At 38.5% G+C, this 72,089-nt stretch overlaps 3 protein-coding genes across 7 annotated transcripts in view; 1 reads left to right on the top strand and 2 right to left on the bottom strand.

Moving 5' to 3' along the window:
- LOC139668538 (granulocyte-macrophage colony-stimulating factor receptor subunit alpha-like) overlaps positions 1-6,443 on the bottom strand; it is a 22,869-nt gene extending 16,426 nt beyond the window's left edge. For both annotated transcript variants that reach the window (XM_071548145.1, XM_071548150.1), the window contains exon 1: positions 6,297-6,443. The gene's annotated coding sequence lies outside the window, so the exon portion shown is untranslated. The remainder of the gene's footprint in view (positions 1-6,296) is intronic.
- A 5,500-nt stretch (positions 6,444-11,943) lies between these two features.
- On the bottom strand, positions 11,944-37,083 carry LOC139668528 (granulocyte-macrophage colony-stimulating factor receptor subunit alpha-like). Its single transcript, XM_071548138.1, has 14 exons — positions 36,964-37,083; positions 33,512-33,641; positions 33,244-33,419; positions 32,874-33,013; positions 31,713-31,751; positions 30,818-30,959; positions 22,062-22,191; positions 21,795-21,970; positions 20,393-20,532; positions 18,077-18,115; positions 16,956-17,085; positions 15,648-15,744; positions 14,721-14,802; positions 11,944-13,311 (listed from the first exon to the last, which is right to left on the bottom strand). Exons 2-14 carry the CDS (start codon positions 33,637-33,639, stop codon positions 13,240-13,242), a joined length of 1,491 nt encoding a protein of 496 aa, XP_071404239.1. The 5' UTR covers positions 33,640-33,641; positions 36,964-37,083; the 3' UTR covers positions 11,944-13,239.
- Positions 37,084-49,644: 12,561 nt separating this feature from the next.
- On the top strand, positions 49,645-71,773 carry LOC139678920 (interleukin-5 receptor subunit alpha-like). Of its 4 annotated transcripts, none has more exons than XM_071570213.1 (11): positions 49,645-49,730; positions 53,482-53,681; positions 54,024-54,178; positions 54,310-54,457; positions 55,085-55,121; positions 55,208-55,395; positions 58,532-58,668; positions 61,991-62,135; positions 67,900-67,987; positions 69,128-69,215; positions 69,831-71,773. In XM_071570213.1, exons 2-11 carry the CDS (start codon positions 53,579-53,581, stop codon positions 69,933-69,935), a joined length of 1,194 nt encoding a protein of 397 aa, XP_071426314.1. In that variant the 5' UTR covers positions 49,645-49,730; positions 53,482-53,578; the 3' UTR covers positions 69,936-71,773. The 4 variants fall into 4 exon arrangements, with proteins under 4 accessions (XP_071426314.1, XP_071426306.1, XP_071426297.1 ...); XM_071570205.1 differs by having other exon boundaries at positions 55,082-55,121; XM_071570196.1 differs by having other exon boundaries at positions 55,013-55,121.
- Positions 71,774-72,089: the final 316 nt, after the last annotated feature.

The following is a 72,089-nucleotide window of genomic DNA, read 5'->3' as shown; positions in this document are numbered from 1 at the left end:
CTTTTTCTGCCTATGGGGCTGTTTTCAAAATTTCCTATAGTAAGGCCTTAATAACCCTTAAAGTTTTGACCAGTGCCCCGAATCACTGCTCATTCTTTTTCTGGAGGCAAAGATCAAAGCTCTCTCTGAACATCACATCGGTTTTGAATATGTTATTTATCAACTTCAGTATCTTCTTCTATCACTTTTATTTCTTTTCTTTTCTGATCACAGATGAGCTAGGAACAGCTTTTCATTCAAACAAGTACCTTAGGAGCTGGATTCTGATGGGTCTTTATAAAGGCAATTTGGCACTGGATTGCCCTGGTTTCAGCTGCTTTTCCAGTATCCTGAATATCCCAAATAGCAGCATTTATAATAAACTTGATGCTTCAGTCAGTTCCTGACAAATCTGAATGAATTATTCATTTCTATAGGTTGTCTCTCATTTTCTACCTCTTTTCCTGGAAAGCTTACACTTTCTTTGTTATTAATTTTTTTCCAGGAATTGTTGAATCTCACTGTGGACATTATTAAACTTTGAGAATGTCTGCGTTGTAATCAAAAAATGATGTTAGCTCATAGAATTATGTCCATAATAACTTTATTTTAATATAACTACAGTGATCTACAATTGAACTTGGGCTATACAATCTGCTTGGGAGGCTTAATAAAAATGCTGAACCTACCTAAAACTATTTTAGAAAATGTGACTATCAAGTTGTCATGTTCATTTGGTCAAAGATTTACATAACTGCAAACTGGGCATATCTTCACTCTTGGTATCTCTGTTCTTCTAGACCTACAACTTTCTTAATGTAAGTTGTCTGCATTTTCTAGAGCCTACTTCTGTTTTTGTGTTTTTCAGTCCAGTTTCCTGAAAAGAGATAGTATATGCCAATGATCCTTTTCAATGAGGAATGCTGCAAAGACAGCATATTTTTCAGTGTTTCTTTTCTATCTTAACTTGCCTCCTTTATGTCTTGTTAATGAAACAGATATATTGGCATACCTACAAATAGCCTGTCTGAGATGAACTCTGATGTTAAGACATGTAAAAGTATCTACAAGTAAGTATTTACAAAAGCGTAAGTTGTTTAAGCTCCAGTTGTAGTCAGTGAACATCTGGTTGAATTCCATTAACTGTTTCTTGTACACATAAATAATTTCTCCCTGCTTGTTTTAAAGCAGTGACTTTGACTATTGCTATATAGAAGTTTTATTAACCTTTTCAGTATCTTCCTATTATGTTATGTATTTCTGTTTCTGTTTTCCTCTGATGAATTTCTTTGATGTGGAAGAGTTTGTGATAAAGGCATCACTTTAAGCAGCAACAAAACCTTATATCTGGTCAGGTTTCTTTTGGCTACTTTTTTATTTCCTTATCTGTGTGATTATTTTCTCTGGTGACGCAGAGTATAGACCATGAGAAAGGAAGCTACACCTCCCCTTCCAGGCTGTGTGAGCATAGGAGAGGATTGACACGTCTGCCTGGTTCAACAAGGTAGCTCATGGCTGTGCTTTCATCCGTTGCCCTTATCCAGCTTAAGAAACACTTGGTTCTTGCTGGGCTGGAGTTAACTTTCCCCAGAGCAGCCCATACAGTGCTGTGCTTTGTGTTAGTAACTGGAATGGTGTTGATAACACACCAGTGTTTCAGCTGTTGCTGAGCAGTGCTGGCAAAGCATCAGGGTTGTCTCTCCAACCCCATCCCATGCACTCTGCAAAGGCCAGTAGGATGGGGGTGGGCAAGAGATTGGGAGGGAACATGGCCAGGACAGCTGATCCCAACTGCCCAAGAGGATATTCCATATTATGTGGCATTGTGCTCAGTAATAAAAACTGGGAGATAGAAGGATCAAGGTGGGAGAAGGCATTTATTATTCAGGCATTTGTCTTCCAAAGCAACTGCTCTTTTTACTGAGGCCCTTCATCCAAGGAAGTAGCTGGATATTGTCTCCTGATGGGAAGTAGAGAATAAAGAGGAGGGGGAGTGAGACACTAGTTTAGTGGGCAGCTGGTAGCCAGCCTAGGTGAAAGCATCACAGTATTTTTTCCTGTTTGCTATCACAAATGGCTCTCCACTTTTCAAACTATGTTACTCCCACTGTTCTTAAAGATTTGCATCCACCCAGAAAAGTCTACTTCAAATTTTCGCTTGTATCGGAAACCCAGAAATCAGATTCACTGTAGATAGTTTAATTTACTGAGGAAGTGTGAATACCTCCACATTCATTCGTGTGGTATGTAGGTCTGAGCAAAGCTAGTCAAATACTGGCATCAGCTCTTATCAATCATTTCTCATCTTATGTACTATTTTCTTTTTTAGAGAAGGTTAAAACTTTATTGGAGATTTCTCCATTGTCAGCAATTTTTTTCTGTTGTTTTCTTTTTCCTTCATGAAGAAGCAACTCTGCTTAATTTTTGTTTGTTTGTTCTAGCATTGCCTAGTAGTGAAACTTCCTAGTAGCAATTTTCAAGATTACAGTTATTACTAAGGATAATTCTAAGACTGTGAGGTAAATTCTTATAAATTAAGGAAAAAAAGAAACATTATTTCTCTACTAGTTTGCTCTCACATATTGATTTTTATGGTAATTTCAGAGTCATGATTTCAGACAACTTCCACTTGGGGTGAAAGCAACACCCCATCCAGACACTCCAACGAACTTGTCCTGGAGTCTTGAATATTTTCTGGAAATTGGCTTGATAGGACATGTCCGTTATGGTCTCCAGGATTCAAACCAGGCCAGGACATCATGTTGGGGTTGCAACAGAGATAGCAATGACTGTAGCCTGATTCTTCTCTACTTATCTTTTGCGTAAATTAACATACAGTAAGGATGTGGCCATGGCTGCTGGGAAGTGATACTGAAGAATCTTAAGTACAAACAGTATAGAGGACCTCCCCACTAATGCCCATGGGAAACTCAAAACCTGTTGCCCTTCTGGTCTGTCCCTTAAACATATTTTTCTCCATTTTGCCCCACCTGTTCAGTCACTCAGCCTTTTCTCCTTCCTTTCATCATCTTAACGTTCTTTTTAAAGTTTTCTTATTTTCTGTCAGCTGTCTGCTCACCTTTCCTTTATTTTCTTCATTTCATTCTTTTTGTTGTCTTCCTCTCTCTACTCTCATGACTCTGCTTTCGAAGTCTCCCTCTCTCCTAGACAGGATAACAGCCCCATACTGTGAGTACTTTTCAAGCTTTCTCATGGAAACCCTCATCTAAGGCACTGCCACTGGAATCATCTGCAGCCCTGTCTGCTTAGAGTAGTGTTTGCTGGCACAATTGTCTCCATGCTCTGCACATTTCACTGGACTTGCAGTGGGAATAGCAGGGCCTGTAAGTGTTCACTTTTCTCATAAGAAATGATCATTTTCATTGACCACAGCATTAAAAGATTTGCTTCCCAAAAGATTTGTATTTCACATTTGACATCCTTTTCAAACAAATCACACCAGAAAGGATTAGTGTTGGGTTGTGCCTCTGTTCTTTCTATTGCTCCAGCTGAACGCACCAACACATAGCCAGGTCCTCTGCCTTTTCTCTGCCTGCAGACAGGATAAGAGATATAGGAGTTTTTGTGAGCCCTAAGTCTTTTACCTAATCAATCCATACCTTCTGCACAATGGACAAGCTGGTGTCTCTAGCACTATATGTGTAGCAACTTTTTACTTCCAGGTCATCCACTCTCTTTTCCAGACTGGTCTTCTGCAAACTGGTGTGGTAAAACTCTCTCTTCTCTGAACAGAACTCAGTATTTAAGGTGATGGATGGAACACATACTATTTTCAAACTGTGCGTGTTACTTGGAGGATCAGATCAGAAGAAACATACACACTTGTGTAAGCAGAATTTCCTCATATTTCATTAAAATAGTAGGTAAAATAGATTCCATTTGGATGAAACCCCCTGTCCTAGTTCAGCAGGAGGGACCAGTTAACCCTGTGTGGGGGTGATCAAAGCTGTGTATTCTACCCCCTCTATTCATTCCCCAAGGTCAATGGGCCATTAGCAGCAGCTGCCCAGGGAGTCATTATCACCTTCACACCCAGCCTGAGGGGGGCAGAGCTGCTAATGGGCCATCAACAGTTCAACACCCCCTGGCTCCCAGAGTTAATCACCCATTGTGTGAGTCCCCGCCCAGGGGGAGGGACTGAGTGCTCCCTGAGGGTACATAAGTGGTGGGTAAGAAGACCTCGGGAACTTCTCGTCGGATCCAGAGCAGCAGCAGGACCTTGACAGGAGGAGATCCCCGCTCTCGCCCAGACCACAGCCCTCGCCTGCACCAACAGGTTTTTTCTTTTCCTTTTGCTCTGGACTTGGGGGAACCACAGGGGTCTCAGCACAAGGGCAAACAAACCCCATTGGGTTTGTGCCCCAGGACACTGGGTTATACTGCTGGGGTATTGTGAGTTGAAAGCAATTTCCCTTGTGTGTCAGTGTTGTTATTGTAATATTATTATTAAATTTTAGCTCTGACTTATAATCTCTCTCGTGGTGAGTTCATTTCCCCTGCTGGTTCACCTTCAAACCAGCACACCCCCCAAACTGTACACTTTTTTTCTGCTTTGCTTCTTTCCTTTTTCTCCCCTGGCCAGCCTTACAAGCATGTAAGAAGAGCCTTAGAGAAGACTCAAGCATCTAGTTTCCACACTCCTTAACTCTCAGCTCACTCCCTAGCTCTCTTCAAGAGAGAAGTTTGCCCTAAACCTAATCTGTCCACCTAATCAATGTGTCAGAAGGAAAACACAGTCACATAGTTATAGTAGTTTTTACAGAAAGCATCCACTAAATACTGATTTAAGCATTATCAATTTTTACTCTCTTAGGTTGTACAGTTTATTGTCTTTGCTCTTAGGCTGTAAGTAGAGAATGTTACTGGAAAATGTCACCTGAGACCAGGGACAAATTTGATTGATTTGCTCTGGGAAAATTACTACTGCCCATTACACACTTCCAGAATTAAAACTTTGAATTTTACTCATAAGGTGATGTGAAGATAAACTGATACTTACACATTGCAAACATACAGAGAATACCATAAACTTGCTAAGCCTACCAGGAGGCATGGAAATAGGAATAAAAACCTTATGATGGACACCAAGCCATGAGATATTACTATCAAATTACTACCTAAATATGACTAGTTCAGTTTGCAGATGATACAAAACTGGGAGAAGTGGGTAATATACCATTATTTTGCTTCAGAGGAACCTGAACAAGCTGATGAAATGGGATGACAAGAATCTCATAAAATTCAGCAGAAAAAAGTGCTGAGTCCTGCACTTGGGGCGGAACAACCCCCAGCACCAGTAGAGCCTGAGGACAACCTGCTGTAAAGACAGCACAAGCTGACCATGAGCCAAAAATGTGCCATTGCAGAACAGAAGACCAAAAGCACCCTAGGCTGCACAAGGCAGTGTGTTGCCAGCAGGTCAATGGAGACGTTCCTGGAGTACCTGGTCTTGTTCTGGGATTCCCAGTAGAAGAATACAGATGCAGAGCTACTGAAGAGAGTCCAGCAAAGAGTCACAAAGATGATTAAGGGCTCTGACATAGGGTAAGATGCTGAAAAATCTGGGACTGTTCAGCCTGGAGAGATGAAAGGTCAAGGATATGTTATCCATATGTACAAATACCCAGCTATGGAGAATGAGGAAGGTGGAGCCAGACTCTGCTCAGTGGTGTCAAGTGACTGGACAAGAAGCAATGGGTAAAAACTTAAATAATGGAAATTTGATTTAAACACAAGAAAGTACTTTATACTGTGAGGGTGGTCAACCACTTGAAAAAGTTTTCTGGTTCAGATACTGGCTGAGCAACCTGCTGTAGCTGAACCTGCTCTGAGCAAGGACTGGGATAGGACAATCTCTAGATATATCTTCCATCCTCAGCCGTCCCAAGGTTCTGCAATTTACTTTTAGGTTTTTTTCCCAGGAAATAGAAATCCACATATTTCTACTTAGATTAATATACAGAAAGGGTACAGAAAATAGCATTTCTTTCAATTATTGAAAAATAGATTTTGGATAAAAAATGTCAAATAGTGCAACAGACACCACAGACATTTCATAGTCTTCTTTGAATCTTGAGGAAATCCTTAGAAATTTCATATATACACATTTCTAATTCTAATCAAATAGGCTAAAACATCCCCAAAATTTTCCCAAGACTTTTTTAAGCAGGAAGGAAGCTAATCCAGATTTTGTATTTGTGCTAATATGATTGTACTTAACTTAATCTTTGGCAAATATTTGCATGAAATCTTCTGTGACACAGAAGAAAATCAATACACAACATAGAGAGACATACCTCCTCTTGGAAAAACTCTTCTCATTTAGCCTGTTTGATTTTGGTTCACAGAAACAAGGACACTTAAACGTGGAGTTGTAGTCACATGCAGGAATCAGTAAGTGTTTTGCTCTGCCAGTTAAATCTTTTCTAATATATGGCAGTAGTGAGTAGAAATTGCTGCAAGTTAGAAAGCAACTCAGTTTGTCATTTCCCTTACTGCTTTTGAGCTTCCTTAAATTTCCTGATTTGCAGATGTTAACAATTTCACATAGACTGATCATGCAACAAACTTCCTTCCTGCTGTGTCAGATAAACTAAGCATTGATAGTCACAATATGTTAAGTCATTATACAAAAATACATAAGTGCTCATTAGAATCATAATATATTAATAAGTTCAGAGAAATTCTAGTCCTACAAATAAATGTGTTTTCATAAATAATATCTTCTGGAAATAACATCAGTGTTGTGTGACTAATCTGTGTTTAAAGTGCTTATAACCTGGTCACTTATTTGTGTCAGGACTTTACTGTGTATGTATGCTGATTATGGCCCCTGCAGCAGCCTGGGTTCTCCTTTGAGGAAGATCAATCCTTAGTATGTATATACAAACAGCCAAGTTCTCTCTTGCATATTTGTAGGCAAAGAAATGGCAAGGAAAATGCCACATCCAAATTGCTGAACTTTCTCACTGCCCAATTATGGGTTTGTTTTGTTTGGTTCATCTTAGGCTACAATATCATGAGTTAAGTGCAAAAGTGTGTGACTGCAGAAATTAAAAGAATATATCCAAAGCATTTACTGAATAATGTAGTGGCAAGGTTGCAGAAGACTTTATAGTCACATAAACATGAGAGTCTAAGCCACATTGTTTGCTTAAACTTCCAGCAGCTTTAGATGTGGCTCTGGGTTATTTTGAGAGTTAGCCACTTCCCCATTTGTTTTACATGGTATCTGATATCCAGTTATGTAACCTTCATGTAGTAGATTATTTTTACTTCTTGCTGTTCTCAGAAGCTCTCAGATGCAAAAGTGACTTGAGTTAACCCCTACCTTTCACTCCCAACTCAGACACAATAACAAGAAGGTGAAGAATTCCCTAGGCTTTTTAGGAGTGAGACAGGGTCCTTAGTCTGCTAGAGGAAGAACTATTCTTAACCTTGCTATCATTGAACCAAAACTGTAAAGTATTTTTTTTTTTTTGCTAGTGTATGTGTTCAGATGACTAATAGCAAACTACTTCACAGACTTCAAATTTTAAATGTCTTTGCTTTTCAGTCCGCACTGCTCAGTTTTGCCCAACTTTACCCAGGGATTCCCACCAAAAGAGTAGATTGTTTTCTATTTTAAAACCTTGAGGTTATGGATGAAAAAAAAACCTAGAGAAGTGAAATGAGTAACACTTTAGACAGAGCACATGTGAGGCAGGGCTCAGCTGCAGAATTTTGTCTCTAGAACCACATACTATCATTGACTCAGTCCTTGCCACCTTTTTCAGTATGATGGGAACAGGACAGGCATGTTTCAAATCTTCTACTCACTAAAGGCCTTAATTTACTTATTTTGTGTAGCCTAAAAAGAACAGAGTAGTCACACTTCAGTGTGATCTGAAATTGCCTATTCATCAAATATGCTCTACTTGGGTGCCACCAGTCACCTCAGTGACCACTGCCACCTTGAGTAACTTTTCTAAAGCACCCTTCTTCCATACCACAAATATTTGTGATGCAAAGTGTGTGTCAGTATGCCTGATTAATTTTGATGAAAGGATTTGCATGGTGTGGTGGTGGCATGTTTGGAGAGGTTCTAGGTAATGTGAGGGTGGTATTATAGCATCATCTATCCAGTACCTTCAGGCTGCCAAAGTAGTGGCTGAGTTAGTTTTAACTGATCCATTTGTAAGCCATATGAGGAGCAGTGGAGGGAGTTGGGGTTGTTTAACCTGAAGAAGATGAGGCTTAGAGGAAGACCTTATCATTCTCTACACCTACCTGAAAGGAGGTTAAAGCAAGGCTAGGGCCAGTCTCTTCTCCCAGGCAACTACAGGTCAGAGGACATAGCCTCAAGTTGTGCCAGGGAAGGTTCAAGTTCAACATCAGGTAAATTTCTTTAACTGACAGGGTTTTCAAGCATTGGAATGAGCCACCCTGAAAAGTGGTGGAGTCATTATCCTTGGAATTGTTCGAGAAATGACTGGATGTGGCACTTGGTGCCATGGTTTAGTTGACAAGATTGTATCTGGTCAAGAGTTAGACTTGGTGATCTTGGAGGTCTTTTTCAACCTTAATCATTCTGTGATTCTGTGATTTTGGTCTCTGGCCTAGACTAATTCATTAGGGCTCTGTGTGTACCAACTGAGACCCACTCTTTCCTCTTTCTCAGGGTTTGCCTGCCTGTGCTTTCCCTCACAGGGTGGTGTAGATGGGCCATGGTCAGGAAGGGCACAGCCTTGCTGGGCCCATGACTGCCCTGAGGTCATGTCTCTGACCCTCTTGGGTACCAGCTTCCTTTGGGACATATGAAGTCTTTTGTGTTCCCTTTTAATAGGTCCCATCTTTTTCTGGTAGGAGTCATCTCAAGGGGATTTGAACGGCCACAGTGTGCAGTCTGATGTTTATGATAAACCAGCAATTATTTTTGTTTTGTTTAATATGCTGTTCTGTGTGTTATTTTAGTTCAGTATTGTCAATATGAGTGGTTGAGATTCCCCATTGAATAGTTTCTGGGGGAGAGTCACCTCTCTGGTTCTCCAAGACAGCCCCTTTGAACACCTGAGATCTTGGCCCACCAGTGTAGAGTGGTCTGCTGGGATCTCTTGCAGGTGGTGCTCCATGCTGCTGATGTAGATGTTGCTAGCCAATTCACAAATAGCCTGTCATAACTGAAACATACATCATTTGTTCTACATGGTCTGAAAAATCTGTTAATAATAATGTCTCAGCTTAGCATTAACATATGCAATAAAGGGAGGAAGTCTGAGAAAAACACCAGGGTAACAAAATCTTCAGAAATGTTACCAAACTTTCATAGGAAAGCAGTAGATGGAACAGTTGCGTTCATATCCTTCAAGAAGTTGCCAAATATTGTGTGAAGCTATTTGATAAGAAAGAAGAGCTGCTGTAAAGCACAGAGTTCTAGGAAATGTACACCACATTTTTTCAAAACATTGTTTTCGAAAACCTATTTTAAAGTAATGTTATATTTTTTGAATTTTTTCTTCTTCCAGACAACGTAAATTCAAGTGAGCAGTGAATGATTCCAAGGTTCCTTTTCGACTATTCCATCAGCCTCTCTGTGTCCCTTTGGATGGCAGCCCTCATTGTGAGCAAATCAGCTGGTCACCCCAATTCAGTGTTATCTGCAAACATAATGGCAATGCACTCCAACACCTCCTCCAGGTCACTGATAAACATTAAACTGGATAGGCACCACGATAGACCCTTGTGGTAACCCACTTTTTTACAGGCATTTGTTAAAATCATACTGACTATTCCCAGAGACCACCTACCTCTTAATGTGCTAGAAATGTGCTCCAAGAGCACTCAAGCCATGAGTTTTCCAGGTTGATAGGTATGCAGTTCCCTGGGTTGAACTTCTGGCCTTTCTTTGAACATAGGTGTAACACCTTTCCAGAATTAGTTATATGTTAAGTATGTTATCTCCAGGAGAAAGCAGGATGCAAATGAGAAGCTTGTTTAGGTTCTATTTAACAAGACTATAATGCCATCTCCTGAGTGCCTTGATACTGTCTTTGTTGTACTTTACTATTCCCTTCCTTACAGAGAGCCAATGAATGGTTGTTCATAACTCCTGGCTAGGTTTTGGTGGACTGGAGCCAAAGTATACTGAACTGCAGCAATTTTGCCCAAGAGGAAAGATATTGAGAAAGGTTATATAAACTAGTGCAGTCTATAACCACCCCACTGCTCTTCTAGCAAGTTATTGTGATCATTTCAACTCTGACCACTGGTGCATACTGAGAGAAATACTGGTCCAACATGAATTCAGCCTCTTTAAGAAATTTGCTTTGTTGTTCTGATCTGCTGCAAAAACCTTTCCAGGTAAGTCTTTGACCACAAGGTAACCATTAACTGTGTCAAAGGGAGTAGATGTGCCAAGACCTGTTTACGTTCAGCTACAGTATGAGCTGGAGAAAGTGCAGTCCCTGGCTGCACTGCTAACTGGAAGGCTCCCCAGCACAGGAACATATCCAAGAACAACTGTTCCCAGCATTAGTTTGTCCAGGGTTTTCAAGCAATGTCCTGAACAACTCCTGGACATAGTCCAGAGGTTAGCTCAGGCCAGGGCTAATTTCTAAAGGTAGTTTGCAAATGTCCACCTTTTTTAGAGGTTTAATAAAATGTATCTTGACTCTTACATGCCAATTGACTTCTGTGCAAGAAAGTAGTCCTGGGAGTGTTTAGTCTAATAATCAAGTGTCTAGTATCATTACAAAACCAGTCTACTAATCAAACAGCAAGGTTTAAATGTATAAAAATCTAAGCCTTTGATTCTCAAAACAATTATACATCAAAGCATAAAAATGATTGTCAATGATTTCTCACCCAGTTAAGAAAATGATGACTCAGACTACTTTCAGTATTATTCAATACCAAAAGCAGCATGACACCTCCTCCCTTCACCATTGATAGCTTTGGAAACAGGACATTGTTCAGGTTGTTTTACCCCATTCCGGGAAGAGCATCCAGGTACAGACCCCCAATATCTGAATTTCAGAGACTGAAAGAAGCATCAAGGCATATAAGTTATCAAAACTAGAGAGCTACTCAGAGGATAGAGTTATTTCTCTTGTGAATGAAAGTGCTCAAAGGCTAATTCGTTTAAGGGGCAAATTGCTGAGCATTTTCTTTTTGTGTCTTAAGGCCTCCTTAGAAATCTTGGTGAGCTTCCAGCATTACATCCTCAGGTAGGAACAAGTAGTTAGTTCACTGTTCAACCATCTAAACTGGGGAGTCAGACAATAAAGACTCTTTTGGTATAGCTCCATATCAAGGCTGGGGCTTGTATGGAATTATACTTTAACTGAAAATGGAAGGTTTGCCTGTGCTCTGCTATTACCTGCTCAAATTCTGACTTCTTTGCTGGAATAGGCTTCTTTCTCAAAGAAAGAAGCTCACAAGTCAAATGAGTTTATCGCCATGCTCCTGATCTCATGGTCTGTGCTGACTACTTAGCTTACTTAGCTTACTACTACTTACAGGGCTTATGTTGCTCGACACAAATTGCTATGCTTCATAGGGAAGGCAGAAATTAGATTTTCAACATGTGCCAATAGGATGTTATTTCAACACAAATGTTACCTAGTATTCTTTGCTTCTACAAAAACACTGATATGGACCCTAGGCATCACATGTGAAAGCAGTATTGTGACAAAGACATGGCTATGCCTTCACCAGTATCTTCCTACACAATTAAATCAAATGTTTAATTTTGTTGCTCATTCATAATACAAACAGATTAAATACTAGGGGTTTATGCCTCTTTAAAAAGAAAAATCTCAATCCTTAGAAAAGTAACAGTGTGAGAGAGGCTCTGTAGAGCATAAGAAGGTATTTGTCTAGAAGTTGAAGGCATTTCAAAAGAAACAAAACAGGAGAGCATGTGAGTTCTGACAGGATAAATACAAGAGCACAGAGCACAGTAAGTAAGGTCAATTTTTTTTTAATGGAACAATCAGTAAAAGGAATAAAAGAAATCTAATAATACAACATTTCCCCATTAAGTATGCTTGTCAGAATTTATCCAGTTGTGTTTTGAATATATCACAGGATGAAAATTTCACAGCCTCTTCAGACAGTTGTTCCAGAGACCATCCAACTCTCACCTGTAAATCATTCTTTTTCCTTATATCAAATTCAGCTTTCTCTTGCTGCAACTTTTGATAGTTCCATCTCATCCCCACACTGTGTAACTCCCAGACAAGCCTGTGCTTTCTTCTCTACACACGGTGAAACACAGTGTTAGACCACTGACCATCAGTTCTGCAGCCTGAAAAATCCCAGTTCCTTCAGACCCCCATTATTGCCCTGGTGCTCTGCTGCTGAACTTACACAGCCTGCCAGTGTCTTTCATGTTTTAGGAGGCTGAAACTAGTACTAAACACTATGATTGATCCTTGAGGAAACTCACTCATGATCAGTCACTACATTCAACAACAGCATGGGCTGTTTTCCCAATCCCTTGATCTAACCCTGTGTCTCTGAAACCCTCATATTTGGCTCAATAGTAAAGCTCTCAATTTGAATGAAAGAAAACAGAGATTAATGAAATCATGTACTCAATATTAAAATAATAAAGTAGTAAAAAGCATATGAGCAATAAGAACATGAAAAGATAGATGCCTACAGAAGGAGGTGGCTGATCTCTTAACTTGTAAGCAACACACTTAAGCTCTAGGAATACTTCTACGTTTAGAAATATTCCTGTCTTTTGAAATTCCCATGGATTACAGGCCACTACTCAATGTGTCAGCTTGTTTTCAATCCCAATTCCATTTTTCTAGTTGCCCATATGTACTTTAAAATCTTCAAGGAAACTTCAAGTATGAATTAGGCCATTTTTGACAGTAGAACAATGGAATTCAGACACCAGATTTTTTTAATTGTATTCATCTTGATAAATTGATTCTTAATCTTTTTAACATGAGACAAACCAATTATTTTTCCTTAAAAATTAGAAAGTTACTAAAACCTGTTGACTGAAATATTTCAATCATACTCACAAAATGGATGACATCCAATAAGGACAATTTACTCAAACAATTAAAGTTAGTCGAAATGAAAAGCCAGTACAATGGCATTTAAATAGATTGCTTATAAGTCTGTGTCACTGTTTTATACAAGAAAAAGAAGAAAGTGAATAAAACCTATATATTCTAGATTTTTCACCAGAATTTACATTTTTCTAAGAAACACGCTTTCAGATTCCTCCATTTTTCTTGATTATCTTACTATGTCAGCAACTAATATTATCTCTTCATTTTCAGATGTTGACTGAATTTTGTTCTGCATCAGCTGAAAGGAAAATAAAAACTTTCATTAGTTTTATACCTAAGGTTAGGTTAGCCTCTATTCATATACAATTCTGAGAGTATTTCAACTGGTTTTGCATATTTCTATAAAATATTTCACTTCTTTTTTTTTCTTAGCAACAAAACCTCTCCTAAGCTGGACATGACAGTGAAATTTAAGCAACTTTGTAACTTTTTGCTGACCTGGAAGTGGATGGGACCAATGTGCTTTTCTAAAATGCACCATGGATGTTATAAATCTCAAACAAATGCACTCTCCACAACAACCTGAAAGGAACAGTGGAGTGGTAGCTGGTCTCTTCCTCCAATTAACAAGAGATAGGACAGGAGGAAATGGCCACAAATTTTTACAGGGGATGTTTAGATTGCATATCAGGAAAAAAATTCTTCACTGAAATAGTTGCCAGGCATTGGAACAGGGTGTTCAAGGAAGTGGTGGAGTCATGCTTCCTGGAGATATTTATAAGACATAGATGTGGCATCTGGGGACATGGTTTAGTTATGGGCTTGGCAATGATGGGATAACAGTTGGACTTACAGTCTTATAGGTCTTTTCCAAGCTAAATCATTCTATGAATTAATACAAAAGGATTAACATGGGCACACATCACCTGAAGTTTAGCTAGTCAAGCAGAGCATGTTACTGAATGTAACATGGTAAATGCTGGACAAGACAAGAGTGCAAGTGAACAGCTGGTCAGTGTGCTGATGTGGTCAAATGCTGTGTGTGACCACCACAATCTGCCTTGTTCCCTTAGGAAGCCCTATTTTGAACTAATTTCTTTGTCACTTTACTTTCTATCCTGCATGTGTTACCTGTTAGTGTAGGAGAGAGTACACCTGTAGAGATTCAGAGTGACAGCTAGTGACCTAGTGGGGGGAACACAGGGCTCAGACACAGGAAAATTTATGGTGCTTCTAAATGAAGAGAGTGAGGATGTATGCTTATCTTACTGGTAAATCCAGCCCTACTCAGCTGGAGAGTAGCAGGAGGACTGTGATGCCTAGGACTGGGTCCCTATTTATGAGACTGCTGGTTCTGTTGACATGATGCTGGAGAGGCACGTGCGTTGGTCTTTGTGCCTGGCTGCATTACTGTGCTCTGTTGTGTCATTGTACATGTGTTTATCTCATGCTGGGAAAATGCACAGCCCTTTCTTCTGCCTGGTTCTACCAATGAAAGCATCAGCCTCTACACCTGTGGTTCTGGACCAGTACTGCATTTGACTTTCCTTAACAAACTTGCCTGCTGATTTTCTCTTGCAATTCTTCAGCATATGACAAAGAAAAGAGATATCCTCTGTAATAAGTTTCTTATTGTTTAAATATTTATGCAGTAGAGTTTTGTATGTATTTCATACATTTAAATAGAAAAGTAGAAAGAGAATGTACCTCTGGATTTGTATCAGGCAGTCCAAAAAAGGCATTTTTTGGCCCTGGAATTTGTGGAAATGCTGCTTTCCAACAGCCAGTCCTGGAAACCAAAAGGTATTGAATAAAAAAGAAAAATTAAATAACTATAAAGTGACAAAACCATTGCACCTCTGAACCAGTTCTTATCTCCTTCTTCTGTCTTAGTGATGAATTGAAAAATATAGATAATATCAGCACAGAATGAACACATCAGAAAAACATTAATAATATGGACAGGATTAATTTTTTATTAAATGATCTAATTTTTTTCTTAAAGATTACTAGTAGTTATTTTCTTCTTGAAAGAAAAATGAATTTGCCCTGCTATTTAAGTTATTACAAACAATGAGAAGTGTGTGTACAAATTTTAACAAGTTGGGAGAGCTGTATCTTCTCTGAATTGCTGTATATTTCTATACATAGCCCATCATACAGCAGCATATCCTCTTTCTTTCACTTAAGTCGTTTGTTTAGGTAAGCAGTCTGCTTAGCTTATGTGCCTGAAGACACATTCAGTTTACTATGACAATTCTAGTGAGCAGTGCAAAATTTTTCCTGGTAAGTAAAAGCAACCTGTGTGTTTGCAATAAAATCATCAGTTCAACATGATGATGATATAGACAGTTTACAACACAACTGTTCAGAGCAGCTGTAACCTTAATATAAGGAGTTGCACACAATTGCTCTCCTTGACACACTGATAAAATATGCCCCAGCAAAAGGTGTGTGGATCAGCTGGAAAGACACTGGGCATCACCATTATAGCACTTGCCTCAGGATCACTCATTTTTGGGAGTGAAAACCAGTGTACCTATATTACAGGGACATCTCTACCTTATTTGTTTAAGAACTTCAGATGTTACACACATTTGTACAAAATAAAATAAATGCATAAATTAAGTTTACCTTTTGCAGAAGAAAATTAGGATGATTGCCACTAAGGGTGTTGCAACTGCTACCACAAGGAAAATCCATATTGAAGAAGAAATAATTTCCTCATTTCCTGAGAGAGAATTAGTCATAAACTATTATTATTAGTGAAAAGAATGGATCTTAGAATCACAGAATCATAGAACAGTTTGGGTTGGAAGTGACCTTTAGAGATCCTCTAGTTCCAACCTCCCTGCCACGGGTAGGGACACCTTTCACTGACCAAGTTACTCAGAGCCCTATCCTGGCCTTGAACCCTTCCACAACTTCTCTGGGCACCCTGTTCCAGTGCCTCATCACCCTCACAGTGAAGAATTTCTTCCTAATATCTAATCTAAATCTATCCTCTATCAGTTTGAAGCCATTCCCCCTTGAACTATTACTGCATGTCCTTGCACAAAGGCCCTCCCCAGCTCTCTTGTAGGCCCTTTAGGTACTGGAAAGCTGCAACAAAGTCTCCCTGGAGTCTTCTGTTTTCCAGGCTGAACAACCCAAACTGTCAGAATGTGAAAGGTGCTCCAGCCCTCTGATCCTTCTTATGATGGTCCTCTGGACTCCAACAAGCTCACACACTTATGCTGAGTCTCACAGAGCTGAACACAGTACTCCAGGTGAGATCTCATGAGAGTGGAATTCAGGGCAAAACCAACTCCTTTGACCTGCTGCCCACACTGATTTGGATGCAGCCTAGGGTACAACTGGATTTCTGGGCTGCAAGTGCACATTGTAAGCTTGTGTCCAGCTTTTCACCCACTAGCTTTTCACCCACCAGCACCCTCAAATCCTTCTCAGCAGGGCTGCTGTCAATTCCTTCATCCTCCAGCCTGTACTAATACCAGGAGTTGCCCCAACCCGGGGGCTGCACCTTACACATGGTTTTGTTGAATTTCGTGTTGACCAGTAGTGCCAAACAGCTACTGTGGTGACTGCTTGGAAAATGAAAATCTGAAACATTTCGCTTGGTATAAAAATTCACTCTTTGATTTAAAACATTAGCAGAAATGTTTGCTAGGAGGGATTAACATGAAGCTTGTTTATTTATCCCCTGCAGTAAGCAGGTGCACAATTCAGCTGTGTGTAACTTTTTAATAATATTTCCTATGTTAGAATGTTCAGAGATCTATTAAAGTCTCTTCCTACTCTTCTCTATAGTGTGAATTGAAGGAAAATGTTAGCCTATCCTTTCTACATCTGTGTGTCTGTAGATGTACAGCAATGTGTGAGGTAGATAGGGAGAGGGTATCACTGCGGAAAGAGTAGCCCAGGACATGGATTTGTTCTTACCAAACTCAACAGGTGCACTCCATTCTCCCCAGGCTGGATTCACAAAGCAGGCACTGCCAGCTGTTCTCATTTTCAAAAGATACTTCTTTTTTGTATTGGATCTTCGAAATATATGACTATTTCCCCCTTCCTAAAAACAAAATAAAACTGAGTTGTTTTTCTTTGTTCCATTCCTAGGAGTTGACAATGCATACTTGTCCTTTACCAGTGAAACTTTTAATAGACTATGAGAGCATTGCTTGTTAAAAAAGACAGCTGTTCCGGAGCAAAAATAAATGTATTCACGTTTATTATGTATATATGTATGCAACTGTGTATTTCAAAACCAACCTGACACTCACTAAACTTTTTCATATAGAACCTTTTCATTGTTTACACTGTAAAAAGTGTATCCTGTGATTTCTTATGGTATAGTTTGATTTATTGGTGATTTTCCTGAGCACATAGACAGAGGCAGAAAAACATCTTGAACTGCCTCATTTCAATACTGTTAGAGTTGAGGGATTTGAGGAATAAGCTGTCTGCATGTACCACACCTGCCTCCATTTTTGCATTAGGACTTTTCAGGAAAAACATCACTTTCCTGCCAAACCTGTAAAATAAGTAGAAGACTGCAATACTTATTACTGGAGTTTACTGAAATGGTCTTGCTCTTGGACACTTTCAGCACAGAAGTTGGGTGTTCAAGATGCAGTGATTAGCAGGAGGTCAGCATACCTGCAGGACAGCCTCCATCCCAAAGGGCTTCTATGGTCTATGTTTTTCATAGACAAAATTAAATTCCTATGAGCTATTTTCTGTTTTCTCTGTTGTTAGTGGTGTGCAAATTCAAATTTTGTTCTGAATATTTGAGAGGGAGAGTTGACAATACAACATAAAATGAAAGGTTTTTCAAAATACTTACAGAAAAACAATAAAGCTCTCCCCTTGAATGTATAAAAAATGACATATGTTGTGATGATTTAGCAGTTTGACACATTCATGAAATCTTTACATAAGGATCCCATAAAGCATAGGGCACTGAACACATACTGATTTGAAGGCATTTGCATACTATTTACTTTTCACACTTGACTATAAAACAAACATGTATTGCTGAGTAACAGGACAAGCAGACTCACTTGTATAGAAGTATATTTGGGCTTTCCTTCAGGGTTATCCTGCAAATTTAGAAAAAAGGCAAAAACATTATCATTGCTTATTTTGTGTTTTGATAACAAGTAATTTTTACCTAGTGTCCCGTTTTTCTCATTCTCTTTCCTGTCTACTTAACAGTTTGTTCAGAAGAACCAGTAATTTATCTAACATTTAATATCTAATATCTAATTCATCTTCAATGCCACATTTATATAGTAACTAACTCCACTCTAAAAAAAATATTTGTTTTCCTTGCCTTTGTATTTGAGATACAAGCTTTATTTCAGATTGGTGATTAACTCAAACACCAGCAAACCAGACCTGAATGGAAACTATAACTTTATTCTTACACACACTGGGGAAAAAATAACAGTAAAAAAAAAGATAAAAAAGATAAAAATCTGTGAAACAAACTTTTTAGTGTACATCTAATTTTTTAATTTTACAATAAATGCTGCTATATGTACTTGCAAATACTATGTAAATACTGTTTTCTTTTAGATGAAAATATTTGGGAGCTGACATGGATTCACAATTATCATAGGCTGCTCTAAAATTATATTTTTGATAGGCAGAATAAAATTCATTCATCTTTTCTGAATAGCAATAACTACCATGTAAAGTAGTGACCGCACATAATTAATGACTGCAGACTATATCATGTCCATTAGACTACCAGAGTTATGTATTTTTGTAATTATTTTTAAATACTCCATTTAAAAACAAAATTTAATTTATCCAGACTTTTTTAATCAAATAATTGCAAGCTCAGTTCACTGGTTAGGTTTGCCTCTGGGTTTCCCAGATATCCTCATCTATAGAGCCTTAAAAAAGTCATTGTTGAAGAAGAAACATGAAAAAATGTGATCGAAATTATGTTACTCATGGCGTTATCCTTTTTCTTTGTGTTTCTTTGCTCCCAATGCATGCAACTTCAATTGTGAGAAGTAAGTTTAAAGGCTGACTGTAATATATTATGAATTGATCATAGTGTATTGGTAAAAAAAAATACAAGCTTAGACCTGGCAGTGGTATATCAATAAATTTTGAAGAAGAATTTTTTATGAGTAAATTCTCCAAATACGTGATTATATCTGCATGTTATATAATAAATCTCAAGGTAGCCTAGGCTGCTCAATTTCTGGAGTAATTGCTGGATCTTGACATAATTAATACATTGAAAACTGCTACTAAGTATTAAAAAAAAGGAAATTCAGACAAAATGTGAATTAAGTTTTCTTTATAAAATGATTATGAGTCATATTAAAAGATACTAAAAAGTATGTATTTCTTCACTGCATTGCTTTACTGCAGTAAACTTTTATTCCAATGTCACACAGCTTTCAATAAGGTTTGCTTGTTGCAACAGAGGATCAATGCAGTTTCATAGCAGTTACTTGAACTTGCAAGAAAACTCATCATAAAATAACAAGCCCAATCCAGACTAAGAAATTCCAGAGTTCAGAAATCTAGGGAACACCTTCAATGAGCTACTAAGCACCCAAATCTGGCTGTAGTCATTATCTGCCACCCTGTGGTCTTTTGATGCAATTCTGCCACAGTTACAGTGGTTTACATCTACTCTTGCAGGGAAACGCAGCAAGGTCATTCCTTTCCTATTGCTGCAAAAAGATTTATAAAGTCAAGGTCTTTCCTGTAGCTAAAATCACTCCCTTAGTAACGTGTGCTTAATCACACTGCCTTTTTGCTTTCTCTTACATTTATTTTCCTTTTATTTAACATTATGAATCTTCAGTTTTTAGACCAACAAGTGTGATGTTTGTATCTGGGTAAGCTATTTGCATTTCATATATAGAGAAATTTCGTTCACCTCCAACAGCTCAAGCTTAAATCAATGGACATTTCTATTTTCACTACTTAAAGCCCAACTCTGCCCTTTTACAGCAATGCAATCACACTGGAATGCTCCAACCCAGGACAACTCCAACAGGTTTTAGTGAAAGAAGTGTTTTTTTTCAGTGTTGTCACAATGAAAACTGTGATACGTTAAAATCTTGATTAACCATGCCTCTCCTCTAGGACTGCCCCAGTCATCTAGTATTTCTCCAGCAATATCTCACTTAAGAGAACAGGAATAATAGTAATAATAATTTTAAAAATTAAAATGGGGTGGTGTGACATAAAAGGATCCCTGAAAGGCACAGCCACAAAGGAATATGCTGCTGCATATGAAGAAGACTGTACTGTACAGGAGAGACTGATTCTCTTTTCACCCATGTGTACTGGTAAATGCAAACATATGAATTAACGTTAAATGTAGGTGAAGAAATTCTCCTTACCTTATACTTTATATTGATTTCATATTTAAAACACTTGTCTTTGTTAGAGTGACTTATTTGGGGTCGTTGCCACTGAATTACGCAATCATTTTTAATTTCATCACAATTGACAGTGATATTTGATGGAGGCATGAGCTTTTCTGAAATGATATAACCAAGAATCCAAATAATTAAAATCACTTGATCTCTTTTGGCTTTGTTGAAAGACAGTGCAACTGCTAGTAACACCTCTATAAAGAAAGATACTTGTTTGCATGTATTCTTCTTAGGACTTGTTAGAAATAGTTGAAAGACAAATGTTTTCTAAATCATGTCCTCAGGATCAGGAGAAAAGGGGACTAAGCCAGGGAACATGATATAGGAGCATGCAAAGATACAACCCCCTTCCATTTACTTTACTAGATGAATACAGTAGAGTACTGTCTTTTTTGAAAGGATGTTTTTTACTGCAGATGAACTAGTTGCTGCTAGTAAGAAATTCAAAAGAAATTTTTCTTCTTTAAACCTCCTCACAATGATGCTTCTGTGACACAAAGGTGTTAATTTCTTGGTATTGCGAGCTATGCATTTTACCTCCCATGCTTGCAAAAGAAATAGACATAAAAAATTAAGAAAGACACTTCAATTTTAATAATTTAGGTAACTACTTCACATATCTCCCCTAACTTCACAGACATAACCAAAAATATGAAGACCTTTGTATTTGGTTCATTGCCAAGGACTTGATTATTGGAACGGCAAAAGACAGTCACTCACAGTACAGGAAAGCTTAATTTCAGCTAGATTACTACTTCACGTCAATCTCTAGGGACAGGCCTGGAGTATTTGAGATGGGCTACTTGATCAAAGAATAGTTGTGTTTCATCTGCCATGAGTGATGTTGCATTTTAAAGGCGGTAACAAAACCAGTGAGACATTGCCAATAAGACTTTGCCACAAGTAACTGCTCAGGATACTTTCATGTAGAATGCTACATGTGAAAGCTATGTTGTTTCATTTAATTAGGGCTATGGTGCCACTGTGAGTCATCCCCATTGGCAATGAAAAGCAAAAATCAGTGCTCAGATAAACTTTTAAAAAGTCTTCTCTGTTGAAAAGTATTTGGCCATCACTGAAAGAACATCAGGGGATTCTACAGCTTAACTCTTGTGAAACTTCTTGAGAAAAACCTAAAACAACAAGGGTAGATTGCTAAAGAATCTGAGGCAGATTGCAGCTGTGGAGCTTTCTTGCTTAATTTCCCTCATTGCTCCTTTGCCTGGGGAACAGGTTTTCTTGAAAATGCCACAGTCTCTTACTTTCACCTCTGGGTGAATCAGGATACATGGCTCCTTCTCAGGGATAAATGCTCTACTCTTTTCATACAATAATGAAATAAAGCCAAAATAAATTATTAACTTACCAATTTTATACAGTTCAATATACTCATCATAGAACTGAATCAGGGAGTCTTTGCTAGACCCATTCACCAGGAAGTATGCTTTTTCAATCTCTATCATCACGTTTTGGAATCTGCATCCCATATTTCTGCCATTTTCATCTTTAATGTAAAGCTCACATTCCAGCTTTTTGTCCTCTCTGTGTAAAGCAAGGTATTTTAATTAAACATGGGCAATGTGATGAGTTGAATGAGAATTCAGACTTCCCTGACTCAAGCAGACCTACTTACCTTGAGTTCTGCCAGTAAAGAAAATACTGTGTATCTGCTGGAGCACCCTTGCCTGCCTGCCAAGTGCAGTTCATGAGGAAAATGTTATAAATCACACAGGAGAAGTTTTCAATGGCTGAGCTGTTCATGCCTGCAAAGAGAGGAATATCTGTGATGAGGAAAAATTCTGTGAGTCCTCCAAGCTGGAGGGTCATGGCACATGCTTAGGTATGTTAGACACCTGTAAGTCCAGTTGGTTATTGCTTGGGTTAGGAATGACTTATTTCATTCTGGTTAGTAACACCAAAAGATATTTATACTGACAGACTGAATGAAGAATGAAGATATGATTAGAGATGCAACAAAGCTATGTGTGTGATGATTTGTAAAGCTGGTGATCTCAGGAGCACTGCATAAACCTTGCAGAAATACATTTGGTGATACTATCTTAAGGTGTAAAGATTGCTTATCTGTCAGCTATATACAAACAGAAAACATCAAAATGGTTCACAGCAGTATCATACAACTCAAGTTACCCAGTGTTGAACATGGTAAGTTTGCTGAAGGTGTTAGTTCTTTGCTTTAGAGCATGTAGAATAGATACAGTGTGAGGGCAGTGAGACACTGGAACAGGTTCCCCAGAGAACTTGTTGCACCATCCTTGGAAGTGTTTAGGACCAGGTTGGTTGGGGGGGCATGGAGAAATGTAGTCTAGTGCAAAGTGTCCCTGCCCACTGAGGAATTGGAACTAGATGATCTTCAAGGTCCTTTCCAATCCAAATCATTTTGTGATCATGATTCTGTGATCTAGTAGCAGTGTCTAGCTTCTACAAATTCAGCACCAAATCCAGTAAAAAGATCAAAATTGTGTCTAGGACATTTCTTAGCAGGCAGTAGGTACTTTATTTGCAAAAACCCCAACTTCATTCAACTTATCTCCATATATTCCTCTGAGCGCTTTTTAGATTTTGCCTGGGATATCAGCCCTCCAGTCCTGGACTTCCTAGAGTCTCAGTGAATACCTCAGCAAACAAAACAGTTTGAAAGAAAAAGATAGACCTACCTTCTATTTTAAAATATCTTTATTTTCTTTATCTTTCTGTCATAGTCTTCAGGTTCAGAGAAGATGGAAAGACTGTATTTTCAAGGCTGTATATCTATAAACTGGGTCGTCTCCCTCCCTTGTATTTTGGGGAACTGTCTTAGCATCGGAAGTGTTGCAAAATACAATGTTCATCACTTCCCTCCTGATTCATAGCAAATTTATGTAAATGCCCAACTCACAATTTCATATGACACTAACAAGACATTAGAGCATTAAATTTCTCTTTCAGTATGCTGGTGCTTGGGAATCCAGCAAGTGCATAAAAATATTTTCTTTTACATGTATTTCTCTTTAGCTTGAAATAATACTGAGAAATACAAAACATCTCTCAATACACCCTGTGATTGTGTTCGTGCATTTGACCTTGTCTGTTAGTAACTCAGTGTTGAATGAGTAGACAAACAAGTCACTTTGAGCATCCAGACCTTTAAAAACTCCTCTCGTCCCTAGAATCAATAATCATGAGAATCAGCAGAGCCTGGCCTTGTCTTTTGTGGTTTCAGAGATAAAGATCTAAGTCAATGATAGCTTTATAAGGACCAATTCATGGGCATTTCCTTTCTTCATATGCTATTAGAGATGAAAAATGTGACAAAGTTTTTCTGAAGCACAGTTATGAAGCAAAGAGTGAGAATTAAGAGCAAATAAATATAGGTGAGTTTTCTACCAAAAAGTAGATTTAATCAAAGAAGCAGCTCTTTTTGGAAAGAATCACTATGTCTACCCCTATCACATTATAGGTGTCAACAGACAAAGCAACTGAAAGTTTAGGCATCAGGTCTGGGCCCACGACAGTTATTCAGAGGAAAAAAGCAGTCCGTTGTCAGAAGTTTCACTGTACTTGCAGATTAAAGAAATTCTATACTTATCCATGTTGGTATTTTTGAACACTTACTGTGCTGTAAAGACAGAAGAAAGGACTTCTTATCACAAAGAATGAAAAACCTTGCAGATTATTGTTTTCTCCTCTTTGGAAGAAAGTACTCAATTTTGTGGTGGTAACATATTGCATTTTGTATGCTCTCTCAGTTTTTATACCTCTGCAACACGATGAAGATGACTGGGTTTTGAGGTTTTGGGATTTGGCTACTTTGTTTTTAAACTGGGATATACTGCAGTAGAACAATCCAAACAGCCCATAAGGAAAGTGATATTACTGCAGAAAAAGGAACTGTTCTACTTAGGGGATTTCTTTGTTTGTCTATATTTAGGGCAAGTCCTTACCTACAGCTTTCAAAAAATGCAAACAAATAAAAAAAGATTAAAAATTCCCAAGCAGAGCTAGTGTTACTGATGGTGTTACCAAAGTCTGTTATTATCTTTCAGAGATCAGACAACTAGTGTTGAGTGGGCTATCTATGAGCCAGGAGGTGGAAGAGAAATGAGAAGAGAAAGAAGAAGAAGAAGAGAGAGAAGAGAAGAGAAACCAGGGCAAAGGCACTATAGACTTTTGGCCCTACTGGAAGCAAAGTCACTGCAGGAACAGAATTAAACCCAACCTTTTCTAAAAGTCACAAAAGTGTGAAGAATAATTTATTGCTCCATCAACAATATGAGTGTTCACAAGAACTGGCTGAGTATTTTGTTATGCTGATGTGTTACAGCTTTTGTGTATGTCACAAAAGCACAAACAGTAGACAAGAGCCCCAGTTTAGTCCTTGCAGCAAGAACTTTCTATTTTTTAGCAAATGTCTTTCCCCACAGAACAGAGGAACAGATATAGGAGACTAGAATAAAGGACTTCTATCTGTGTAAACATTCAAGGTACTTGATTAAAAGGTTGTAAAATCTGACCATCTTTTTCCATGGATTTTTATGTTGTGTCTTTGCCTAGGGATGGGAAAATGAAACCTTAGTCACACACCTACTCCCACCTGCACTGTTTTGTGGATAGGATTTATGGTTTTCTCATTAGTGTGTTGGTACTGAAGAAGTTGTCTTAATGGCTTTGCAGTCTCTGCAGGTTGCATAGTGATGGTGGGGATGTAAGGGGTGCACAAATTCCTATGATCAACTCTGAGTGAAGCAGGATGGAGAAGATTCAGTGTACTAGTCGTATCTGTTTAATTTCCCTTACATTAAAGTAAGCTTTGGCTTTAGTTGTCCACTTCCGATTCAGGTGCTTTTATCTTTTGGCAGTTACAGCTTAAATAGAAGGATCCTGCTCTAGTTCTGCTTCAAAAGGATATTCAAAGGAAATTTTTATTGAAAACTTATTTAGAAACACAGAACCATAGAAAAGATTTGTTTCAAAGATTGTGTCTTGGAGGCAAACTGGTCTAGTGGAATTTTATCACTCTTGGAGGACTTTATTTATCATGAGAGTATTTCAGCTACCTAAGAAGATTTTAGCCATCCTGAGACTTGATGGAATTACAGAATCACAGAATAGCCTCAGCTGGAAAAGATCCACAAGGACCATCAAGTCCAATTCTTGACCCTGAAGAGGACAGCCCCCAGAATCACACTATGAGCCTGAGTGTTGTCCAAATGCTTCTTGATCTCTGGCAGAATTGGTGCCGTGACCACTTCCCTGGGGAGCTTGTTTCAGTTCCCAACCACCTTATGGGTGAAGAACCTTTTCCCAATATCTAACTTAAATCTCCCCCAACAGAGCTTCATGCAGTTACTTGGCTCCTATTGCAGGTCACCAGAGAGAAGAGATCAAAGTCTGCCCTTCTGTTTTACCTTACAAGGAAGTAATGAGATCTTCCCTCAGTCTCCTCTTCTCCAGGCTACACAAGCCAAGTGGCCTCAGCTGTTCCTTCTATGGCTTCCCCTCTAAGTCCTCTACATCCTCATAACTCTCCTCTAGGTGCTTTATAATAGCTTTATGTCTTTTTTATATTGTGGTGCCCAAAACTGCACACAATATTCAAGGTGAGGCCGCCCCAGTGCAGAGCAGAGCGGGACTATCCCCTCCTTTGACTGGCTGGTGATGCTTTGCCTCATACCCCCCGAGGACACAATTGGCCCTCCTGGCTGCCAGGGCACTGCTGACTCAGATTCAGCTCATTCAAATGGAAGGTCAAAATTGATGGGTTTGTCTCATATCTCCTTATTAATTGTAGGATTCAGGATGTAATGCTTCTGTTTCATCCAAGTGTTAATAAAACACACAACCAACCTGTACCATTTGCAGCTAGCAAGTTGCAGTGTTCTGCTGGAGAGTTTGAAAGTTCACTTTTCATTTCCTGCTCCACACATGTACAAATAATTATCTGCTACCTGTTATCAATCACATATTAAGTAACTTTTTCATCTAACACAGATATGAGGGGATGAAAAATGGGAGGAAGATTTTGGTTTTGCAAATGACTCTGAGCAACATGTAGGACAGGCCGTGCTGAGGGGTGTAGCAACATAGATTGAAGTTAACGAATAGACTTATGAGCAAATTGTATCCTGAACGCCCTAATAGTATTCATTTTGTATGAGCAAATGGTCTTCCTTAAGAGGTATAATCTTGGCTGGTTTTCAGTTGGTTTCCATGCAACTGATGAGTTTTTATTCCTGACCACAATGTCAATATGGCTGTACCTTTTTCAAGACACAACCACTGGGGATCTTGAATAAACCCCCTAAGTCTGGTTGCTCTTATTTTTTTTCTTTTGAATGGTGTTGTCAAGCAGTATAATAACTTCCAAGGCAATACTGAAATATTTTGGCTGAAACACTGCAGGATTCATCATAAGAAAAAACATAAATAGTCCAAACAACTCAAACTATTTATAGAAAATGCAATCAAAAACAAAGAGGTCTTTAAAGATAGGCTCTTGGAGTGTTGTCTCTACAGACAATGCTACTCTCTCTGCTTGCAAGAGAGAAAGAATATAAAAACCTTGTTATTTTCTGCCAACAAGATATAAATGATTGAAAAAAATCAAGTTGGTCATTTCAGTTGCATTCCATCACTTCTTCAATATTTATTGTTTCTTCAATTTCATGGTTGATTAATAGATTCTTATTTTCTGCCTGTTAAAGGAAGAATAGAACATTTCATTAGTGTTTCATGCATGAGATTATCTATGAAGTCATGATTTATGAATCCCCTGTCATTCAAAGCGTTAATATTTATTATACAAAAGCTGTAGTAGGACTCTGTCAATGAGAAGACTGAAAGAGGCATGTTTAGGTCTTCCCTCCATGTCGAGCTCCCCAAAGAAGAACAAAAGACATTTCAACTCTGTATGTGTTATGTTTGTGTGGCCAGTTTTGGTAGCAGGGAAGCTATAGGAGTGGCTTCTGCGAGAAGCTGCTGGAAGTTTCCCCTACATCTGGCAGTACCAATGCCAGCCAGCTCCCAGACAGACCCACCACTGACCAAAGCTGAGCTAATCAGGAATGATAGTAATACCTCTGAGATAATATATTTAAGAAGGAAAAAAAAGTTATTGCGCAAATGAAATTGCAGCCAGAGAGGAGAGGAATGAAAACAGGTCAACAGTTCTACAGACATCAAGGTCAGTTCAGGCAGGACAGGAGGTGCTCCAGCTGCTGGAGCTGAGGTTCCCCTGCAGCCCGTGGTGCAGACCATGGTGGAGCAGCTGCGCCCCTGTAGCCCATGGAGGATCACAGGGGTGAAGAGAGCCACCTGCAACCCATGGAGGGGACCCACACCAGAGCAGGTGGATGCCCAAAGGAGGCTGTGACTCTGTGGGAGGCTCATGCTGGAGCCTGGCAAGGACCTGCGCTGACCCATGGGGTGAGAAGCCCAGACTGGAGCGGGTTTTCCTGGTAGGACTTGTGGCCCTATGGGGAACCCATGCTGGAGTAGACTGTGCCTGAAGGAGTGCACACCATGGAAAAGTGATGCACATAGCAGCAGTTTGCAAAGAACTGTTGCCCGTGGGATGGACTCATGCTGGAGAAGTTTGTGAAGAACTGTCTTCCATAGGAGGGACCCCACAGGGCACAGAGGAAGGATTCCTCTCTGAGCAGCATCAGAAACAACCTGTCTCCTTGCACCACTGTGTGGGGAGGAGGAAGAATTTGGGAAGGAGGGAGCAATGGGAGAGAGGTGTTTTTAAGATTTATTTTACTTCTCATTCTCCTGCTCTGATTCTTTTAGTAATAAATTTAATTAATATCCCCACCTTGGGGATATTTTTGCCTGTTATGGTAATCAGTGAGTGAACTCTCCTGGTCCTTATCTCAACTCATGAATCTTACATTATCTTTTGTCTCCTCTGTGCAGTTGCATAGGGGAGTGAGAGAGTGGCTTTGGTGGGTACCTGGCATCCAGCCAGTGACAACACACTATAAACTCAAAAGCCAGAAAACTCATCTTTTAAAACACTGAAGAGTTAACATGATGAAGGAACAGAATGCAAAAGGATTTATAAAGGTGCACCAGTACTTCAGTGTGTCCTTGCAGACAAATTTTGCCTTCCAGACCTGTCTGTAACCAACTTACAGCAAACTGGAACATGCTTTCTCGATGGGCAGTTCCTGCAATGTTTTTGTGCTTGTTCCTTCTTACGAGTTGTTCCAGGTTTCCACATAAGTTAGTATCTCTGAACATTGCTCTACTTTCTTGCTTACCATGCCCTAGAAACTTTTCCTTCTCTAGCATCATTGCTAAATACTAACACAGCGCTCAACATCTGCTATGGCAAAACTTGTAGATTTCTTTCTCTCTTCTCTCCCTGTCTGACTCTACATTATTATTGCACTGAGAAGCTTAGACTCAGCCATGTGGTCATCATATATCAAGTGATAACAAATGGCTTATATGGAAAGCAGGGTGAAACTGTGTATTTTCTCCAATGCTCCAAGTAGACTAATGGCATTTTTTTCAAAACAAAAGCGTTCAAACATAAGAATTATTTGCATATGGACCTTCTGTTTCCATACCACAAGAACAAGAAGAAGAAAGAAAATTGATTCTTGCTTGTGTGCATTTTCTGTCACTTAGGTTATATCTTTGAGCCTAGAATTGACATAAATTTTTAAAATTCAGGCAAATGGAAAGAAAACATACCTGGAAATCCACTGGACAGGGCTCATGGAATGGGTCTCTTGGCTGTGGCACTGTAGCAGATGTTTTTTTCAAATAAACCCTTCTACCATGACAAAAAGGGTTGGTGAAGACAAGGCTTAGTATGCAAACATATGAACACATGCTATATAATAACGCTCCTGAGATATTATTTTATTCCTCTAAGACAAAAGTAGTATTCCTCTAAGTCAAAAGTAGCTAAAACATTACATAGGCTGAATATAATGCTATAATTTAATTGTTCAGAATTTGGATGACAATAATTTACTTTGTGACTTACTAAGGCCTCATAGAAAGTTGTTTTTTTAAGTATATGAAAGGGATATATCATCAAAACATGAAAATAATTTCATATGCCACACATCTACATTGCAAGGTCCAATGTCAGGAAAGTGACACTGATGTAAGGCCTTGTCCCAGTATTGGAAAGCATTGTCTTATATTAATCAAGTGAATAAGAATGTTGGGAATCAGGATTATAGAGCCCACTTGAGGAACATCCAGCAGGTCATGATTCCTAATATAGTTCAGTGTTGATTTTCTCCCTCCCTCATTTAAAAAGAAGCCAGAAATTTTCCATTGGGAAAAGATGTTATTTCAACTACAGAATAAAAATTTCACAAGAAATGGGGCTTACACTGTCCAGAGAAAAAGTGCGAGACTTGCTGCCAACGCTGGTATCAGATATACCATATATGATGAAGTAGTTGTAAGTTGCTGTTTTCCTGAAAGTCAAGCAATCAACAAGTGTGGGTTAGCATCACAGGACAGGAATGATTGCACAGCTATGTACAATCTGCTTTGCATGAGAGTTTAAAACACTCTATGAACACATTATGCTTCTTAGCAGCACATTGCTCTGCATCATGTGAAGGAACAGGATGGTAGACAGTATGTGGACTGTCTGAAGTAACTTGAAACCTGAGGAACTGAGCCCTACAGATATTTAAAAATCAAAGGTAGTAGAGAATAAAAAGAGGAAAGGCAGTTTATAAAGCCAGAATTAGAGATGGAGAAAGAAAAAGAGGTGGCAACAGACCTCAGAAAGGTCTGCTTTATTCCCTATCCCCTTGCAAGGAGCACTGCCATGTAGGGGGTGACTGTGAGTGCATCCCTCAAGGAAAGCACTTTAAAGTTCTCCCTTAAAGAGAAGAGAGCTACCTGGATTGTGTGTGGGGTCTTGTAGCTAATGAGAGGCCTTGGTGTATGTGAGGTGAATTGATTAACCAATAATGTCATGGCATGTTGGATGTGAGAGGATATAAAAGGTGTGAATGTTACTGAGTGAGAACGAGATCTAACTGGAACTACTTGGAACTACTTCTACTACTACTACTACTACTACTATGAGGTATGAGGAACTGTCTGTGAATCTATCTTGAATAAAGTCTTGCAAGCCTTCTGATCAAGCCTTCTGATGCCTGCTGTGCCTGAGCTCTTCTGACCGGCATTCACGCTGCCCCCGGTACTCGGGATAAGGGGCTGCCCCTACACTGCCAGACCGGAATGTTTGGAGAACTCTGTTATTGAGACATGCCACTTCTTCGCTTCTCTCTGTCCTAGTAAATTAATATGCATTTATCAATGTGTTTCCATCTGTAAGAATGAAGTAATAAATGAGGCAGACAAGGAATAGCTGAACTTGGTCAAGGAAGTGATTTTCATTCTTACCAAACTCCACAGGTGTACTCCACTCGCCCCAGCTTGAGCTCACGAAACAAATGCCTGTGTCAGTTGCTCTTATTTTGACACTGTACCTTTTTTCTGTGTTGAAGCTCTCATATGCGTAGGAGTTTCTTTCAATGATTGCTTCCTAAATGCAAAACAACTAGACTGAGAAATTTTGTTTATATATTATTATGAGAAAACTTTATATATACTTCTGTGGACAGATTGGAGTAAAATAACAAATAGAAAGATATTCCTTAGTAAATTAGATTGTTTCATCCTAATTCCCTGTGTTTAAATATTTTTATTAGTAGTAATATGGAGATGAAATGAGTTGTATGCTTCTCTGGCTCCTTAGACTATGTTAAGCAGTGGGACTCTAGGGAAAAAAATTCTTTAGAGATCTGGCACTTCTTTACTGAGGATGTTTTTGAAACTGAAGTAAAGTTTGACATCCAGATAATACAGATATGAAAAACTGATCTTTTTCAATTCCATCTTTATACTTGCTTAATCTTTAAGCTGATAAATCTTTTTTGTCTCTTCCATCTCAACCTTTTCCAAAGACCATTAACAAAGAAGAAATTCTTCATATTTTGTGTGTCTGTTACACAGAATTATGACCCATATTTATACATATATGTCTGAATTTGCTAGGAAGTACAAAAGAATACAAAATAGAATATTTTGTGAAGTAATATCAAGTTCCACGTCAGGTGTTTTTGTACCATCTTTTACAAACAACAGTTTAAAACTTCAGATTTAGAAAACTTATCAATAAAGAACATATGTACTACATTGAAACTGATAATGTGAAACCAAATCAATTTATTTGGAGGGTGCTCTGATAAAGAAGGAATTTCAAAAAAGCATAAAACTTAGATTAATATAGACTTACTGTTTTAGATATGGTTTTTATGTTTTTCTGAGGATCAGCCTAGAAACAAGAAAAAAGTTTAATTTTTAGGATTATTCTTTTTGCTACTATGTAATAAAGGGTTCTTTCTCATGAATGTTTGATTTTCAGGAAAAAAAATGGGTATTTAATATTTTAAATGCCTTTTTTTAAAGACTGTGAAATTAGGCTGTTCTTCCACTGACCAGTTGTTCCTCATCACTGTTGTTCTGAAACACTGTACCATTTAACTTTGACCGCAGAACAAGTATCAAAGCACTAACCAAAAATGGCTCAGGTTCAGAACTGATTAAAATTTTATGTTTTACTTGTACAAAACAAAGTATATAAAACTTACTAGTAACCTCATACAGTGTTTTTACTGCTATTTTTTTTGCCTTTGCACTCTTAAAAATTAATTTAGCTATGTTATGACTCCAGGTTTTTTTATCTTTTTTTTTTAATTTTTTATTATTGGAACAACAAACTGACAAATATTTCCACAAAATGATATAATAATACTTTCCATATTCATCCAAGCCTTCAAAATACTTGCAATTACTGAAATTTATAATAACAATGGTTTATAACTGAGACCTGGGAAACCACTTTGCAATAAAAAGCAAAGGAGTCAGAGTTTAATAAAACCCGACAATGAACAGATGCTCTATGACTGCCCCTTGCTTCTGATTCTGACAGCTGTGGTATGGCCATCTTGGTTGTGTATGCTGCAGGCCTTCTTTAGAGAAACATAAACTCCTAAACTCCTTCAGCAACATCAGGCTGGCATCAGTAAATGGAAACAATAGCAGAAGAAGGAAAAAATGGATACAAAAGGACAGAATGAAAAATACAGGCATCCAGATAGAGATATCTAACACCATCCCCTTATATATGTTAGAATAGGTATTCACTCGCAGTGTGGGGAATCCCTTGCCCAGTTGCTTTAAGCACCAGCTGTGCAGTAGACTGAATGTATCACTTCAATTTGCTGCCCCTCTCTGTGAGTGACAAGCAGTCCTCAGCTAATGTGCAAGAGGGGCACTACATATGAAAAAGGAGAGATTAGTTATGTAGATGAAGAGGACAGAGTACTGGTTGTATGGAGGTATATGTGGGAATACAGACATACAAAATACTATTAAAAGTTGTAGTTATTCTTACCTTGTTTTCTATGACAATTTCATATTTGAAACAACTGCTACTTTTCACATGACTTGTGCGAGGTGGTTGCCACTGAATATTACATTTATGAAAAACTTCTGTACAGCTCACAGTGACATTTAATGGAGGGGGGAGTTTTTCTACAATAATATAATGAGAAATACTATTGATTAATAATCAGCTGTCTATGCTCATTAGTTTTTGTTCATTCTTATACTTTAGAATTTTCAGAGCTGAGGAAAAGGAAAAAAAAACAACAACCAGTTTTGAGGAACAATATTTTAAAAATGTGTACTTTTTTCCAGGGATGAATTCTTCTTCATTCCTTTAGCATAAAACTTGAAATAAAATAATAATAAAAATTCCTTACCTATTTTGTACAGCATAATATTCTCCTCATATGACTGAATGTTTTGTCCACTTCTAGATCCATTTACCAGGAAATAAGCACACTTATTTGCTATAGTCACATTTTGGAATAGACATCCTGTGTTCCTTCCCCAATTATCTGTAATGTAATTCTGACATTCTGTGACATCTTCTTCCCTTTACATGAAATATTGTATCAGTTAAATATTGACAGTGTCACATGCCAGACCAGAAACCAAAATTCCTTAGATTCAAAGAGATCTACTTACTTTGAGGGCCTCCAGTACAGGAAATACTGAGTGTCTCTTGTAGCAGTCCTGCCCACATGCCAGGTGCAGTTCATGAAGGAAACATTAAAAATGACACAGACAAAATTTTCAATGGCTGTCCCATTCATTTCTGCAAACACAGAAAGGATATCCCAAGTCCATTCTACAGAAAGACTGTAAGCAACGCAGATCTCTGCAAGCTCATTTAGTAATTTTTAGCTACCTTCTTAGTAAATCCTCCTGCATATTATTTGGGTCTTGTAGTTTTGTTCTTGAACAGGGTAATGATTTTATTTGTGTTGAGCCATGAGGATTATCTACTATTTTTCCAGATCTGAAGATGTGACTAAGATTTAATCGTCTTTAATCAACTCAAACATTGTGATTAACTGGAAGTTAGTTAACGACAAAGACAGTCACTGTGGTGTTCTTTGTTTAGATCCCCTAAGGCTCAGTTTGTAATGGAATGTAAGTTCTACAACCATGAGCAAGGCAAGGCCTGTCTCCTCTGCTTAAGTGCTCTGACCATTGGTTGATTTATAAAGCACTAATGACTTAAAATAAGATGTCCACCACTGCTGGTGACTGCTGGTTGATCACAACCTAATCCTGACACTACTCCCTGTAGCTAGTCCCTGTAGAAGTGACATGAGTTGAAAGTGGTTGCTAATCTGCTCCAGTAATTTTGATTCAAGGATAGTGGGAATTTTGTTTGCACTGAACTTGATAGAAGGAGGCCTGAATATCCATATAATTATTGTAAAACAAAGTCAAAACTGAAGCAGAAGTTGATAATTTGCATAAGTTAAAAGACTACTCAGGTTGTGTGCTCATAACCTGAATGCATTTCTTGTATGTTTCTTCCATAACAAAAGGTGAGATCTCCAACAGGAAATGATAATCATTCGGTACTTCTTTTTAACTACTATTGGTCTGAATTGAAGGACTGGGTCACAGCTTTCCAAGACTAATCCAATCACTATTCATCAAGTTTATGTGGCACATGTACCATCTTTACATGTACCTCTCCAGCTAGCCCTAAAACTCCATATCTGATTCTTACATCTTTTGAAATAAAGAGGAATTTTTCAAGAGACAAGAAAGTTGCAGAGTATTCCTGGACTTCTGGAAAACTTCCTCTTTTGTAGCAGGAAGGTTAAAATTGTTTCAAGAGCTTGGTTCAGCAGCACTTCTTTCCACAGCAGTGTTGGCCTAGGCATCACCTGTCCATCCCCACTCTCCATGGCTCCTTCATGATTCCATCCTGACTCCCTGGCTATGCTAATGCCACTCCTTGTGGGGTGCTGTGGTGAGTAGATTAGAATAAGCAATCATCATTAAAATTAATTCTCCTTCCAGCACTTTTTTGAAATCTGGCTTAATATCCTTTACCACAAACAGTGGAACGAGCTCACCTGAGATGGCAGTGTGGGTTAGCAGCAAAGACCTAGAGAAGAGCTATCTAATCTATTTCTGCTGCTGCAAGAAATATTGACCCTTATGTAGTCACTAAAAATATCTCAGATTATTTCAAAGAGGCACTGATATTTTTCTGTTTTGAGTTCATGCTTGAGGAGTAACTGAAAAAACCCATATTTGTCACTTGTTTATTCTTATTTCCTTTAAAAAAATGCCAGGATCATAGTCTCATTATCCTTTCCTGTGAACTGTAAACTGTTCTGCAAAGAAGAGTTTAGTTTCTCTGTATTGTACTTTTCCTTCTGAACTGCCTTCTATACTATTTGATGATGATAATAAGGTCATATGGAAGTATGCTAATATCATCAGAAGACTCCTTCGTTTCATACATGAATAACTTATTTTCCCATATTTTGCTATCTTCAGCTATGTTTGAAATATTTCTTGACATTTTTTTCATGAAAGAGGTAAGCTCCTTAACTGAGTGAGGTGTGATGATTGCACTCAACTGCATAACAACGCACAGTTTCAGGCACGCAGAGCACTTTTATTTGTTTACATCTATTGAGTCAACTTATGTTATTTCCACCAGTTCGGCAGACATTAGAAACAATGCAGGAGTATTAGCTTCAGAAAAATATCAGAGAAAAGAAAATTTGATTCTGCAATCCTTTGTGAGAATCAAGATTATTGACAAGGAAGGACAGAATCTCACCTTTGGGTCTTGAGCCCAAGAGAATTTTTACTTTTATTCAGTAATTCTTAAATAAAAAATGCATATACTGGTCTTGACTCTTGGACCTAATGTATCAGATAATTAGTAAAGGATTGTAATAACATGTTTGATATTCCAAATAAACAAAAGGAAACTAAAATACTTTAACCTTTTAGATTAACTCTGAAGATGCTGTCAGGTGTGAGGTAGAGTTTGTCTTACCTAAACTTCTGTGTGAAGTTGTTTTCTTCCTCTACAGTAGTTTATAAAATTTCTATGAAAATTGACTACTGGTACACTCTGTGCGAACAGCACAAGCCACTCAGTTACTTCTCAGAGAAGTCTGAATCCTGACACATGTCCACAGGAGACAGTCATGTTAGGAGTTCAGATGTTGAAAACTAGTGCAGTGGCTGTTCTCACCTAGGTTGATTAGAGAGGTGAATATAGAAGAATAAACACTTGTCCAATAGCCTGATCACTATGAGTAACATATAACCATGTATCTTCCAGTATTTTGATATGTCTATGATTTTTGTAACTAATCAAATCAAAGGTTTGTAATCCCCCCCTCCCCCCCAAACCTTACATTTTGTTTTCATATGGCTATTTTTTTGGTTAAGGGAAAATCTGTGTTTGGGATAGTAATTAAGACTAGATCTCTGAGAAATATTTCCCAGCTTTGCCTCTGAAAGACTTTGAAAGCTATTTTTGTCAGTGGGAATACACGAAATATACTGCTTACACATTGGTTGTGCTATGAAAGTAAAATTATGCCTACATGCCTGTGACATTTTCTAGGAACTGTGTGTATGTGAAATCTTCTGCTTCAGTCTTAAAATCAGAAAAGGGAAAGAACATTGCCATACTTCTGTTCTACTGTTGCCTAAATGAAGTACTCCTAAAAGGCATTCACTCTGCATAATGATTTTACTCAATGGATGTAAAGACCTAAAATCCAAACATTTCCAGTTTTCAAGAGAAAGTTACTTAGGCATTCTTCAACTCTGTAATGCAGGTCTGAACATAACATACTGCTATGTGGATGAGGCCAGTAACACTGGTAACCACTAATTTTAAAATATATTTATACAATTATTTTCAGACTGTAGACAAAATACATCATCAAAATATTGGCTCAGACAATGATTAGACGAAAGCATGCATTTGCAGGTGTTGTCTATCCATACTTCACAGTTATCTTAACATGAAAACTAGCAGAAATATCAAAATTCTGTAGTTATTTGCTTAGATTCTTTGGAGAAAAACAGAAAGGAAAACAGAAAATAAAACCAGAAAAAGACAAAAGTAAACCTACCTCCTTGAAAATCTTTTCCCCCTGTGGCCGTTACAGCAACAGAGCACAAAAAAGGCAGAAAGTGAATTTGCCTTGGTGGTATATTCTTACATGCTTTGACAGTGTGATTTCATTAGTGAGTTCTTCTGAACTCATGCTACAGGGTGCAAAAATCCCGCCTACATCTTACTCATTTCCCTTACCACATGGTGCAACTTCTGTGAGACAGAGGGGTTACAGGGAGATGAATAGGTCAGAATAGAAGGACATCCTTTTCCTGTCTTGATTCCCTTAATTTTCACTCTTTTGCATCACACATTTTTAATATAGATGTTTGTACAGGGCACCACCTCAAAGGTACATGAATATATTAGAGTCTTCCTCATGGCTCAAGTATAGGTTAGGTATCATTGCTTCAACCCATGTCATTGTTTTCTCCTGATTGCTTTGGGTCACTGCTCTGCACAGGAGTATAAACCCAGTGCTCTGGCCTTCAAAACAGCTCTTCCCAGCTTTGCACTAGCCAGCCCTCATCCTGTAGATGGGTAAAAATGTCATTGATCTCAACAACTTTCCTGCTTGACATGTGTATGCATTTTTTTAGGCTGGCTGAATTCAATGCACAGATCAGGAGAAGTTTCTTTGCATGTGCAAATGCCCTGAGTGACCAAATCTACAGTGTCACTTGTCTGTGTTACTGTCCTGGAACTGAGAAACATTGCACCTGTCTTTTCATGCACAGGCTGAATATGGAGCCCTCTGCCATCCTCACCATTAAATATTTTGAACAGGAAAATGAAGTTATTAAAGCAGACAACAGCATTTAAGTCTGATTACTTACAGTCTTCACTGAATGTACTAGTCTTATGATTTCTCTCTGGAGGAGTGCTGATTCAAATTAAATCTGTTCTTCTGTTTGTCTGTATCCTGTACAGCTTCATTCCCATCAGCTTTTGTTCTTGTTGCTCTTCTAGGCAGAGAAAGAATATGGGGGGGATGGTTCTTGAGATGTTTCCTCTTCTTCAGGTCTCAATTCCTCAATTTTATTCATACAGTAAATAGCAGGACACTACCCTAGTCCCTGCTAAGGTACTTCATTTCAGGACTTGCAGAAGGCCTTTTGTTCTCTTTCTCACTTTCTGTTGCAGACACTTCTACAAAATTGGAGTGAATTATGGATGTGTTTCAGTAAGCATGAAACCTCATTTTTCATAAGGTATGCACAACCTGTACAGCTAGTTGACAGTAACGCTGTGTAGGTTCAAAGCTAAAAAATGATTCTCATATGAATCCATAAATTTCTCAGAATGAAACTGGTCTTCCATGGAAAGGCATTGTAAAGTTGCCTTGGCTATGACATTTTTCCTGCAATAATGAATGGCTAAGTGGTGAAAGTTCCCTGTAAAGGGGAAGCTTGGTTGGTGAAACAGACCCAAATTTTTAGAAGAGATAGAAATAAAGGAAACAGCAAATTTTACAATCAGTAGTTACTCTAATGCAATCACAGAAGAATGAGACTTCTAATTATTTTCCTTTTTTTTTCTGATTAGCATCCTGTACAAGAGGCAGAAAAGGCTGATAGATAGATGATGTTTGTGCATATATTGTGGTTAACACCAGCTGAAGTAATGCTGTATGAGTCTGGACAGTCATTACTTTCTTTTTAGTTAAGAGAAGGTGTTGCACCTTGTTTATTCCCTTACTTCTAAAGAGTGCCAGCTGCAGGGGAATTTTTGTTGGAGGCTTGTGGGAAAAGATGCAAAAATATACACAGAAATACAGTGAAAATATAACAATGGAAAGAAGCCAAGGACAAAATAAAACATATACTTCACTTTCAGACATGTGAAGAGTCAGTTAGCAAACTGATTTCTGTAAGATTTAATGTGATATCCCTAGAGAAAACTGGCACTTCAAGTGTATATTTGTCTTTTGTTAAAATGTTTTCTCTGAGATAGATATCAGAAGTGTTTTGCAGTTTAGGGTTTTCTTCTCCCTCAGTGATGTCTTCATGACAGAACTGAAGATTGCATGAAACATTTCACAGGATAAAGATACCAAGAAAGGCTAATGTGAGTTCCAACAGAAAACCAAGAGAGCCTTACTGGGCCCAGTAGAAAAGTAATCTGCTGAGAAAGCCAAGGAGTGTCAGTAAGAAAACAAAAAATTTGCTTAGTCCTTCAAAACTAATGGTCAGTCTTTAAAAAAGTCCCTTTAGCAAGAGAAACATCTCAAAGAAAGTGACGGGCTGAAGGACACACATGTGGAACAATTGTGGCACTAATCTGAGAACAGCTAGGCTATGTGGCTATTTAAAGTTCACAAAATAATATTTGCATCAAGCATGTCCATAAACAGCAGGTAAACAGAAGTCCACAATTACAACAAAGGTTTATTTGGATAAATTGTATTATGGTTGGGAGGTTGAGAGACTGTGTATTATGGGCCAAAGTGTTATTTCAGTACACATATGGGCTTCATGAAAAAGGAAATGGAAAAGAAAAAGCAGTTTGTTGTTCTGATTGCTGGTTTATACAGGAATTGAAAGAGCCCTGCTACAGTATTCAGACGCTGCTGAGACTTTTGTCACTACGCAACTTCTCTAATTCTTGAAATTGGACCCTGGTCTGTTCTAAGAACAGAAATACTTTTGGAACCCTGAGTCCCAGCACTAGTGAAGCTGAGTGATGACATAACTGTTACAGTGAATTAGGGTACAGGAAACTGAGCTGAGATAAAAACCTTAATTTATTTTCATGTGATTTTCATTATTTAATAAAAATATTCAGTTAGATTGAAAAAGATGAAACCTTCAATGTTTATGCAGAGTAAACAATATGCTGTCAATTTTAGTATAGACAAAATGCAACTAACTATATGGAATGTAAGACTTCATGATAATTTACAAAATGCCCAAGAACATCTCTGGAGAGGATTTGAGGTACTACATATGTATCCCAGTCTTGGCAATTAGTCTCATAACCAGTATTTGATTTCAATGTTTTCACCAAACTAGTCAACCTGATGATGAAGTTCTCCTTAGCTGCTGTGCAGTGTGAAGGATGATTTGGTTTGCTTAATGAAAAGGAGAGGAGTTGCATGCCAGGGTAGTCTAAGCGCATCCCAGACCAGCATATTTTACCACAGACTTTTTGGGCTCATCTGTATTCTTCTTAAAACCAGAATAATAGTATAACCTTTATATGACTACCTTTGTTACCCTTAATTTAAAACATAACAATTCCACAATTTGCATTTTGCCTTATTCATAGATAATGCTAAGAGTGAACATTGTTACAGTATGTATGGCTCGGCTTTGCGAACCAAGATCTGGGCAGGGCTCTCCCCAAGTGGGTGTGTCCTTCGAGTCTGCACAGTGGATTTTTTAGGTGAGGCACATCGTGCGCAGAACTGGCCCCACCCTTTAACTCCTAAGGTTCATCTGCCACGGCCGAGCAAGCTTGGACAGTGACAGTGAAGTCCTCGGGAATAGAACCTACAGCCCCCGGTATTCCCAGGAGGTCTGCCATCCAAGTACTAAACAGGGCTGACCCTGCTTAGCGTCCGAGATCTGACGGGATCGGATGTCAGGGTGGCATTTAACTGCCTATATGGCAGTATGGGGCTGTGCAACAGGTACGCCAGGTAGTCCTGTTCTGAATATTACAATACCCGGAAGCTGAAATATAGCTCAGGTCCTCATTCTGTGAAGGTGCCTTATCCAGCCATATATTTTTATTTCAGTTTACAAGAAGTACTTTTTTCGCCTTATTTCCTATACTGTCTTTATTTAGCTTGTTTCTCTCTGATCCTAGGCTACCATCATGTGGCCACTTTGAGAATCTTCCCAAGGAACCGAAACAAGGGCTGATTACTTACAGCCTGGAAAGCAGCAAGATACTGCCTGCATACAAGGGGGCCACATGAGGCTTTTAGAGGGCTTAATTTTGCCTCTTAACAGCACTCAGTGATTCCTTATTTAGACATTTTGTTCTTTGGTTTGTGTCTGTTTTGTACTGCTTTAATTTTTCCCCTACCCACCTCGTCTGCCAAAGACTGACAAAACACTAAATTCAGAAGGAAAAGTTTTCTCTGAGTAGCAGCACTGGAGAACTCCATGCTTTAAACTCTAAGATACAGGTTTCTCTGTACAGGGAATTCCTGCCCACGTATTTCAAGCTCAGTTTCAAATTGTCCCTGTAGAAATCTCTTCTGTAAGACCTTAATATGATTCCCCACAACATTTTTGCCTCTAGATCAAAGACATCTTTTGACAGATGGACTGTTAGACAGCCATGGAACTGGCTGCATGGGCTCATCCAAAAACTTATAGTCAGTGGCTTAATGCCCGAGTGGAAATCAGTAATGAGTCATGTCCCACAAGGGTCCATGTTCAGAGGAGCACTATTTAACCTCTTCATAAATGTCATGGACAGTGGGATGCACCTGCAGGAAGTTTGTGGATGATGCCAGTCTGAGTGATGCAGCTGATGCACTAGGGGGAAGGGATGCCATCCAGATGGAATGTGACAGGCTTGAGGAGTGGTCTTGTGCAAACTTCACGGAGTTCAAAAAGGCCAAGTGCAAGATCCTGCAGCTGGGCTGGGGCACTTCCCAGTCTCTGTGAACTGATTGCCCAGAAAAGCTGTGGGTGCACCTGCATTGGAAGTGTTCAAGGCCAAGTTGCGTGGGACTCTGAGCAACTTGATGGCAGGGATGTTGGACTAGATGACGTTTAAAGGTCCCTTCCAACCCAAACCGTTCTGTGATTTTATGAGTCTATAAAATATGATGTCAGTAAACAATCTCCAAAGCTCATGCTTTTGAGACATTATTTCAGACTGTGACTCAAATATGGAAACAGCTGGTTCTGTACATTTGCAGCCATCAGAGTGAGAACAGATATCTCCAAGTCACACAAGCCTCTAGTGGGGAGCAAAACTTTGCAACAAGTAAAAGCACTTGTACTGGATTAATTTCTATTCATGCATATATAGAAATAATACTTGAAAAGAAACTACATGCTTAATAGATTCATTGCAGAATGGACTTGAATTTTTTATTGGAGTTCTCTATCAGGAAATAATCTATTTTGGAGTTGTAGTCTACCACAATTTGAAATCTAAATCCAGTCTCCAAACAAATGTGATGCTTTATTGTGGTGTAAATATTTCACCTTGGCCTTAATGTTGAGTCAGAATCACAGAATATTCTGAGTTAGAAGGGACCCACAAGGATCACTGAGTCCTACTCTTCAGTGAGTGGCCCATATGGGCTCAAACCCAGGACTTTGATGTTATTAACCACCTAACTGAGATAATCTCCGGGCTTTCTCCATGTACAAAAAATTGCCTAAAAAGTGGAAAATTTGAGATAGTTTAGATAAAACTACAGACATTTTTAGCTCCTAGTCCTAGTTTTTCTTTTATTAATTTATTTTAATTTAGTATTTAATATTTTATATTTTTTTTCAGAATTAAAGGCCTTGAACCTTTTTACCAAAACATAAGTTCTGTGAACACAGCTTATATACTGACAAGGAGCAGATCAACCCTTAATTTGTAGGCATATTGGTGAACCAGAATAAATTATGCTTTTATTTACAGTCATTTTATACATTCTAGCTCCATACAGTGAATGTTAAACTAAACTTCAAGAATAGAATTAATTTCTGAAATGCAGATTAAAACTGCATATTGGAGTCAGACTCTGTGAAGAGAAATGGAAAATTTCTGGATTAAAATGAACAGGTTCAGGGGAGATGTTGTTTTGTTGAGTGTATTTTTTTCATTGAAAATAATGATAGTTGAACCTGATTTGTGTAGATAAAAATATCTCCACTGAAAAGACTGAAAATTCTTAATTTTAGAATTATTTTGCCTTTTAAATTCCAATGACAATTACCTGATTATTCCTAGAAAGATGATATGCAGCGTCTGAAATATTAGGGAAGTAAATTAATTATATGTTTCCTCTGCCTTTCTGCATTTCTTAGCAAACTTGGGCTTACCATGTTTTAATAGTGGGGTTTTGCATTCAAGAAACTATTCTTAGATGTACCTCATTCTTTCATCAGTTTTCCAAGTTTGTATCCAAGTGAGTTCTGCTTTGCTATTTTTTCTTTCAAGCCTTTTAAACAACTATTTGCTTTGTATTTTCAAGTTTGTGTAGTTCTTTCTATGAGACATTCAGAAAAGACACAGTACTTTTTAAGCCTAAGTATCAGATAGTTGTTAGTATGCTTTTCACCCACATTGAGGGGAGACACTTTGTTAAAGCAACTGTTCCTGCATCAAGCTGTAAACAAAGTTGAAAAAATCCCCATCTGACTGCAGTCTCTCTTCATCATACTGACACATCTTTCTCAGATTCAGCAGCCACCTCTACTGACCTGTTGATCACAAATTTTCCTGATTTGGCTTACCTTTTTTGTTCAAAGGACATGTCAAAAACTCAGCCACATTGTCATAGGTCTGATCTAATAGTAAATGATTAATGTTAGTCTTTCAACCAGCAGTAGGGTTGAGCTTGGCAGAAAAATACCTCCAGCAATTTCTCCTGCAGCTATTGCTAGCTCTACATGATAATGGCTTTAAATTGAAAGACAGTAGCTTTAGATTAGATGTATTTGAAGAAATTCTTTACTGTGAGGCTAGTGAAGTAGTGGAACAGGTTGCCCAGAGATTGTGGGTTCTCCATCCCTGAAAGTGTTCAAAGCTAGCTTGGATAGGGCCTTGAGCAATCTGATCTAGTGAGTGGCATCCCTGCCCATGGCAAGGAGTTAGAAGAGATGATCCTTGAGGTCCCTTCCAACCTTAACCATTTTATGATTCTATGGTTCTTCAGAAATAAACCTTTGCTAGACTAAGGAACAGCTGGTTAAAAAGAAGAAAAACGTTTAGTCACATACACTTGTCAGACAAAATGAGGTGGAAGTGGCTAAATTAATGTGACTCAGCCTAAGGCAGGAAGCAGTTTAACAGAGTGATGACAACTCTGAGTCAGCTCGACAAATGTGCATATTTTTTTGTGTCAAGAGAGCTGGTACTGCTTAATCCTGTGCACTAGTAAGGATTAGAAAAAAAATAGATCCTGTGGGAGAACAGGCATCTACTGATTTACTGATCTGATTGTGCTCAGGGAGTGAGTAAGCTGATCTATGGTAAATGGGAAGTAACGCTGGATGGTGTGCGGGAAAGGAATTGAAAATGTTAGGCAAGTTTGATCCATAGCTGAATGTACATCTTTGAGAAATCACCTCAGAATGAGGAGTATGTCTCATTGGGACTCCCCAGCATGCTAAATGGGGAATTATCTAAGCTTTGAATTTGAAGTTACACTGTAGAGGGCTGTATCTTCTCATCTTCTTCATCAGAAAAGCATGCACTCTTATTGTGAGACTGAGAAGTGAGTTATGGATGGACTGCAACAACTGTGAACCTCTGCCAAAGGTAAATTCTAGCAAGATTGCTTTTTAAACATCAGGAATGGTTCATTCTCTACTCTTAAATTCTTTCCAGAGGCAGGAACCCTCTCTTCCTCCTCTATCAAGGAGGACAGGGCTGTACTAGAGCTGCCTCCTCTGACTGACAGATTTAAACCCATCTTCTCTCCACCTTCATGTTTTCTATCAATCTCAAGCAAAAAATTATTTTTAGTGAGAAAAATCAAGTACCTTTTAAAGGGAAACTGAAAAAAAACCCAAAATAAAAACCCACCCTGAATTCTCAGATTATTTTCAGCAAAGTTGTAGATTTCAGAAGGACCTTATTACAAAACTTCCTAAAATTTAGAACAAACCAGATTTATGAAATATCTAAAATTTTAAGACTTTATAAAAATATTTACTGATTTTTTTCCCTGATGAAAAGTGACAATGTCTGTAGATAGTGTTTTCTTCATAGCAGCTGGGAAGGGAAATAAAATGAACGATTCTAAGGGACATTCTTAAATAAAGCATATAGAGGAAGGATGAAGAGAAATTTACAGTGCCCCATGAAAGAAATGGAGTGGGAAAAAGTTTTTATTTAGGATCTATTGGAGTTTTTATCCAGTCTGCTATTTTTTAAATGTTTAAAGGTTTTATCAAAACAAGGGAAAGAGATACTGCATTTAGAAGCCTGAAATTCATTTTTGTGAGCAGAGATTTAATCAAAGCAGTTTATGGTGTGATGTATCAGATTTATTGTATGGGTCTACCTGAAGGTGAGGTGAGTCTCCTCTCTTCTCCTTCCCCTTCTCTCTCTTTTTAGTTGATTCCTTGCTTTAGCTGGATCTCCATAAGCTATAATGGAAACCTGGACAACAAATTCTTTGTAGTTGTCAGTTTTCAGATGTCTGAATCCTAGTCCTAGACTGCAGAAACCCAAACAGAGCTTAGTCCCCTTCCAAGACTTGTGACTGAAAAAATTCCTGAGCATGTACCTTAAGGTCTTTCCTATTTGACTCCTCAGCATCTGTTCTCTCATCCTCTGAGCATACACAATGCATTGCAGGTAGCTAAAGGCCTGTGAGCACAGGTCTAGTGGGAAGATGCTCTACAGACTGCTGCGATGGTTTAGTAGCTCTGTTTAATTCTGGTAACTTGGAAAGCTGAGTTATAAACACAATTCCAGAGGAGACATTTAGGTCTCTGCTTCCTTGGGACATACAGTGAGGTATACACAGCTTTTAGTAGTTCTGATACAGAAACAGGCACATCATACCTCTCTGACCATGGAGAGCTGCTGTTTGCAGCCCAACAGCCATAAAATTATTCAAACTGAGTCTAAATAAAGGTGAACAGGACATACTTTGTTATTATTTGTTTGATTTCATGAGGTTTTAGTTGATAAAAAATATATATAAAGAATTCTGTTGTAAGTGCATGAATATCTGATCAGGAATAGTTGCATTAGTTAACAATCAGTTGCTGATCTATATGCTCTTAAGTGTCTAGGAAATTTCTCTGTGTTAGGCTGCATTTCACCATTTCCCTTGAAACAACAGAGAAGGATTTCTTCCTAGAAATAATCAGGATGCATATCTATTGTTTTCATGCTAAAATATGAATCATTTTTCAAACCTTAGTCTCTTAGGCTGCTTCTTGTCACGACTATTGTGACTCATCAGTAACCTCACCATCACCTCAGAGGGAATTCGTGTGCACAGTGAGACACCAGTGCTCTGACTTTTTCTTTGCAGTCCACTAAGTTTAAAATGGAAATTCCAGAATAGTAGCAATTAGCAATTTCAGGTATTTCTGATGTGATTTGGAAAACTTGTACGGTCTTTCTGTGCCTCAATTCTTTACTCAGAAAACATTAGGGTTCTGCTTTTTATCATTTACTCCACCACCACATTCCTCCTTCTCCCCCTCACTAAAATCAGTGCACATCCTAAGGCAGATGTTAGATGGGTGTGATTTAGTCTAAAGGTTTTGTAACCACAGTATTAGCAGCACTATCTTTAATAGTTGAAATCTCTCAGGGATTCCTCCTGATTAGCTGAGACCAAGCATGCCAACATAGTATTGCACTACTTTATAGGGCCCATTCCCACCCCTGATGCAAACTCAGCACAGTGTACCCCAAACCTGCACATTGCTGTCTTATAAATCTCTGCCTGTAGGATTTAACTATAATTAATATTAGCCTTTACAGGTGTAGAAAAATAGACAAACTAGAACACAGGCATTGTATCTAAAGTGGCTATCAACAAATGGCTATTTGCTGTAGCTAAAAATTTCTGAAAAGCAAAGAGACATTGTCTCCAAGAAATTACTTTCTGTCAAGCCTTTCATTGATGTATGTACATACCCACCCCTCTAGTTTTAAAAGAGCCACAACAAAAGAAATGTGACATTTTGAACCTCCAGAAGCAGACTAGGAGGCCGCATGGATATTTGCCATCCTTATTATTGTGGAAAAGAAATGTGAAATGAGCTTTAACACAAGATTAAGAGACCCAAATGGTGGCAATTTAGTCACAGCAGTAGAAAATTGTGGTGCTAAAATTCCCTTCTGCTAAAAAGCACATATCACTTTCTTTACCTTGATGCTATTCTTCTAGCCTTCCTCACCTACCCCTTTGCAGTGAAACATTTCATTAACAGCCCAAATATCTGAAACTTCATTTTAACATCAGTGCAAAGCAAAACATGAGATTTCATCCTCTTCCTCTTTTGATGTAAACAGAGATGGAACTAAAGAGCACCCCAAATGTCCTCAGAACATGATTGCAAGCACTAGGTCTGTTGACACAACAAACTAGACTGGGAGGGGCTGCCGAAAGGGAAAATCCATGTCCTTTAGTCACAGGCATAGGACTTTCTTGGAACAAGATCCACACTGTGTTCAAATGACTGTGAAAGAAGTGGCTGTCAAGTACCAAGCATTGCTTAGAGCATGGGCTTTATGAAGTATGAGCAGCCATTCCTTTTCACAGGCACATAAATCCTGGGCGATGTAACTTTATGCATATTTTTAAATACATGACACACTGTTTGATTAGCCCAAATCCAAATGTGGTTCCACTGCATCACTTTTATGGACTGGAATTATTACTTGGTTCAGTGTGAGAGTATATTAAGAATGGAAGAAAGTGTTGAATTCCTATCATTCTTGCTTTTCTGAATAAATTAATAACGTGAAAATAAAAAAAAATAAAAACCTTTAATTGTTTTAAATAAGAAAACTCCAGAAAATATGCTACCAGGTAATGAATTGCTTTTGTCTGAAGTCAGCAGCAGCAGTCTGTTATTATTGTAAGAAAAGAGGAAGAAACATGCTGCAATTGCTAATGTGCTACCATCAATTCCATGTACAAACCACACCTTAACCAGACAAAATTTACATGTTTTTCTAAGAAGCAGAAGACACAATGGGAAAGTAAGTTTTCTACATTTTAAAAACAGTACTGGGCTTGTGGTCAGGTTTGCCACTATTGCCACTGGATTGGAGATTCCAAGTCACATTATTTTCACTTAGATACAACATACTTCTAAATATAGTCAAAATTCTCAAGAAGCATTTACCTTCCATTATCTAGTTCATCCTTAGAAAAAGGTGGGGTTTGTACATCTCCACCTTAAGCTCATGCCTGATAAGCACCAGACAAGGAAGCAATTGCATTCAAGGCATTAGAGGTAAAGGCTGCTGGTTTAGCCTGATCTTGAGTAACTGTATTATCTAGTTTTACCACCACCAACAAAAATCCCAATCAAACAAAAACCCACAAAAAACCCACAAGGACCTAAATACATTATTTTTTAATCAAAAGTCAAGGTTAACTTATTGAACTTATGTATAAGAGAAGTCCAGATATAAAAGAGTTACAGTAATCACAGCCCAAAATATTCTATTGAAAGAAAGAGGCACCCAAAGAACAAAGCAGCATTTTTTAAGGCTTTAATATGAATAAGCTGAAACTTTCTATTGATCTTCTGTATGACATTTCTTTGGTTGGATTTTTGTTTGTTTGTTTGTTCTTTTGTGGTTTTGTTTAAACATGTGTTTTTCAACTTATATATACTGAAAGAATAAAACTGTTTCCATACATAACTGTAACAGCTTCTGCATGGCATGAGAGTGAAGATCTCTAGGTCTCTACCACTTCACTGAGTAAGCCATCAAAGGAAGGAGGATGCATGGGATCCTTCCTCGGTCAACATTTCTCTGCTGTGAGCCCAGTATTTAAAAATGGGGAAAAGCAAAGCAGATGAACCAGTTTCTATGCTCTGGAGAGGATCATACCAGTTAGCAAGTGATAGAAAATATATTCCTTGATCTCTTCAGCCCTCCATAGCAGTCCTTATGAGATGAGACATTTATTCCTAATTTGGCAATTTTTGAAAGGGATAAATAATGCAATTTTGACACCTAGGTTCATTTTTGCATTAAAACCTGGAGTAAGATTCTCAGTGAATAAATATTTTAATGTGGAAAAGATGTTTATCTGTTCCTAACCACATTGCTTACAAAAAAAAATAAAAGAATAATTTTTATCCAATCCAGCTTAGAAAGCTAGAATGCAAAATATCAGTGTGTAGGAATAAAGTCAGTCAACTGCCCCCTGAATGACATTCATAACTTACTGGTATTGCTTGCAATTGCACATGTGATAACAGCAAACTAACTTCATTTACAAGGCAAAACAGGTAAAAAGACAATTTCAGAGGTTGGGCTGGGCAAATTTTCAGATAAACAGTCATACCTGTTCAAAATGTGAGATTTATTTGCTCTTTTTCTTCCTTAGTTCTGTGACTTTTGGTTTACTGTCTAGTTGGTGTTCATTTGTTTTAATTTGGTGTGCACTTAAACATGCATATTAGCCACTGAAAAACCAAGACAAAAATGGCAAATAGGGTAAGATCATTCTGGGATTTTAATTTCATAGCCACACTTGGACTGTGTGATTTTATTTCTTCTGTAATATGACTTCTAAAAAAATAAAAGCTCATTACAATATACAGTAAGTTTTGAAAGCTTTCTCTTCCATATATCAAAAGGAAAAATTATTAATAGCTCTGATTTCTGAGTTAGTCATGCAGGGGTGTGCCTCTTTCAAGGTATTTCGAAGAACTTGGGTAAAGTTCTAGTTAATGTTCCCATATTCAGAGGTGTGCAGTCCCTCAGTGGGAAGTGGCCCAGGCAATAGGCTTTTCTGAGCCGTGTCTTGTGAAAAGAGAAGTCTCTTGAATCAATTTCTCATTATACTCCTAAATCAAGACATTCTCCAGTGCTGATCTGTCCTGCTTCTCAACCAGATGATGCATAGGTATCCAGGATTCAACAAGCTTTAAAATTAAGGTAAGTTTTGAAAAAAAGGGTGCTAATGGTTATCTTGTTTTGATTCTTCATCTACCCAGAGATTTAAAATTTATTTGACTTATACTGTTTATTTCATCTTTCATTGATCAAATTCTACATTGTATACTATCAAATATGGGATGAGAGGAGTGGGAGTGTTGAAAAATGTGAATTGACAACCTTAAATGAAGTATAAGTTTTAGGTAGTCTTAATTGGACAAACAGTCCAAGTGATTCCCCTTATATATAAGGCTGTGCATCAGAACCATGAATAAAATATTTCACTGTTTAATGTTTGAACTTTTTTTTTAAATTAGGGACAATATAATTTTCAAGAGCACTTAAAACTGTCTTTTTTTGACAATCTTACATTTTTTTTCCAAGAAAATATATGTATATAAAAACTATTTTTTAAATCATTAACTTTTGTATTTAGGAAGATATAATAATCATCCCCACAAAATTTTCCAAAATAACCTTATTCAGACGCATGGACAGTGTGGATTTACACTTCAGGAAACTCTGGTCTCCTGAGCTTTTAAAATTAAAGAATATATATTTTTTGCCACTCTAGCTAATAGCTCTTAATTTTTATGAAACTTGTTTTTGCTACTTTCATTTTTCTTGCTCTTACTGTCTACTTCCCAGATTAACCAGGTGGGCTTTGCACAAACAGTTACAGTCTCTGCAGCTGCAGTGGTGGATGGGCTGGCAGCTCGACTTAGTTCTCTTCACTTTCTCCTACTCCAACAACACGCTACAGTAAATCAGACATTGCTGGGCAGCAACCAAGAGGTGTTGGCTGTAATTAAAGCTCAGAAATGAAAAAAAGGGGTATAAACCAAAAAAAGTAAAATACATAAAGTACTCTTTTTTAATTAAAAAATTAAGAATAAATTTATGTCAGTGCACTGCTTGGAAAGAAATTGTTTGAATTTTTATAATTTTTTTCTTTATGGTTATTTTTAGATGTTTTAGAAATTTGAGATTATTTCTATCCCATTAGATTAACTGGACTATCTGTGAGTATATTTGGCTAGTGTGCATTTCTCCAGAGACAAAAAAAACAGAGAGGTTTATTTTTTAAAAAAATTGTCAGGCAGTGAATTTTATTTTGCACCATAGGCTAACTCCAATCACTTTTCAACACAGGATGAGGATCCCAAATCACTGTCTGCATATGTCTGAGAAGAAATATTCTGTCTTTCAGCTCATCTATGCAGACATAAATGAAAATATGTATTCTTTGACAAGTTCTGAATCAAAAGCTTTTTATGTATGGACACCTTTTTATTTTTCCCCTCTCCTGGTCACCTTGGGTGTCCCCATGCTTCTGTGCTTCCACTTTTACTCTTTTCTGCAAACTAATTCACTGTAAATAACCATAAGAAATACCCTTTGGGGTCAGCCTAGACTTCACTTTGCTGTTCTGCCTGCAGAAGTGGCAACAGGAGATGTTACTCAGATATAATCCACAACTCTGGCCAGCTCCTGCAGCCCATTCTCCAAGCATTCCCCCAGCATCAAGGGCTGCTGAATTAGGGATGTAAGAGGTTACATCCACCTCTGATGCTTTATTGTAGCTTTTCATGTACCAAATTTCCACACATTTGCCTGGTCTCATTCACAGACTGCTCACACTGTCCACCATCACAGCACCTGTGGGAGAAGGTGCAAGAGTTCATTGCATGCTGAGCAGAGAAGTGCCTCTCAGTCCTGTACACAAGGTACTCCTTGGAACAACTCACCTCTGGGAAACAGTAATGGTCTCATCCAAAATGTCTTTCTCTGACTCCAGTTGGTTGAATTTCTTCTAAGTTTATTCAGACTTATTTTTAAAATCTTCCTTTTCTATCCATGTGCGTCCTCTCCTCAAACAAATTAATTTATATTGCCTCACAGGTTATTTCCATTTTATTTCTAACACCAGAACTAGTTCCTGCTGTAAGATTTATTGTGTTCCTTTTCCTGTTCCACATCCCCTTTTGACTTGTGTTTTCAAAAAAGTAATGTTATTTTTAGCCACAAATATTTTAACTTGTTTAGCATTTTCCATCCTCATTTTTCACTTTCTGCTAATTTAAATAATCTACACACATGCTTCTAGGACTGTTTTTGATTGCTCCATTTCATTGGAAGGGATGAACCACTACATATTGAATAATACGCCTTGAAAGCTCTTTGTTTTCATTTTATATTTTCCCTGACTTTTCCACTTGGGACACGCTATAACATTCCAGGAGCACCATTCATGGCACAGACAAGCCCTTCCCTCTCCAGACAACTAGGTTGATTTCTTACCTGGGTACACCAAGCAGAAGATTTTTGGCTATGTGCATGGTGTGGCATGCATACCATAGCTCCTGCTGGTGCTACAGTCGTGATCACTCCCAGAATTAACTAGATGGGGAATTCTCTGCCTTTTTGTTATGACTTTTTCACAGCACTTCATAAACAATGACATCATTCATGAAGTGATCTTTTTTTCACTGTGTTGTGCCAAAATACCATTATAAATTAGTCTGTATGCGTATATACTTGTGTAAGTACATAATTTTTTTTCAGAAATCTCCATTGTAGATTTTTCAGATGTACTGAACATTGACATGTTTTCCTCTGCATGATCAATGCCACTTGTTAGTCAATGTGTGGTGAACATTTTGATATTGTTCCAGGTGCTGGTCACTAGACAGAGTGAGTCAGAGGATTTAGAACTGAAAGCAGTCAGAGCCAAAACAAATCAATTAGTGAGTGAAAGACTGAACATGGAAGTATATGACTTCTGTGGTGAACTCAGAAGGTCTCGGAAGTTGTTTTACATGAAAGCAACCTTGGAATGAATACGCACCCATTGGAGAAATTGCAATGCTGTCTTTCTGAAACCAGCTTTGATTACTCTGGAATCTGCTTGCTCACTTTATCCCAAATTTAGCAAACACCTGAAATGCTCTGGCTGATTTTCACCTTTTCAAATGGTAGGATTCATCTCTCCTTATGGTTCATATCCCCCTGAAACAGCAAACACTAATCACAGTCTAGAAATGACAGTTGTTCTACAATCACAAGAGGATAGATAACTCACACAAACAGAGCCACTGGGTTTCTACCTAGCCAAACTTATGTCAGGTGGGTCCTACCTAAACCGTCTGCTTTCAGTATCAGTAGTGTCGTATCTGTGGTCTTGGCTTGCAATCTAAGCAGTACTGCCATTCAAAACTGGTGCAGTATGGCACTCATGTCCTCCTTGGCCCTGGCACCCAGTCAAACAGTGGGCTTGACTACAAACGCCCTGGGAACAGAAGGCACCATTCAAAAAGACCCCTTAAGCATATGTTAAACATATGTTAAACATATGTTAAATGAGGAAATGCTGAGGGGCAAGTACACTCTTGTGACCAGTGACAGGACTCAAGGAAACATCAAGAAGCTGAGTCAGAAGAGGTTTAGGCTGGATATCAGGAGAAGGGTTTTAACTCAGAGGGTGACTGAGCCCTGGAACAGGCTCCCCAGAGAAATGGTCATAGCACCAAGCCTGTCTGATTCAAGAAGTGTTTGACAATGGTCTCAGGCAGATGGTGTGACTCTTGGAGTGTCCTGCACAGGCCCAAGAGTTGGACTTGATGATCCTGATGGGTTCCTTCCAACTCAGCATATTGTATGATTCTATGTTTCTATGCCATTTCATATTTACTTTTAATACTTTAGACGTCTCTTAAATGGTTATGTGACTCTCTTTCATATTATTTCACAGATGCAAAATGAAAACATCATGCTCTAACTGCTTTTTCAACCAAACTCAAAACTAAAGAGCCTCAGTTTCTTCAGACCTATGTCGCAAAGCGTTAGCTATGGCACATGTTACAGCTGTTCCTGTCATAGTGATATTAAGCTTTTTCCAGTGTAAGACATTGTTTTCCACTAGTCTGGCAAGTGGACAACACAAAGTAACAGGTAAGTAAATTATTAAGATCCTACACTAGCCATCCCAGATGTCTAATCTGAACTTGTTAGCAAGGCACTTTCTACAGTACCTGGAAAGAAACAGAGACCTGTGCTAGGAGAGGTGTCCAAGACAGGTAAAAGTGAATCAACTAATTTCGAGACCTGCAGATAGGTAAACATGATTCTCACTGCTCAAAGTTATATACAAAAAAGCTCAGAAATCACTTGCTCCATGTAAGAACAGAGGTCCTGGTAGAGCCTACTGGGTGTGCAAGACTTGCTGACAGTGAAATCCTTTTTGTATGCAGTGGTGGACCTTTCTTCCTCTGTGTAATATCATTGTAATTGCAGATGCACTTGGTCTACATAATGTTCTGTGGATTACCAAGCATGATTCAAGAATCATTTTGTCCTGGAACAATAATCTGACAAAAGAAGAAACTGAGAAACACACTGTGAAGTATATTTTGAGTTATAGGTTCTTCAATACTACTCAGGAAAGGAAAGTAAGTTCTTCTGTGGTTGCACATAGTTTAAAGTGAAATAATGTATTGCTTCATTCAGTAGATTAATGTGCATCATTTCCCTTTCAATACTTAGTATCCCCTGCCTTCATGCAATTTCTTTCTCCTCCTAGGAAAGACTGCAGGAGAAGAAAAAGATAATACATCTTGAGTTGCATTCTGGGTTTAATGCCAAAGTTAAGACACAACTTTTTGCAAAAGAAACAGGAGAAATAATTAAGGAGAGTGATTGGACAGAATTTACTTACAAGGCACCTCCAGGTCAGCTGTTTCCTGCATGTTGTTAAGACATCCAAGCATTCATAATAATGTCCTGTCTTACTTGGAGACATACAATTTCTGAAAGCTTATTATTATCTTCTGCTACTTTTTTCATATGAATTAGTTAAGAATATGACCCATAACACCTTGTGATATTGTAGAATTATTTTCTTTATTAGACATGTTTGGATTCAGAAAGCTCTGCTGAGCAAGATATCAGAATGACCCAACCACTCCCTCTGTTTTCCCTAGAAACTCTTGACTCATGAAGATTGCCTTCTGTATACCAAGGTTTTGGGAAAGCTTAAAAGATCAGAACTTCTCAGGGTTTTTTTAAAATGTGTTAGTAAGGCTTTGGGGGTAGAAGCGATATGCTTTCTCAGTTGTCATTGTCTAAAAAGCCAAAAGATGTATTTGTTCTCACCTAGTACTTATTCATACTTCTAGAAATAAGGCTACATAACATGTTTGTCAAGGAAACCTTCATGTCTTTATTAGGATATCAGTGTTAAATAAACATCACTCTTTCTTTTTCCCCTTTCTTTATTGTCATAGTCTATATTCAGAATCTTTCATGCATCATATATAACATTTCCTTTTTCAATTGCACCTGGCACATCAAAGCAGAAGCTCCTGAAGATATCCAGATCTTTTCTTCATACAAGTAAGTGTCTTGATCAAAATAAATATGAAGCCATGTTTTTGTATCTAAGTGTTTGATTTACAAAACTCATATTTTCCTTCTCACAGGCATGTAGGAAAAGTTTTTGAATGCCAACAATATATTAAAAATGCAAAGAAGAAAAATATTGGATGCCATATGAAAGAAATATATTTCCAACCATCAAGGAAAATCAAATTAAACATAACTGCAAGAAATTTGAGAAATAATTCAAGACAACTGTCTTATTACAAAGCTTTTACTCCTCAGACAATAGGTAAGTATTGTCTATTTCATGGAAAACAAAAAAAGAAAATGGAGAGGTGTGACAAAGTCAGAGGATTAATTCTAATTATTTAGTCATTCATTTCTGTGGGAATTTTACACAAAGATGAAACAAAATGGATTATGCTCAAAGTTAGGGGGTTTTTTTGTTTTGTTTTGTTTTTTTTCCTCCAACGTTATAACATCATTTATGTATAATTGTCATTTAAAAAGCCAGAAAAGATAAACTAGTGTAGGAAAATTAGTTAAAAGCATTATATCCTTCTTTCCCCTACTTTTTCCCTTTCTTATCCTATTCCTTTTTTTATAGTGCTGAGAGAGCATGATTAAAAAAAAAAAAGAACATAAATAGTCACAAGTCTCATTTATCACCTGAATTAAAGAATATGAATTTTCTCAAACATTAGTAGTATTTTTATTTGCTTTTAAGTTAAAAATGTCTTACCAGTTGTTTTTAATTGTTGGAAGTTTTGAATCATCATATAAAATTATTTTCCTTTCTTCTCTGGGAAATTTGAATTAATCTCATGGGCAGGAATTCACTTGAATTTTAACAGAGACTGCAGATTCAAATTCCTTTTAAGTTATTAACATGTTGATCATATTCCAGACCTGCAACATAGGAATCAGTCATAACTCAAGGGATAGCAAAAGTATAATTCAAAAATATCAAAATTTATTCTGAGTTAGATCTTATTTAATCTGTTCTAAGACATTAGAATAAATTGCTTTACTTAGAGCTATACACTGCAATCAGAGCTAGCTATAACCAACATGTACTGTACTGTTTTAGGAGAATAAACTATTTTCAGGAAAATCAGATTTTCCTGAAAAGACAAAAAAGAAGGGGGTGGGGGCAAGTGAGAGGGGGAACTAATCTGCAGGAAGGCTGCATTAGGTGTTTGCACAGTTGACTGGGAAGATACTAACTTCTAGACTGTCTCCCCATGAACCACAGGGGTGGTGGGCAGGTGTGAGCAAGGGGGAATAAGTAGAAGAAATCAGGCTGTCCATTCCCTGCTTCTCTTTCCATCCAATTAACCTCTTCACCCTGCTCAGAGCCACCACCACCTCCTATCTGAGGAGGCCAAGCTGCCAGTGTTTTCTTCCTGCCCTTCTTCCCTTTTCACCTTAGCAGACTAGCCATTGTCAGGGCTGCACGTCAGTCATGGCTGGTTCAGCCAACAGCTTCTGCTCACATCTCAGCTCTGGGCATAAGTTCTTTTAGCTCACCTTGCCTCTAACCCCATTGCCAAGATTTGGTAGGGCACAGCAAAATCTGAGTGTGCTTGCAAGGGATATTTTTCACTGTGCAAATAGTGGACTGATTTACTCTTGCAAGGCTTCATTGCAAGTCAGGGCTGTCCTCTCCCCTCAGGGAAGAGTGTACCCTTCAGGTCACACATGTGAAGAAGGGTCAGTTGTATCTGCATTCCCCTTCTTTAGCATTGCCTGTTATGCTAGGACAAGCAACAATGGTTATAAACTGGAGGAGGATTAATTTAGAATAGATACAAGAAAGATGTTTTTTTACAATGTGGGTGGTAAAACATTGGAACAGATTGCCCAGAGAGGTGATAGCTGCCCCAGCCTTGCAAAAATTCAAGGTCAGGTTGGATGGAGCTCTGAGCAACCTGATGTAGTTGCAGGTGTCCCTGCTCATTGCAGGGGAGTGGACTAGATGATCTTTACAGACCCCCTCCAACTCAAACTGTTCTGGCATTCTTAAACAGGAAAGCCTCCATCTGACCTTACCCCTAGCCCATGCACAGTACTGGGCATCCACTGTCCTGCCAATCATTACGAACCCCTGCAATTCAAACTTCTCTCCAGTAATATAACATATGGTCTGACAAAGCAGGACTCATATGTGCCCTGTACTGTAGCAGCATCAAAATACCTTAGACACGTCTCTGTGGTAGGGGGAGGAATAGGCAAGGGGAGACAGCAGGAGGGGCTAAAGAAATTTCTGGATAACATGCAACAAAAGTATGAAAAAAATTGTTTCCTGGTCTTGGCATCCTCAAAGAAGAGAAAGATGGGCTGGGAATAGTATTTCAGAGAATAAACAAACAAACAAAAAACCCCAGCTGCCTACTCTCCTCACCTTTCATGGTTCATGATGTGCCCCTGCCCTCAAAAGTTTCTAGAGTAAGAACAGCAGCTGCATGGGCCAGTCATGCTGCCACTCACCCTCTCCGCCTCTCTGTTTTTTTCTGTCTGGCACAATGCTGCTGTCAGGTCAGCCCCAGACCTCACTGACCCTGTCTACAGACAATTCTTGGCAGTTCTGCTTCTGTTTGAAGGGTTTTTACAGGAACCTCCAGCTGCGGTTCTTCCCTTCTCAGCAATACAGCTGAAGCTGTGGAGGACTGAGGGTGCTTGAGTACGCCAACATACACTTAGGATCACTGCTCTAACACACGCTATTCTAAAAAGCAACTGCATGCTGACTTGCTCATGTAAATCCAAGACTTTCTTAAGCATCAGTAGGAAACTTTGTTTATTGAATCAGACAGACTCTCTGGGCAACAGATTATCCAGAGAAGTTGTGGCTGCCCCATACTTGGAAGTGTTCAAGGTCAGGCTGGATGGGGCTTTGAGCAATCTGGTCTAGTGAAAGGTGATGCTGCCCATGGCAGAGGGGTTGGAAGTAGATGACCTTTAAGGTCCCTTCCAACCCAGACCATTCTACGATTTTATGAAGACCTGCCAATTGCTAGTGCCTCTTCAGTAATCCCTCTGTGAGAGATGAAATTCCATTTTTATCAAATAATACTACCAGACTTGGGGTATCCCAAAAGACAGATGTATCCACAGTCATGTAGCCTGTGGCAGACTGGAGGTCTCATTGACACCAACACAGACTCTGGAGAGGGCCTTCCTGCCCACCCTTGCTACCGTTATTAGAAATATATGTGAAAAACCCCAACTCCCTCTCTTTGAGATGCTTGGTGAATATCACTTTTAAAGAAAATCTGTCACTCACTGAATGATTCCTCTGGGTGTGGAAACTACAAAATACTCAGCTGTGTGTTTTGACTAATGCATTGCATTTGTTTTACATCAGCATAAATATGAGAAGGAGCATGAGCACAGAAGGTCTCCCTGTGTTCTTTATTTTTCAGAGAAGCTGAACCCGCCAATCAATGTCTCATTTTCCCTTGAAAACAGAAGTATTAAAATTCACTGGAAACCTCCGCCCACTATTGGTTCTGCAAGTAACAAGTGCTTTTTGTATCAAGTGAAAATAACAGACCTTAAGGTAGTAAGTGTTTTGGTAATACACCTAGTCTGTACAACATAACTTTCATAAAAACTAGACATCCCTTGAATTTAACAGGAATTAATGTCAAATTTTAAAGATACCCCAAGATCTTTAATGAATAATTCAACTTGTCTCTCTGGTAAAAAGTGGAAAATCAAGACATTTTATGAACTCTTTCAGAGTCAGGCTTGCATTGAAGTGGATTGGATTTTTTTTCTTCTCATCTTGAATTTGAATTGTACATTAGTATCACATAGATTGTATTTTTGTTGTAGCAAAAGGAGTATTGGTAAAAAGAAAGGTTTCACAGCTACTTTGATAATATTTTTAAATTAATAAAAAAAACCCCAGAGATTATTTTTGTTATTTCTAAATATACCATTAAAAGGATTATTCCTCTTTCTTTGGATACATTATATGTATTTAAAAATCTTTTGTGGTGTTATAACATAACAGCATCTCTTAATCTAGCAGTAAGAGTAGAAGAGTGCTATAGTTTAGATAATGCCATATGGTGACTAAATGACCCAGTGGCATTTTGAAGTTAATGAAAATAAGAGCAGAAAGGTTTTCATGCACATTTGTATTTGAACTCCCAAAAAATAGAAATTCAAGCACCTAATTCAGAATATGGTTAAGTATGGAATTCAGATGTGTACTGAAATATGAATTTTCTGAATCTTTGGTGGTTTTGTTCAAGCTGTCATTGAAGCTGTATTTTTGTTTAAGAACCTAAATTTCATCTAACAAAAACCTCAGTGAGTGCACAGTACACTTAACCATGAAGGGCTTATCTAAACTGGGGGCATTTAAAAGACAATTACACCCTGAAAGAATCTATGACGCTTTGTTTCATAAAGTAGAAAAAAGAAATGCAATGAGGTAGATGATATTGATCACACAAAGTTATCATCATAAATTACAGCAGGGTTTATTCAGATGCAGTGCTAATACTGCTAGGCAGCTTCCAGGAGAAGGCTAGAAGCATCAAGACAAAGTGCTCAGGTCTGTACATGGACATACCAAAGCTTCTCATTTCTCTTCAGGGTTTTCCGGCAGACAGAAAGGTACCTTTGCAAATAATTTTAATTCCCTCACCCATTCCCAAGCCTAATACATTGAAACCCTTGCCAGAGACATCCCTGTCTACTCACAAAGCTCCTAACTGCCAAAGGCAATGAGCAGAGGGAGCCAAGGTGGTTCATGCTGGACCTTTGATATCCTGTTCAGCAAGATGCTGGAGCCCTTCTGATTCCCTGCCCTGTGCACGCTGATTTATTTCATGTTTCAAGACTCAGTGATGGAGATGGAAGCAGAGAGGGGTGGGAGTAAGAGGTCCCCTTTCTTTGCAGGGCTGGGATATGCCTGAGGTGAGCAGGGGGATCCTTCAATCCACAGTGCTCACGTGGCCACTGCAGCCCCAGTTTCGAGCTTTCCAACACCTTCCACTCTCTGGAAGGAAATGTCACATACATGAAATAGTCTGGCAGCCTTACTTAAATGGCATAAACGGCTTTCATTTACCTTGTCTCTCTCTTGTTCCTCTGCTTTGCACACATCTGCAGGGTATAAACATAGGAGAGGAAGGCAAAAAAAAGTCATTGAGGCACAGAAGTGAATAAACACCTGCAGAAGCAGAAAATCATGGGAGTACATCAAACAGGAGAGAGGTAGCTGCAGTCATAACAAAAAAATCCATACAAGGACACCAGCTAAATGAAAGAGGCTTTAAGGTAGATTTGAGGGTAATCAGCTATTAATGATTAATGATTAAAATGTGCAAGGAGCACAAAATGCCTGGGGCTGGGATGACAAAGTTAAAAGAAAAAAATAGAGCAGTATTACAGGAGGCATAAGAGGGAGAAGAATAGAACAAACTTCATATTCTGTATCCTTACCCAAGCAAGGTCTTAATCACTGTCACAGAGACTTAATGAGTTGAAGTGTTAGGAAATCCATAAGCAGGCTAGTAGATATTTGTTGAAGAACATGTAAGAGTATAATGATTAAATTATACAAGTCTATAAATATTTATTCTGAATAACTGAAGAGATGACTTGCTGAACAATTATAACCACGAATAATAATACTGTGATACAGATTGGAGTTAGGTTTGCAGTTGTCTGGAAGGTAGGAAGGGTTGGCAAGTAGCACAGAAAACAAGATTAGAAGTTGAAATGTTGGGTAAGTCCAAAGTCAACAAGCCAACATTCAGTAATAAGAAAAATCCCATTATTAGGAAGTACAGGTCAAATAAGTCAACACAAAATAAGGAATTAAAATATAGGCAGCAATGTAGAAGGCAAAAGGTCTGTGGATTGTACTAAACCACAAACTGAGTCAATCAGTCCATGTTCTAGGCAAATGTCAACTGCTATTCAAGTATATATGACTTGCATGTCACATGCAAGATGTAGGTTGTGACTAATTTGCCCTTCTAGCTGCTGAGTTTCACCTTTAGTTTCATATTGTGCTTTGGACACCAAAAAGGTATAAATAGGAAAAATATCTGGTAAAGTCTTAAAGACAAGGGAAAGAAGTGGCATGGTGCACATGTAAAATCCACAGCACACCAATCAGTATGAGGGGAACAGGGGACCATGCTTTCCTAATACCAAAGAAGCAAAGATGCTGTGCCTCCCTCTGTCTGAGATTCATACTTTCTACTTTGCAACGTTTCTAACATCACTTTTAAATTTCATAAGCAATAGTTTCCTCTCCTGCTTTCTTTTTTATTCCTTCTTAAATTCTTAGCATTGTTTATTTACAAAAGTTTGCTTCAGTTTTCAAAATCAATGGATAATGTAGAGATCCCCCAGTTTTAAGCTCTGGCAATCCATGTTTAGGCTTGATCTTTTGAAGTCATATTCTTTCTTTTATAGGCACAAGATGTTTCAGGATAGTCACAAAAATAGTGAGCCGCTTTCAGGTGAAAAATGCAACATTTTATTCTACCTGAGTAAGAAAGTATGGCACACTACCCACATCTTAGAATTTGCAGTTTCATAGTTATTGTGTTTGTTCTACATATAGTGTGATAAAAAGGGAAAAGAGAATCAGTGTGTTCAAATTCTTAGTGTCTTGCAATAAATTATACCTCCCACTATCTTATCATTTGCAATCTCTCCTCATTTAAAGTTCTGAGTTTTAATACATGTCAGATAAGAGTCAGATTGTGCCAGGACATAAGACCTTGTTGTGAAAGTCTCTTTCTACTAGTTAGAAATCTAATTAATAGTATTTGACATCCTTAGATTTATATCTGTTTGAACTGCAATGCAAAATCATCTAAAATAACCCCCTAAACCTTTCTTGATAGATTGTAAATGTCACTGAACAGAACTATAAGTATCCATTTCATAAGCCAGCAAAAAGATGTACAGCACAAGTGAGGGCAAAGAAAGAAATATGCATAAGAAACAAGATCTGGAGTGAATGGAGTGAGCCGGTGTTTATTCATAACGGTAAGTTATTATGTACTTACTATTCATAACCCCTGTAATGAGTTATGTTATTACCATTCCATGTTTACTTCATTACTACCTCTATCTATCCATCATCTTCCAACAGTCCTGGCTCTCTGGGGAGGTCCCAGATGATTGGAGGTTGGCCAGTGTCACCCCAATCCACAAAAAGGGCTGCAAGCAGGACTCTGGCAACTACAAGCCTGTCAGTCTGACCTCCGTGCCTGGCAGGGTTATGGAGCAGTTCATCCTGAGTGCAATAACACAGCACCTTCAGGATGGACAAAGGATTAGACCCAGCCAGCATGGATTTAGGAGGGGCAGGTCCTCTCTGACCAACCTGATCTCTTTTTACAATCAGGTGATCCACCTGGTGGATGAGGGGAAGGCTGTGGATGTGGTCTATCTAGACTTCAGCAAGGCCTTTGACACTGTCTCCCATAATATACTCCTGGAAAAACTGGTAGCCCGTGGCTTGGACAAGTGTACCTTCTCATGGATTAGGAGCTGGCATGCAATACTTTTCCTTCCACTCCTATGACTAGATTTAACACTGGTGTGCTTTCAAGGGAAACTTGTGCTTCCTATGATGAGGAAAATACGTCCATATGCAGAAGCTTTGTGAGGTCAGGATAGGTAAAGGGGAAGTAGTGTAATGGTGTGATGCTATATTTATAGAGAGAAACTTGTGTCTGTGTGTTGACATGCTGTTATGGGTTCACCTAGGTGGGCCTAGATTTGGGCTCTGAAGTTTGGACTAGGCCAAAGCTGTCAGCTGACTTCAGCTGGGCTGAGCTAACAGCTGACCTCTTCTAGCCAGTGATTTTGTATTCCATACCACATTATGACATCATCTCCAGGAAAGTAGGAACCAGTGTGGGAGTGGTTAAGGCAGTCACTTCTCAGCCCTCCTCTTGGGAGGACGCACGATGCTGTCCCAGGGGGTATGGAGAGGACCAGGCCCACCACTGGCTCACAGGGTACCTCAGGAAAGTAAAATGTGTTATTCTGGGTCTCTCCTTTCTGCTTGAGTTTGTCTCCCTGGGGAATAAGCTTCTTCTTAAGTAATGTGTAGTTTAGACAGTAGAATTTGTGTGTTCGTTAAGAAGTTGAGGTGGGGAACTTGTTGTAGACTTGTGTGAGGGTATATTTGTACTCTCTTCTAATTGTCTCTTTCTTTCTGTGAAAAATATATGTAGATTTAGTATAAATACAGTTTGAAGTGGTTTTTTTTTCCTTTCCCCTCTCTTTTCCTCCCTTTCCCTGGTGTTAGGAGGGAGGCTTTTCTCTCTGTGCTTGGGGGGGTTGGCAGTTGCTTATCTCAAACCAAGACACATGCAAAAAAAAAAAAAGAGTACAATGGAATTATTAAGTGCAACAGACTGTAAATTTTGGAATGTGTCTTTTTGATCTACTAAGCTTAAAGTACATATTTACCTGAAGACAGGAAATGCAAGGCCAGACATTACTATTCATACATTCTCCACCCCTTATTCCATACCATATTATGTCACTCATATCTTAGGTTCTCATGCTTAAACCCTCTTTATTTTCCCAGGGCTGTTTCCCACCCCTCCATAATGTGGCTAAAAATCCATTAGGATGGGGTAGATATTTCAGATGGGAACAAAGCAGTTCAACTCAGATCATCTTATCTGATGGTTCGTGTCTTTCAGTAGGGTTACCATCCTCTCCTCAGGAGTCTTTAGTTTCCCACTGGGGTTAGAATAGTGTTCACAGTCAGATTCACCCCTTGGCCTCATCCACCTACAGGTGGTCTGAGGCATCATAGGCCCATTGAGCCAGGAACAACCCTCCCCCAGCCAGTCCAGGGTGTGATGTTCTTCATCGGCTTGGCTCTTGGGCACATCAGCACTCACACGACGGGTTTTCAAAGATTCAACTCAAATGGCAGTGTCCCACCACACATCAACAGCTTACGCAGGCTTCTCTTCATGTCTTTCTCCTTGGTCACACAGAAGTACTACAGTTCACCATGTGACCCATCCCTCTTAGCAGCAGTCCTAACAGCTTTGGCAGCCTCGGAAGCAGCCCCGACAGCAGCACAAGCAAGCAGCAGATGCAGAAGCAGCCCCGGCGGCTCACAGCCCTGGCTCGCTCGCAGCCCTGGCTCGGCTTGCAGCCTCTCATGGCTCGCGGCCTCTCATGGCTCGCAGCCTCTCACGCCTCACAGCCTCTCACGCCTCACAGCCTCCCCTGGCTTGCTTGCAGCCCTGGCAGCAGCCCCGCCAGCGACAGCTCTGGCTCCTGCGGGTCGCTCAGCACTGCGGGCGCTGGTTCTGGGCGCCGCATCTGTAGGGTTCTCTACAGGGGGTTCCGCAGCAATTCTTTTCCCATTCACTGGGGTCTCACAATGGCAAGCACGCTTCACAACTGTGGATAACCTTAAGGATAGTGTTCACGGTTAAATCCACCCCTCGACTTTATCCACCTACAGGTGGCCTGAGGCACCATGGGCCCATCGAGCCTAGAACAGCTCCTCCCCATGCCAGTCCAGGTGAGATGCTCCTCATCAGCTTGGCTCCTGGGCACGTCAGCATTCACATGATGAGTCCTCAGGGATTCAACTCAAACAGCCGTGTCTTGCCACGCATGAACAGCTTACGTGGGTCTCTCTTTTCTGCAGTGGCTACATTCACAGCAGGCACCAGTCGAGCTATTTGAACTCACAAAGACAGTGAAACAGTGAAAACGAGCATTCAGCAGTAAGGGAGAGTTGATTACATTATCTGTTCTGGATGTACCTAAACAAGGCAGTTATCATCTATGTTTCTACAACAATCCTCCTGGGAAGCCTGCCAAGATTTTGGGACACCTGCCAAGGTCCTCCGTCGTTCTCAGGTTTCGGCACCGTTAACTGTCTTGGTTTGGGATAAGCAACTGCCAAACCCCCCAAGCACAGAGAGAAAAGCCTCCCTCCTAACACCAGGGAAAGAGAGGAAAAGAGAGGGGAAAGAAAAACCACTTTAAACTACGTTTATACTAAAATTACATATATTTTTACAGAAAGGAAGAGACAATTAGATGAGAGTACAAATATACACTCACACAAGTCTACAATAACAAATTTCCCACTTCTTAACGAACACACAAATTCTACTGTCCTAACTACATGTCAGGTTGGACACACATGACAGTGGAAATCAGAAGAGTTTCTCTAGGTAGAGAAATGTAGGTTTACTTGCTCCCTGCCAGACTTTCACCAGAAAAAGGAAATAGATTTGAGCAGTTACCTGTTCTAGTTCCAGCCTTACCAAACCTTTCTCTCAGCATCTGCAACTCTCCTTCAACTGTTTTCAACACCATTGCTTTCCCGGCTTCCGACACAGCTGTTGCTGAGGTTCAAAACTTACTGCATGTTTCCTGTACTTCAGAAAAGTTTATTGTGAACAAGACCACACTTGCACATGAACAGTAATATCTGCATGTGTTCAGTGCAGAATGATTTACCCTGGAGCATAGTGCACATGTGCAAAAGTTCACATGATGCAGCAATTTCCATTTTTCCTAGCCGAAGCAGCATTGGTGCCTTTTATAAAACCAATCTGTCATTATATTGCATTGAAAGGTCATATGCTCAGGCTAACCTCTTTATCTCTTTTTGTGCCTAGAGAAGCTTTTCCATCCATTTTACTTTGTATTCTGTTGAAATTATTTTGTCTACGTCTAATTCAGAACATGTATGAGTGGACATTACATGGAGTAACCTGAAGGGAAAAACATCCATTCAATAATTTTATTTTGAAATGTGTCAATTTTTCTACTATTGTAGGATCTGTTTCTACAGAAAGTCTTGAAGAAGCATGCCATGACCTGCTTTTTGTTTGCTGCTCCATGACATTTCAGTATTTCATCTAGGAAATATGTTACATTTCTTTAAGAATGCATTTTAAAAAGGCATTTCAGCCTCCATTTTAAAAAAGCTGAAACATCAAAATGAAATAACATAATTCAAAACATAACTAAAATATTTGTTCTGAAATGTTCCTTTGACATGAAAAGAATTTGTTAATTTTCTCATGGGGAACACATTCATTCTCCATTGGAATTAGCATATACCCTTGATAAAAGACATCAAAATTTAAACTGAACCGACCAGGTATTATAAAAACTTTCTGCTAAAAAAAGAAATGCTGGATCAGCTTTATTCATATGCAGAAACTTTAAACAATTAGTCTAATTTTTAGAGCTGATGAACATTCATAGATTGCTTTGAAGTTAATAGTAATTCAGAGGTGTTCTGCATTTTTGCAAACCAAGCCACTTGTTTCAGTTTCAAAGTACTGCTATTTGTGACAAAGTTTAAGCATTTACATCTGAAAAAACCTCCACTATATAATGGTCTACCCAAAAGAATATATGCACTTCTTTTTCTCGTTGCTTTGCAAAATGCAAGAAGTAGGAAAGCAGGAGAAGCAAACCCCTTTGTGGTTCAGTCGCTGCTAAGACCAGAGCTTCCTCTTCTGGGTGTGTGCACGATAGCGGTGAGCAGAACCACGCAGAGCAATTACCTCTAACAAAAGAATTTCTTCTACACATCCAGAGACTGCTCAGAATAAGTTTTCTGAGTGCTCAACTCAAAAGGCAAGAAGGAAATAACTCCCTTTTCAGCTTGGAGTGAATAAAGCGTAGATTTGGACTTTACAGAAAATAAAGCTTATTCCTATTCACAGTTCTGCCCACAAGTTTTTGAGATTTTTCTTGGTTTCACATAAAATTTGTGGAAATATGTAACATCTTGGTTTAAACTTCAAATGAGCTCAAACACAGAATTTTAGTTCCATTCTTTTGTTTTTTGATTTTGGTCTAGGTTGATCCCAAACCCGCAGTTTATTAGTTCCATTCTTTTGTTTTTTGATTTTGGTCTAGGTTGATCCCAAACCCGCAGTTTAACTGGCCACAGACTATTAACATTTTAAGACCTGCTCCTGTCTGTTTTTCTTCAAAGTAGTTACCTCAAACCAATCCAAACTAGCTGTGGTTCTAAGACTAGATATTAAACAAAAAATAAAATTTGCCAGAAAAACTCTTTTGAGTCAACCAAAGACATTGGTATTTTGGTATTTGGGGTATTTTGAAGGAAGAAATGCAAGGTACGGAGCAGTAGTATCCATTGAACAGTATGAATATGTATTGCTGCCATTTCTTTAGGACTATGCCAAGCAGGGCTAAAAAAGGTAAGTATAATAGAAACCAAATGTTGCTTCTTGAATTAAAGAGAGTATTTAGTTTGACAAAATGCTTTTATTTTCATTTTGCCTTAAATCAGTTACAGCTGTGAAGGGGTGAAGCGGCAGCAGGGGGCTGATGGTGTGTGGAGATGGGAACAACAGCAAGAATATAAAAGCAGATGGAACAGCAGCAGGAGTAACAATAGCAGACAGATAGAGGGTTTGATATCCAGAAGAATCAAGACTGGATGGAAGTATCCAGCAGCATTACAGGCCATGCCCAGCATAGGAGTGCAGAATTGTAGAAGAAGTGGGGGTGGAGTCTGCTGAGGAGGAGCAAAGAAAGGAAAAATGCCGCAGCAGCAAGACTGAGAGTTAAATAGAGAAGGAAGGAACAATGCTGAGGTCAGAAAGCCCTTTCACCAAAAAACTCTTCAGGAAATGTTTCTTGAAATCTGTGACAGTTCAGGAATAGTGCAATATTTATGAGTCGATGTATTTATGAACATTTATGAACTACCATAGTCTCTCCCACATTACTAACATTACTTTCCCCTCTTCTATTTTTTTAGAAAAGACAGTGGATGTCCTGCTGCTAAGCCTCACATTGTTTTGTCTTCTGATGTTCCTTGGAGGTTTGCTGATGCATGCATGTAAAAGGTAGCATATATTTCTGGGAGGTTGTATCAATTTTTGGTGGAAGGCAGGTCAGGATTATGGTAACCATTCAATGGATAAAAGCCATAAAATACTTATGGTCTCAGATAAATTATGTTTGCAATAAGCAGTTAATTGTGCATTTCCAACTATAGTTCTAACAAAGGAGTGCTGGGCGTTATGACCTGATGAGCCTTATAACTTACCTCACAGCTCTCACCACAGCGCCCTGCATCTCCAGTCTCTCACCCTACCCTGAGATGTCTTTCTGCCACAATAAGTGACTTATTTTAGTCTTACATTCACTGCTGTGTCTCTATCCTCAGTTTGACTTTATCCCATGCTTTTACAGGTTTTGCACTCAGGGCTACCAATGTTAATCATGCCAAAGTTGAACTACACTTGCCCTGTTGCTCAGTTGCATTTCATAACCCATGGGTGTTATGAAAGCAGTTTTTTACTCTAGGCTGAACAGTTTACAAGAAATAAATAAAAAAGGGAAGTCAGGGTAATGAAAGGAATTTGCTTTGGTGTACTATTAATGCTATTAGTAGAGCAAAGTAGTAGTAGTGGTGCTACACCCATCGACAGTTAATGCAGCTAACTTTCTCCATGTCACTGCTTTTCTGCCTGGCTACATACCTTTCCTATTGACATGACAGTGAAGGCTTTCTTGAACTAAAAAATTAACTTCTTTGGGATAGGATGATAACTCAAGACACTTTGATATTTGAAAGGTGCAGTATATAAATGGACCTCTGTTAAAAGTTATTTGATTATTTAATGACTAAATATTATTCCTGAGTTTTGTAAAAGAAATTACCAATTTTTAATTATGAAGTGCACACTTTGGGGTAATTTTTAAAGCTATAGGCATAGTAGCGTGCCACAAATTCTGACTTTGCTTGGAAATCATATGTTTGTGTATATCTATCCAATTCTTTTAAAATTCTGACAGGCTGAAAAATAGGCAGGCTGAAGAAGAGCAAGGGAAAGTGTTGAGAGAAGTGTCTGCAGTGAAAAAAAAATGATGACATGGCTATAGAAATGGTAGACGCCTGTCTAATTTGAATATATTTTACAAAACATTATTGACTGAACTATTCCTGAAGAAAATTGTAGTTGTGTATCATTGTCATGTAGGTATAGATGCCTGGAATTTATAAGCATGCCTGTTCCACGTCCTTCAGCTAATATCAAAACTTGGTTAGCAGATGAGACTCACCACCAGGTAGTGTGTCTGTCTTTTATCTCTCATTACATCAACACGCAAGATATTGCTTTCAATTGGAATGGTATATTGCTGATCTCATGGCAAATTACAAGTCTTTAGTCAACTGGGCAAAACAGAAACAAAATATTGACAATGTTTTCTGTGGATATCATTAATGGAGCTCCTTGGCTCTTATATTCAGTGTTTCTTATTGCTGTTTATCATTGTGTGAGTTACAGGAAAAAAATTGCTAGTAAGGCAGTAGTTTAGATCCCTGTAACTCCATAGAAACTTCACAGAGAACTGGGCACCAGGAGGCATGGTAAGATTGCCTATAACCTTGTTCTCCTCCAACAGACAATGAGAAAGCACAGGTACATAGTCATATCATCCTGGAGGGTGTCAAGCAACAAAATTAGGGCTCAGAACAACTAATCAAATTTACCTGTAGATTGAAAGAGTAACTCATATGATCTCTGTATTCCAGTTGTGACAGAGTAAGTAACCTGTCCTAATCCCAGATACACCAAATAAGTAGTGTGCTTGTAACAATATTCAGAATTTGTAATACCATTAAATGTAAATGTTGTGCATAATGTAAATTTTATCTAACAGCAACATATGTCAATGCAGATGGAGATGTACTCAGAGGTTACTGCAGGAATACCAGAAGAGAACAGAGATGGGGCCATTCAACAACAGAAATGTTTGAAGGACTCTGGATTAGAAGACCTATAGAGATGATATGCCTTTTTTATCTGCATGCAAGTGTACCCTTCTGTGAGGGGGACAATATTCTAATGGATCTAAGAAAAACTGATATGGGAGTTTGTCTGAGCCAAATAATTTGTAGTATTTTGTGCTCCTGACATTACACAACTCTTAAAATGAGCTTTGAACCACAAACACAAAGCAGTATCTTGCAGTTTATCTCTAACAACAACTGATCTTCAGCTCAATAAGATTACAGCATCTCATGCAATATGATCTAATATTGAGGTTCTCTTGGATTAAAATTTGTTTCACAATGCTGCAATAGCTTCCAAGTACTGTCTGATAGATCAATACCTTTGAAGACTGCCTGTTCCTACAAATCTTATACTAGTTATTCAAGATCTGATTGAAGTGGTCATGAGAAATGGTGGAAGCAGTGAATGTTTCTGGAAATAACACCAGAGTCCCACAGGTGTTCAGTAGAGCTCCAAAGAAATTGCTTTCTGAGTCCCTGCGTTGTGTAAGTAGACATCAACCAGAAAGAAGAGTCATGTGTGAAGACATAAGGTCTTTCAATGTTGTGGACTTATTCCTTTGCAGTTAGTAATAGAAAAAACCTTTAGATGAGATGAAAAAAACTTTAGTTTAGTAAAGAAAACAAAGTTTTCTACTGTATTGCAATTGTTTAAATGTTTAACTCAGAGAAGCTAAAGTTCAGAACTGACTATCCATCACTATTTATTTTTCCCTGTCCTTCTAAAGAAATCTTTCCTACTGTTCCTACTATTTCCATGAGGTGTTGAGTCATGCCTGTTCATTTTCAGGCACACAACCAGAGCAGATTATTTTAACTCTTAGTTGGTACAGTGTTTATTTGACTAGAAAAAAGGATTTGGTTTTGCAAGGAACATTTCTTTTTGATAAGTGTGAAATACGTATGAGTGGTGGACATAACTTTTTGGAAGGTTTGGAAGCCCTAAAAATGATTTGCCTTCAGAACTGGTAACATTTCTTCATGTTTAGAACAATATTGATTGAAGGAAATACCTTGAAATAACATATTTCGTATTATTGTAGAGGACAATATAAAACTTTTGTGGTTTTGAAAGCTTCAGTTTATGAAATGGACTTCTGAGCAGAGTCTTGATTCACCTGAATGTGCTTTTTTTTTTAAAGTCCCTCTCACTGCAATGGACAAGACTTGGACTATTTCTCTTGTATTACTAAGAATGATTGGTGACATCTGTAAAGCCGAAGCTAGAAATATCTGAACAACAAAAGGGCTATCAATGTTTTTGTTTGTTTTAAGATGGAGCTCATGACTTCAGGAAAAAGCAATCAGCTTTGGTAGGCAGTGTTACACTTTCTCTTGCATTGTACTTTTACAGAAGTTGAGGGCATCCTTACCTTAGAACATCAGTGCTCTTCCCTCCATCCCTGTCAATCTGTTGTGCACACTAATCATCAGTGAGAATGGTAGTTATCAGGTACTGACTCAAGTTTCAGAAAGACAACTCCTGTAAGGTTTCCTTCTCTGTTGAGTGTAGATGGGGAAACCCTCAATCAACATACTCATATTTCTCTTGGATGGTCAGATACCATTTCTGTGGGTAGGCAATGAAACTTATCCCACTGGCCATGGTTCAGACAGGTTTCCTCAAGAAGAGGTGGAAGAATAATTACTTTCAGATAAAAATCATTACAGGAGGTATTTAGAAAACATCATAAACTTACAGATTCCTTTCTTGGTGAGGACATAAAATTAATAAAATGAAACAATCAGAACATATGTGAGCTAAGTGAGGTAGAGGAGTACCATACACTGGCTACTCACATCTGGAACCCAGACTTTATAGAGTGAAATCAGGCCACAGTGACTACTATATTGTTCCTCAAAATATATTAAATATATATATATATATATGCTTTATATAATTTTGGCTTGTGGTACTCAAAGCACAGAACCACTGCCAGGATTTAAAATGAGACAAAGAACATATAAAGTAATTTTATTATTTTACCTGGAAATAGAAGTTTTTTTCAGATTAAAATTGGTTTTCTTACAAGAGGCCTCAGTTTCAGTCAATACACAAAGTTTTCCCACATGCACATGACAACCTGAATTACATAAAACAATAGTATAATATCAGTTGTATTGAAAATTAATCCTAAAGTGCA

Source organism: Pithys albifrons, chromosome 1 (genome assembly GCF_047495875.1).
Source record: "Pithys albifrons albifrons isolate INPA30051 chromosome 1, PitAlb_v1, whole genome shotgun sequence".
Classification (NCBI taxonomy): Eukaryota; Metazoa; Chordata; class Aves; order Passeriformes; family Thamnophilidae; genus Pithys; species Pithys albifrons.
Note: the sequence above shows the minus strand (reverse complement) of the source record. Positions and strands in the feature narration are given on the sequence as shown.

Coding starts and splice junctions, on each gene's coding strand:
- LOC139668528 (XM_071548138.1), bottom strand. CDS start 33,639: ATGAATGGGACAGCCATTGAAAATTTTGTCTGTGTCATTTTTAATGTT. Junction 31,752..32,873: donor AAATTGTCATAGAAAACAAG/GTAAGAATAACT, acceptor TCTTGTTTCTAG/GCTGATCCTCAGAAAAACAT. Junction 21,971..22,061: donor CTTTACTGGCAGAACTCAAG/GTAAGTAGGTCT, acceptor TGCTTTACACAG/AGAGGACAAAAAGCTGGAAT.
- LOC139678920 (XM_071570196.1), top strand. CDS start 53,579: ATGGCACATGTTACAGCTGTTCCTGTCATAGTGATATTAAGCTTTTTC. Junction 54,179..54,309: donor ATACTACTCAGGAAAGGAAA/GTAAGTTCTTCT, acceptor TTCTCCTCCTAG/GAAAGACTGCAGGAGAAGAA. Junction 55,122..55,207: donor CAGATCTTTTCTTCATACAA/GTAAGTGTCTTG, acceptor TCCTTCTCACAG/GCATGTAGGAAAAGTTTTTG.